At 40.2% G+C, this 72,089-nt stretch overlaps 1 protein-coding gene across 1 annotated transcript; it reads right to left on the bottom strand.

Annotated features, from left to right (window-relative positions):
• Positions 1-33,770: 33,770 nt before the first annotated feature.
• On the bottom strand, positions 33,771-47,379 carry LOC137025115 (neoverrucotoxin subunit beta-like). The gene is made up of 3 exons (XM_067393146.1): positions 47,289-47,379; positions 34,249-35,946; positions 33,771-33,805 (listed from the first exon to the last, which is right to left on the bottom strand). The coding sequence occupies exons 1-3, from the start codon at positions 47,377-47,379 to the stop codon at positions 33,771-33,773; spliced, it is 1,824 nt and encodes a 607-aa protein (XP_067249247.1).
• Positions 47,380-72,089: the final 24,710 nt, after the last annotated feature.

The following is a 72,089-nucleotide window of genomic DNA, read 5'->3' as shown; positions in this document are numbered from 1 at the left end:
TGCTGAAAGAGTTTTTCTTTTTGAACATCTTCAACCGTAACGTCTGCACTCCTGTACGCTTGCTTTCAGAGTTTTGTTTTCCTCTCTCAGATGATTAGCTTTTTTTTGCAGCTGGCTTCTGAGGAGCATCCGAGAGGGAAGCAGTCAAACCACTGTGATTCCGTATCTTTCTGAAGTTTCAATCCCGAGCTACTCAAGGCTGATGCTGAATCCTCAAACTGGTCGGCTGTGTCAGACACATTGGAAGACATGGTGTCAAACCAAAGTTGTTTAACTTTCTTTTTGCCTCTTTTTCCCATGCATAAAGATGTAAGACAAAGTTATATACTTATTCACTTAATTTTTAGTATTATCACCAGTCTAAACACGCCATCTTAAAGTGACGTATACATACTAATAAAATAACTGAAGAAATGAGGAGGAAAAGGGATCGATTGATTTCTTATCCTGTGATGGAGAACATTAACATTACAATATGTTGCTTATTATTGCGCCACCATGTGTCTGAATCTCACAGGATTCGATACACAGCCTCATTTTGACTCAAATATCTTAATATTCATATAACAGTCAGACATTGTGATTTGATCTTATTAGCTGCTGACGGTCATGTTTGTTGAATATGTGTTATCATTTGATGAATATGAATGTGCAGATCTGAGTGTTTTTCAGCTGTAGCGCCCCCTATGGCTGGATATGAGTATATTGGTCTGTTTCCTCATGATATCATCAGTGTGTATCAGGATTCATTGGGTTTGATCAGCAGATGAATGTGTGACGTCTGATCATTTCATATCTTCACAGAGCTTTAATGTATCAGGGTTTTCATGAGTTTTGAGTGAACAACACCAACAGTCCAGAAGAAGTTTTTATTATTTCCTCAATGACGTACAGACATGTTTATGTCAGAAAAACAATCATTGATAAACAGCACAAACACAGTAATGATGCTGCAGCTTGAACCCCTGAAATACACCTGATTAAAATATGTTCAGATAATCTCAGTTCTACACACATGATAAATGATTGAGTGACACTATGATAAAAACTCATTTCATCACCATAAACTTGAGAAAACACACACACTGATCCATATGAGGACAGATGTTCAGATGTTCAGCTAATCTCAGTTCTACACACATGATAAATGATTGATAATAAAAACTCATTTCATCACCATAAACTTGAGAAAACACACACACTGATCCATATGAGGACAGATGTTCAGATGTTCAGCTAATCTCAGTTCTACACACATGATAAATGATTGAGTGACACTATAATAAAAACTCATTTCATCACCATAAACTTGAGAAAACACACACTGATCCATATGAGGACAGATGTTCAGATGTTCAACTAATCTCAGTTCTACACACATGATAAATGATTGATGTGACACTATAATAAAAACTAATTTCCATCACCATAAACAGAGCTCACACACACACACACACATACACTGATCTGACTGTCTATGTGAGGATTTATTGTATTCTGACGTTATTTCACACACAGACGTTCAGCTGTAGTAATTAATATAATGAAGAGAAAATAAGAGACTCTATAACATCTCACTGTCACTGAATCATCATGAGCTCAAAGCATTATGGGAAGAATCTCTCTACAGTCTGATTTAATCACACAGTTTCACTGATGAGCTATTATAAACAACAAACCCAAGATGGAGTGGTTGAGTGAATGTGGTCTGGACTGTGTGGAGGAGGATCATTGTGTCTCCAGAGATGCTGTAGAAGGACAGAGTTCCTGCACTGTGATCCACATACACTCCTACTCTATTGCTGATGGGCTTTACAGGGAATTCAGTCTTTATGTTGTTGTGTCTGAATATGTAATTGGAGGAAGTGCAGTTTAAACTCCAGGACTGATCATTATGTCCAAACGTAGACTCATCACCCTTTCCCTTCCTGCTGATGCTCTTATATGACACTGATATATACACACCTCCACTCCACTCAATCTCCCAGTAACAGCGTCGATCACACACACTCTCTCTACTAAACACCTGACACCCATCAAATCTGTCTGGATGATCAGGATACGACTGTGGTGTGTCAGTGAAATAAATCACTCTGTTCCCCTCAGACAGACGGAGGTGTTTATTCGCTGTGTTCGGATCCGCAGTGAATCTGATCGAATCTGATGGAGAGAAAACACATCACAATCAGGAACTAGATTAACCCTCTACTGCAGTGCACACATGTTGATGGCACATGAAAAAAAAAAAAATCCATATTTTTTGGTTCATTTGGGAACATTTTATAGATAAAAAAAAAAAAAAAAAATCCCTCCCCCAACCCCAAAATATTTTTAACGTGAGAAAATCATCAAAATCAAATTAAAAAAAAAAAAAAACACACACTTGAAAGACACTGATATATTGAATTTGATACATGCATTATGTCTGTATCATGTAGCGTGCTATGCCATATAATGTACTTCATGTGATAAGATTTCACTATGTACAAAACTTCAAAAAGCACTTCTTCTCTGCTGTGACATAGTGGTGTATGTTAAAATTTTTGCACATCACTTTGGGTGTTCCTGCACACCCAGAAACTCTGCATCTTCCCTTCTTATTATACATTGTGGCCAATGAGAGGTACCGTCTAAAACCTCGAAAAGTACTGTAAGGCTTGATTTTCCTGCTAAACGAAAACTGAGATCAAGCATCCTGCAATAAAGCAATAAAGCGTATCCGGAGAGAAGATCTTAAAAGAATAGCAAAGGGCAACGCCTTGCCCTAACTCCAAAAGGACAACGCCTACCCCACCACACACACACACACACACACACACACAAACTCTCCTTCCCCCTGACTGAAAGTTATTCAACATGTTTAATGTAACTTGTGTATTTATTGTTTTTCCCTTTTCATGTTTGGTATCATTTAATTTGTCTCAATGCGATTGGTAAAATGGTCTCAATTTCACAGCAGTCACTAGAATTATGAAGAAGATTGAAAACTAAGGAAAATTCTGTCCTCTTTTTAGGTGGTGTTTCTTCTCCTCTCCCCCAAAACAGGTGTTGGTGTGATAAACATTCACGATCCTTTTGTTCTGGTCCTGGTATAAAAGGTAAAGAGCAAAGCAATCATGTGGGACCTTCTGTAACCAGAACCCCCATACAGAGATGGGTGAATGTCTGAAGACATTCATGTATCACTGTGTGTATATGCATTTATTTGAGTAATCGATGTTATGCATTTAACATTTCTGAATTGGCTTCTAATTGTCTAATTGTAATGTAATTGGCATGATATATTTTTACTTGGCAAATAAAATGTTATATTTGGTTGATTCTGTATTATTCTTAATCCATTATTTCTAGTAGATCAAAGCGAAGGTATTACCTCAAATCTGTGTTCAGGATTGTTCATACGAAAGGTTTAATAGATGGAGCATAGGGCACGTCAATTAAGTCCATTTCGATTTCTGACTATTGCTGCCTTAAATAAGTCGCAGTTTTCGTAAATATATAAAAACTATGCTTTTTGTTACGAGTAAGCAGAGCGCGACCGACTTAAAGGTAGATATTTACCCTGCATCCAATGTTTAAGGTCAGACTGACGAGTTTGTGTCCGGGAAGAGTGCTCAAATCGGCCGAAGTGACTCTTCTAAAGCGATACCGGGACTGCAGTGAATGAAATAATTGAAGATATAAGGTAATCAGAATAATCGAATATCTAAATTAATACATAACAAATTATTAATTTCAAATTGGAGACACAACCCGTAGAATAAGAAACATTTGAAATTGGAGTCAGATTAAACGAGTGAAATTAGGTGAACTTAATAGAGACGCTGGAAAGGCATACACGCGTAAACCTTCGCCGTCCTGTGGGAAACCGTCATTGGGCCCATTAGGCGGGCCTTACAGTACCCCTTATCGCACAAAATTTCTGAACATGCAAAATAAAAAAAACTTAATTAAACCTGACAAAAGGCTTCTCTACACCTTCATACACACACACATTTTTTTATGTACAGTTCATGTCGTTTTAAATAAGATTACTAAAGCAAATAATCTTGCCTTCTTCTCACACCATGTGCTCCTGTGACCATGTGTCAGAACAGGACGTCCCTCCTTTAAATGGTGCTTGATATTGACTCCAACACCTTACTGGACTGTTATTTGGTACTTTCTCGACCTTTCTAATTGGTTGTAATCATTTAAAGAAAAACTTACTAAACATAGGGCTTAAGAAAACTTTCCGTTGCCTGAGGGCTACGCTGTGCTGTAGAGGGTTAAAAGGTTCGTAGACGAAGTTTGAACTACTATTGTAGTATAGTTGATCAGAACTGATGAGTTGATTCTCTGTCAGCTATATGGAGTTTTCCCAGCACAATCGCTACCATTTCTGAACATGCAGGAACATCTCAATCCCTGAACAGCAGCAGCAGTTTATCTCTGTAGAAAATTCAGTTTCTTGTCGTGGAAGAGCAAGATGAGTAAGAATGTGTGGTGTCAGGGGAAGATATCATAGAATATGTCAAAACGAACAAGCAGCTGTGAATTTCCAGTTTACATTAACACATTTCTACAAACGTGTGCTGTATAATTAAAAATGTTCAGTCCCACAACTAGTATGTACTAACATTTAAATGATTACCCTGTTGAAAAAACAGCATATGCTGGTTAGGTATGTTTTAAAGCATGGAAACTGGATTAAGCTGGTTTGAGTCTTACACCTTAACCCATAAACCGACTAAAGGTGGGATAAAAAAAAAAAAAAAAAAAAAAAACAAAATCGATCCATCGATGCATCGAGATTCTCTCTCCAACGATTCTGGATCGATTCTGAGCTTATTTTTTATGTCAAAAGAGATCCGCGCGTGAATGCATCATTAGATCTCCTGCTGTCTGACGACAGTAAACGTGAGAAAGAAAACATTCAGATAATCTTAAATACTAAAAGCACTCTTTGTTTATTGCTTGTACTTATTAATTACTTATGTAAATGTAAGGATTTTAAGGTTTTTAAGTGGTAAACTTGTTAATTAATAATAATAAAAAAGTAGTTCAAGAATCATTTTGGAATCGGATCGTGACTCCCAGAATCGGAATCGGATCGTGACTAAAGACTCCCACCCCTTAAACCGACCCACACCACCGAACCTGTCCTAACTTTACCTGTATCCACCTCAATAGCAGCACAAGTGTTTACAGTACAATATGAACACAATAAACACACTGCACTTATTTTTGATGTAAGCACATAGTAGTTAAAGACACCTAATATAAACTGTGACCAAATGTCCATTTTCTTTTTATGTACTACAGTGTTGTTTTTCTTTTCCTAGCACAGTTTTACTTACTGCTGAAATCTGTATCTGAATCTGTATCTCAGTGTGAGACACAAGAGCATTCAGACAGACAAAACTGACTTTCTTGTACAGTTGTAAAAAGTAGAAAGAGCATTGAATTTGTATGTACAAATATTTCCATGTTGAAAAAACATCTAAACATTTTGACAGTGTGGCTCACACGATGACAAGAAGACTTGTTATTTCGATGGCATTGGCCAATTACTGACACAAAAACTAGGTTTTGAAGCATGAAGAGATTGTTTTGTGTGAGTAACTACATTTTGCAGACATGCGACAGAGTTCTGATGTTTCAGCGAACAGTTGAGAAAATTGAGCTTACAGTAGGGGTGGGCGATAAAACGATAACGATATGTATCGCGATAGACACGTGATCGATATCATTAAAAGATGTGTTCGATAAAACGTTCAATATTTTTTATTCTTCGTCGGAAGAAAACAAAGGTTGCGAAGCAAGTTTGGTTGCATTAACAAAGGCACTCGCTCTCTGGTAACCTAGAAACGTAGGGAGTGACACGCTAGACAGATAAATTTGCAACTATTACTCTATGTAAATATTGATTTACATTTGTTGGCAAACTTGGCATATGCGCCGATTAATGTTTCTGCCGGTGGGTGCCCACACTATAATGTTGCTCTTATGGCAACATTAAATCCTGGAGAGAAGACAATTCTAGATTCACAGCTGCACATGCGGAAGGACAAAAGTTTGAGCGCGCAGATGTGATATCTGAGCGAGAGCGTCCAGTTTTGTGCCAAGGGAATCCGCCTGTGAGTGGAGAGATTGCTCGCGCATTTGATGCGCTCTCGACATTTTTTAATGTAATAACGCCATAGAACCCGCATTAAATGAAATATTAACGTGAGAAGAAAGTCGTGTCTGAATTTCGCAATTTTGTATTGGTTAAAACAAATGGAGAATATCTCGTTTTTCTGTAGATGCTCGACCATTTCCGTGTGTGGCGCTTGATCGCCGCCGTTCGTTGGAAATATTTAACATCAGGATGGATGATTACATGCTTTAAATCATCGATTTGGGCAGCTTTGAGCAGCTCTTGAGGTTCTTATCCTGTATGGAAGATGAAATCCTTGCTGGTGTAGTTGTGTTTACTGACTTTGATGAGGCCTGCTCTTTGCGCTGTCCACTCAGTTGTCATCAGAGGAAAACCTCTCTCTATGATTGCGCTGGTTGTTATTTTCACAGCTATGACGGCTGCACAAATAGATTTTTAAATGCTCACAGTTTTTATTATATTTCTTAATGTGGTATTGTAATTTCAGGGATGAAAAAAATTACAGACATAAATGAAATGCGGGACACTAAAGTCTTGCGGGACAAAGCTTCTGATTTCGGTGACCACCCTAAAGTAGGGTCATAAAAAATATCAATAATTATCAATATCGACCGATATGAAAAACACTGATATCGTGATACAGTTTTCAGCCATATCGCCCAGCCCTAGCTTACAGTTTAGATATATGTAAGGTTGTTTAAAAATAATGTATGTTAAATTCAGCTTAAATTGGGAAACTCTCCATTGGCTGTTGCGTCACTCGCGTTAGTGCACATGATATTGCGGGGCGGAGCTCTATAATCAGAGTCTCGTAGCTCGTCCTGCTGGTAAGTCGCATAAATGTTTGCTACGTCTTAATAATTACATTTGGATCATTTTCAGGCCCAAGTTTGAACTATAAACCACACAAAAGGTTACTCATTTTATCTGTCATGTCCTAGTTGTGTTATTTGAGTCGAATATGTGTTATTTGTGACTATACGATGAAGAGTGTGTTAATTGGCCTGATTGTAATCTACAAACTTCTGTATGTTTTTCATTTAAAACTTGTACTGTGACATTGATGCGCTGTATGCTGTATTCTGATAAGCATTTTGGTGCTGTTTTCCCAGGTATGTGTTTTATTCGAGTTTTGTCATGTTCTGTGTTAAAATATTAGCCCCAGCTGAGTGTTAGCTATTAGCACATGTGCTGTATCATCTCGCACATGCTCTCTGCTGTGTGACTGCGCCATCTAAGGGCTGCGTTCCTTTATCCTCATTTCTTTTTTATAAAATATATAAAATGATGGTTACTTGAATTTATATTTTCCCTGTATTGATGTTAATTGTCTGTATTAGTGTTTTATATTTTATTTTCATGGATGTATGTTTTATTAAGAATTTTTCCACTATATGTTCATGCTCAATTTGAGAAAATGTGTATATAATCAGAGTCTAATAGCTTGTCCTGGTGAGTTGTACTGTGACATTGATGCGCTGTATACTGTTTGCTGATAAGCCTTTTGGTCCTGTTTCCCAGTTTTCTCTCGTCACAGATACAGTAAAGCAACCCCGAGTGACCATCCACCTGATCTCTGAGTGAATCTATTCCAACTACACACACGCAGTGTCATAGATAGATAGATAGAGAGAGAAGCATTAGATCAGAACAGTCTGAAGGTCTAGTTTGGAGTATGTAGAGGAGATAGAGTTGTACATTTTAGAGTCAAAAGAAAAAGAACAATAATATGTTTTTTAGCATTTCAGTAAGTTGGATTTTCCAAGCCAACTTAATTATCAATCTGTGTGATCTTTTAATACATCTGAACTCTTCATGTTCAATATTTTCAATATTGTGTCTCAGTACAGTTTAATCATCAATTACATGATCAACTCTAAAACTCTTCTTCATGTCTTCTTTCACATGAACACACTCAGAGAGTTTCTCTGCTTGTTTTCTCAGTGACTTACATTTTAGGTAGTTGTTCCTGGTCTTGGGATCAGCTTCTGTGGAAATCAAGAGACACGAAGAGTGTGATTATAATCAGGAGAAAATCACCCCAGCATCCATTACTAACACATGCAGAAATCCTCCAGCACAATGTTTTTGATCTGCTCGCATTGACACTGTTGAATAAGACTGAGCTGGACGATGAGTTCACTGTTTTCTCCAGAGATGCTGTATTAAATTAATAACTATTGATTTTTACAACAGAATGAATCAATACTGAACTTAAGCAGGACATTAACACCATTTTCAGCTGATGTACGGCCAAAATTATGTTCCCTCTATCACTGCAAAGCTGCTTTGACACAATCTACATAGTAAAAAGCGCTATATAACTTAAGGTGACACAGAAGATATTTAGAGAAATGTCCTGAAAAGCCCAAATCCTGAGTATTGATATTATTGACATGTCACCATATTTGATTTGGGTTCTGTATAGTCCAGGTGATGTGTGCAAAATCTGAGATAAAATGTTAACTTTTTTTATAAAAAGTGTGAAATTTGGTACAGTTTGGGGCCCTGAACATTTTCAGAAATGGAGCCATCACAAAAATGACTTGTGGTTGCCATGGCTACCATTTTACTTTCCGCCAAATTATTTATTTTGTATCATATCTTCTGAATCAAACATGAACACAATGTTTACCCTTATGTTTTGATGGTCAAGGATTACAATGATACCATATGAAACATCATAAACTGTTCTGGTGAACAGTTAATGGTGAATTAAGTGACGTGAGTAGGAAATCACAGTATCTGAGAACCTAGGCTTGGCTTTATAATATCATGTCTGCTACATGCATGTTGTGTGGAGTTTCAAAATCTAAATCCTTTTGTACAGTGACTGTAAAGAGTAGAATATTCGATATGACCTTAGCAACGTAGCTTAAAAAGAGTGTCCGACACAAAGATTGACTTCTGATTAATTGTTTTTGTTGATGTTGAAACTATTCTTCAGTCTCCTCCACACTGTCACAGAGCTGTTCACTTTAAGGAAGCTTTTTACATTTGCAGTGCCGAATAAACAGCTTAACTTTTGCTGCGTCCCCATTCGCCTACTGTGAACAAAAAGTACTTACTTTTGAGTGTGTAGCAAAAGAGTAGACAAGCTTTGGGACATACTAACACGTCATACAATCGCGTCTTTGCTCTCTGTCGCATCCTGTCACCGTGAACTGGCCTGTCAATCATCTTACATCCTCCACATTTCATTTAGCTAATTTCCTGCCATATCGGAGACAAATGCAGTGCCATGTTGATGTGCAATCACGGGTCTTTCATGTGGAGAACTCTCCTCATATTTGTTATAAACGCGTCTGCCCGCCATGTAAGTCAATAACAATTGAACTTTATTTGGCTCCACTCTCCAGTGGAGTCCCAACTGCCAGCGCCCTCACCTGGCAGGCAACACACATATTACATCTCCCCTTTAAATAGTAACAGAACATAACAGTATTTAATACCTAATGGGGACAGCATTACTAACAGTTAAGGAGTACCAACTTAGCTGTAAACAGTAGTTACTAGCAATATGCATCACTAAAGAGTTTCAGTTCAAAAGTCTAGTCTGGCCGTTCAGTCTGATGGTTACCATCCAATCATCTCCATTTCTTGCATTCACAGCATCCACAAATAATTCGTTTTCTGAATCAGTCTCTTCAGATACAGTATTTATATTTTTCTGAGGCCTGGTTGTCATGCATTTACTAGCAAAATGATTCCTTTTCCCACATCTTTTGCAGGTTTCTCCGTATGCTGGACATGTACCTTTATTGTGATCACGGGCGGACTGGCCATCTGGCATACCGGGCACTTTCCCGATGGGCTGACGTGCTTTTTGGGGCTGATGGTCGCTGACCGTAAAAAAAAATAAAATTAAAAAAAAAAAAATTCTCTCGGCCCATGAAAGTGGTAGGCCTAGATCGGCGGCCCAATACTTTTTCAGTTGACATTGGGCTGCTGGCCCAAAACACTTTAGTCAAAAATATCACATAGGCTAGTTATTTTTTTTCCTTCTGACAGACGCGGCTCATAAAACATGTAGCTCAGCGGCCCATTGGTTGTTTTCTTGATTGACACTGGACTGGCCCAATCATATCTTTGAACAGTACCATCTATAGGATTTCTGCCTGCACGCAGTTTCAGTGTGATGGTGATCATAGAGAAGAAACGCAAAGGAGGTGCAGAGAAGCTGCGTGAGAGAAAAAAACGCTGCCAAATGTTTTCGGCAGCAGCAGCAGGGGCGTAAATAGCGGGGGGGACAGGGGGGTCAGGACCCCCCCTATCTGAGTGCTGTCCCCCCCAAAAAATATAATTAATAACCACGCTAAGTATTGTGCATAAATTATATAAACCTAAAATAATTATGTAAGTAGTAAAGCAATACAAACGCAAACGGGCGTTTTAAGTTTATTAAACATTTTGAGTCACCCCTCCCTTGCCTCACAGTGGTTTGGTCCACCGCGCAAGTCACACTCGCGTGTGTGTAGATTCTGTAGAAGTCCGGCGGCGCCGGCGGGAGAGAACAGTTCTACAGACAGATGAGTTCCAGTAAGTCGGCTGTCAAGGCTATTTTATTCAAAAACATCGGAAGAAGTTATTATTTTCTCTTTAACGCTGATGGTGCTGAGTAATTAGTAACAACAACAACAAAAAAAGATGATAACTGATGATTTTTTTTTCCCGTGAGTCCGCTATTTTAGCGATTATAATGTTACCTAGCTTGTTTACCATAGCTTGTTGGATATAAGTCACCCACACCAACAACAAGTAACATTGTGATAAGAATATGTAAACTGTAATAAGGCTAATAGATTTACTGTTGTGTGTTGGGTTATGCTCAGTGTCATCGTATTTTGGTGAAAAAATATATATATATATATATATACACACACATAAATAGCGGAAGGACGGGTGGTATTTGTGATCTTATGTGGTGTTGGGCCGGTCTGGGCCAAAATGCCAGGGCCGATTTTTGGTCCCAGTCCATCCCTGATTGTGATCCCCCTTCCACAGTATTTACAGTTCCGTATGATGTAGCGTGATGTGCCTGGATCGTTGGATCGTCTTGTTCGTGTTTGTCTCACTGCATGAACTTCTGCATCTGCTGTAACTTGAATTTGAGAGAGCTGTGTGCGGCTCACCTCGGCAGCGTGGCACATTTGAATGGCTTTATACAAGTCTAAATCAGGTTCTCTCAGCAGCCTGGCTCTGAGTGCGTCGTCGCGAATGCCCACATCCTTTATGAGACTTTAGACTTTATTTAGACTTACATGATATCCTACCATGTATGTAATCTTTCATTTGAATGTGTAACATTATCTGAGCGAGGCGATCATCAGCGTACTGACGGCATGAGATTAACGAACAGCGTGCATCTCAAGTTACTGCCAGAGGAATCATCAGACTCATTTCATTTTATGTGGAATGTTATTTTGTTTATTTTTGCAATATATAACCACCCATTATTGTCTACAGCATAATGCGATCCAATATTGCATTCAAACACGGAGGATATGATTTGCTTATGATAATCAAACCAGTTATTTTTGAGTAATCGTCTATGGCCTGGACATATTCCTTTATTTAAACAACTTCAGTTTGATGCCAGCATCGTAAAGTAAGTCCATGAAAAAAAAAAAAAAATGAACATTATTGTTTAATACAATAAATTCCCCCAAACCTTAAATTTAATCCACCCAAAATAGATTTTAGTCCTAGTATATAATTTAAGATTTGTCTAATTAAAGCTCTTTTAAGTGATATGTTTGTATTCTATTGTTGCAGTTCTGTGATAAAATAAGGTGATAAGACTCTGAAGTATTGCGCATACACATACAGAATGGCTTGCGTGCTCCCGTTTAAATAATGAAATATGCGTAAGAATATTATGATGCTTTTTCTCTTTGTAATCATTAATTGAGTATTGTGAAACAAACAGAGGTTGGTGTCTTTAGAATAAGTATCTGTGCTAAATTTTACAAAAATAAAAAAATATTCCCGTGCCATGGGCACAGCCAATTTTACAATGTAAAAGGCCTCAGTGAAAATTATTTTACGCTAATACTTGAAGCTTCTGAAGCCTATGTCCCCTCTGAGCTGCGTGCGTGAGTGGCCGCGCACTTCTGATGCCACTGGTGCGCAGAATGAATAAATGCCATGCAGAGGTCAGACGCAGACGTGAAACGTGTGGGGAAATCCATTTAATTGTAGTTTCAATGATAAATAATTGCAGTATTCTGTTCAACCACTATAGAGTTATTGTTGCTATAGAGTTAGAACTGGTAAATGCGTTTTACAGGTTTCATAGAAAGAGAATGATGTGAGTGCGTGTGAGCGGGCCTGAGCCAAATCAGTTGCGGTAAGAATACTATAATGTTAGTGGACTAAAAAGCTCAATAGGAGAGGCAACGCAAAACGCAAAGACATGTAAAATAAAACGTCATCATGTTATAAAGGTGCCATCGAACGTTTTTTTACAAGATGTAATATAAGTCTAAGGTGATCCTAGATGATCAAAATGTATAAAAAAAAGGCTTTTAATAATACTCGTAGAGTTTTAAACATATTATATAAAAAACAGAATTCCAAAGACCATGCAATCCTGTCCTTAAATGCTGAAAAGGCGTTTGACAGGATTGATTGGGGTTACTTATTTGAAACACCTAGAAGATATGGATTGGGAATAGAATATTTAAAATGGCTCAAACTACTGTACAATAGAGATTGCTAAGACATGTGACCAACTGGGTGGCAACGTCATCAGAACGCAAAGAATTATGGGTATGTTTGGCCAGTTTACATGGGCTGGCATTGCAGGCTAGTGTTCTGGCATGAAAATAATTAAAAATTAGCGTGATAAACAGAATATAATCCTACAAAATGCAGCGAGCTAAAGAAAACATTGTCGGACCATACCGCCTAAAACTAAATCCTAATGCAAAGACGAGATATGACGAGCAAATAAAGGGAATCAAAGGACTGGATCCTTAAGAGCAGCGCGACTGGTCAAGGGACGTCAAACTGTTGCCCAACTTCCAGCACCCATATATATATATATAGTTGCGCTGAATCAGCCTAAACAACCTGCTCTAGTATCTTTATTAGAACGCTGCAGCATAGCGACAATCAAACGATTGTCTGAAACCGGTGTCAAATAAATATATATCATTGGTTAAAAACGTAAACAAGCCGGCTGGCTACCTCATATCATATTTCTGTTATTTCCAGAAGTCCAGAAATTGTATGATTTCAGGCACTGTGCACTTTGCAAGACTTTTTTGAAACAGACATCACAATGTCTTGAATAAATACAAATACTGTGAACAAACACGTTTTGCCTCTTCTGTTACACATAGGTCTACATCAAATTGTCCGGCAATGAATTCTTTTTCAGAATCATGATACCATCGATATAATGGACAAAATTGTATTACGAGTACATCAGAGTCCTATGCAATTATTCTTGCCTTACTAAATGCCGCAAAGTGTCCTCCTTTTTGGTGTTATGGAAATGGCCACCATTTTTATATATATATATAAATAATTTTACACACAAATATATATTTACACACAACTACATGATATTAAGTGTTAGTGCATACACACACAAAGTTTTCAGTAACTTCAAGTCGCTGCAACAGGCCCAGGTTTACAGATGGATGGGTCCAGAACCTGGAGATTGTAAAAGTGGGGCAGAAAACTGTCGTCTGTTCAAAGGTATGCTAATGTTTTTAGCACACACTCCTCGCTCTCTCTCATCTATCTGCGTGCAGTCAGAATTCAACAAACCAGCGTGTGTGTGTGTGTGTGTGTGTGTGTGAGAGAGAGAGAGAGAAGGCGCGGGCGCGATCGAACAGTGGAAACATACTCCGTCATTTTTCAAACTGCAAAGTGTTTACTTATATTTGTGTACACACAATAAAACACAACATTGTGCTTTTGTCAAAATGTAAACTTGTCAAACTGTAACCTACAACTGTCACCCAACCAAAATCTCACACACACACGCTGGTTTGTTGAATTCTGACTGCACGCAGATAGATGAGAGAGTGAGGAGTGTGGTGCTTAAAACATTAGCATACATTTGAACGGACGACAGTTTTCTGCCCCACTTTTACAATCTCCAGGTCCTGCATCCATCTGTAAAAAAGACTTGTGCCTGCTGCAGCGACTTGAAGTTACTGTATAAAACAGGTAGACGGCATCTTGAACACTGCGTTCTTCCCTCCATGCAAATAAGTCTGGTGCCGCGGATTCCCAAAATGCTTTGCGTTCACCACCGGGAATACGTCATGATGACGACACATTAGCAATCTCTATAAACCATAAGCCCAAGTTTTAACAAACAGTAACATCTCAAAATTATTTAATTTGTGCTGTCAAACCCCTGGCTATGACTATTAGAAAGAGCCCAGATATAAAAGGTGAGAAGATAGGAGAGAGGGAGCAATCGCATTTCCCTGTTCGCAGATGACATTGTTTTATTTCTAACCAATTTAAAGAATTCTATCCCTGCAATGGTCAACATACTGGGAAAATTTGGAAGATTCTCTGGATATAAAGTCAATAAAAATAAAAGTATTCTATTATTATTAAATGGCCAGGAGAGGACAACCCCTGTAGGTTATACACAATTTAAAAATGCAACGGATGGTTTCACTTATTTAGGGATTAAAATAACACCTAATATAAAGTGAAAGTGAAAGTGAAAGTGAAGTGACATGTGGCCAAGTATGGTGACCCATACTAGGAATTTGTGCTCTGCATTTAACCCATCCAAGTGCACACACACAGCAGTGAACACACACACCGTGAACACACACCCGGAGCAGTGGGCAGCCATTGCTGCGGCGCCCGGGGAGCAGTTGGGGGTACGGTGCCTTGCTCAAGGGTCTCACCTCAGTCGTGGTATTGAAGGTGAGGAGAGCGCTGGACATTCACTCCCCTCACCGACAATCCCTGCCGGACCTGAGACTCGAACCCATGACCTTTGGGTTACAAGTCCGACTCTCTATCCATTAGGCCACGACTGCCCCAAATAGACTGCCCCATATAGATGATATAGTTCCCTCTAATTATGACCCGCTACTAAAGAGAGCTATGGAATCTTTGAATAAATGGAGTGCAATGCCCATTTCCTTAATAGGACGTATAAACATAATCAAAATGTCAGTCTTACCCAAATTCCTATACCTATTTCAGTCTATTCCTCTTCCGCTACCTGCTGCTTTCCTCTCCATTCTCACTAAAGCCTTTACTAGATTCATGTGGAATAATAGGCACCCTCGACTACGTTTATCCCTTCTCTACCTAACATATGATCGAGGAGGGCTTCAAGTACCAAATAGAAAACTATATTACTGGGCGGCACAGCTTTGCACAGCATTGTTTTACTTTTCTACAACAGACCACCCTGCTTGGATTGATATTGAGAAAGATGAATTACCACTGCCTTTACAGTCATATATATACTCAGCACAAATTAAAATACTTAAAAAGTCCACTCTTAACCCCTTTCTCAGAAATACCATATTAGTTTGGCATGAGGCCCATTCCTTTTTGGAGGAAACAATGTCTAAAACACACTTTTTCAGCAATATGGGGCAACAACAAATTTATACCTGGGAGAAATGATATGGGGTTTAAAAATGGCTGTTGAAAGGAATATGCATGTTAAAAAACTTATATGTAGGAGGTACACTCATGACCTTCCAGCAGTTGGTCACAAAATATACACTTCCACAAAAGCATTTCTTTAAATATCTTCAAATTAGAAGCTACATATATTCCAAAATTAAAACATACTCAGAACCTCAACTCTCTACTTTAGAACAAATAACTCTGAATCATATGAATGATAAAGTAATGTTTTCTATGTTTTATAAGACATTATTGTCTGGATCAAAGAAGAGTTCCCTGGCATACCTATCAGCATGGAAAAGAGATCTCCAGGTGGAGATCACTGTGGAGGAATGGGACAACTCCTGCCTTTTAGCTCAAACTCAATCCATCAGTACTAGATGTCAAATACTACAATATAAATGGATGTTTAGGACATAAATTACTCCAGTTAAACTGCATAGGATCAATTTTAAAATACCAGACAACTGTATAAAATGTAATGATGAAACTGGTACATTGTTTCATTGTATGTGGCAGTGTAAAGAGTTGCAGGTGTTCTGGAAGGAGGTTTTGGATGTGATTTCTGAAATGACTGGAGAAGATATCCCTTTGGACCCTAAGCTATGTTTATTGCATATATATCCTGAAAACAGCTCTGTTAACGCAAATATAATGAAGCTTATAGATTTCAGCTGATTACAGGCCAAACGTGTAATTGCATTAGGGTGGAAAAATATTCAAAGACCTGTTCTTTCACAGTGGACAAAAGAGATGACTTATAATCTTGCTTTTGAAAAATTTACATCTGTTACATATGCTTTACCTCTAGTTACATAAGTCAGATAAATCACAACACATAGAAACTCTTACACCTAGATATTATCACATAGAGACGGTGTCTGTACCCCGAATTAGTAAAAACAAAAAACTTCCAAACCCATTTAATGGTAAAAATTTAATTGATGTTCAACAAATAAAAAATACAGATAATAATGATAAACTAATGATAAAGCTTGGGTTGTTAAATATTAGATCACTTTCTTCAAAAGCACTTATTGTAAACGATATTATCACAGACAATAATCTAGATGTGCTGTGTTTGACAGAAACCTGGCTAAAACTGGACGATTACATTACTTTAAATGAGTCTAGCACTCAAGGTTATGATTATCGACACAATCCTTGACAGAAAGGCAAAGGGGGAGGTGTTGCTGTAATTTATAGTAATATTTACAGTATCAGCCAGAAGTCTTTCAAATATATCCTTCGAAGTGATGGTGCTTTACGTAACATTATGTAAGTTGACATTTGTGTTGGCTACTGTATACAGGCCACCAGGACACCATACAGACTTTATCAAATAATTTGCTGATTTTCTATCAGAATTAGTACTAGCTGCAGATAAAGACCTTGTTGTTGGTGATTTTAATATCCATGTAGATAATAAAAAAGACTCATTGGGATTGGCATTTACAGACATTCTAAACTCTATTGGTGTTAGACAACATGTGTCAGGACCCACTCATTGTCGTAATCATACTTTAGATCTTATATTGTCACATGGAATCAATATTGATGCCGTTGAAATTCTGCAGCAAAGTGACGACATCTCAGATCATTATCTAGTTTCGTGTATACTACATTTAGTCAAAGAGGCTAAACTGCCTCCCTGCCATAAATATGGTAGAACCATCACTTCTACCACTAAAGATTGCTTTATAAATAATCTTCCTGATCAGTTTCATCGCCTTAGCATACCAGACAGCTTAGAAGACCTCGATGTTGCAACAGAAACTATTGTCTCTGTCTTTTCCAGCACATTAGACTCAGTTGCTCCTTTGCATTTAAAAAAGATTAAGAAAATTAATCCAACGCCATGGTACAATGAGCACACTCGGGCCCTAAAAGCAGAAGCTAGAAAAATGGAGCGCAGCTGGAAGAAAACAAAACTAGAAGTATTTCACATTTCGTGGAGAGAGAGAATGACTGAGTACAGAAAGGCCTTAAAAACTGCTAGATCTGCCTATTTTTCAAAACTCTTAGAAGAAAATAAACGCTACCCTAGGTATTTATTTGATACAGTGGCTAAATTAACCCCCAGAGGTCTGAGTGATTCTGGGGCCCTTGAGATGTTTTGACATGCCCTGACATTTGTGCTTATTTCAGCTACTTATATCATACTATTGCCCAACATGTAATTTTGCTGTATTCAGCACAAACTCTGCTACAATAATATGTGAGCAATATAGATATACATGTTTGCATTTTTTTTTAAATAAAGATTATGCGTGGTTAGTACGTTTTGGGGAAAAAAATCTCCTTGCAATAAGGCCATAAAACATATTCTGAATAGTTGTTCATAAGACTTTTAAGTAATCAAGCTTGTAGGCTATAATTTTTAATACGCAATTATGTAAAGATTATTCTGAATACTTTAACACAAACAACAATATAATGATTTGAATTTTCTAAGTCAGTTTTTGTGTCAGCACTGCTGTATGCGTGGGAGTGGTGATGGCCATGAATATTTATGTGATTCACACCAGGGGAGACAAAGGACACTCCCCCCAGTGGCTAACGGCCCATCAAAGTGGAATGCTGTGAGGCAGCCTGAACAAATAATGTGACATTGGAGACTGAAGTAATGATGCTGAAAATTCAGCTTTATTGAGCATGATAAGCATAAGAGACTTTCAAAAAATTAAAAATGTGTACAAACTTTTGACTGGTAGTACATGACTGGTAGTGCATGAAACAAAGAAATATATAACCTATATAATTCTACTTATACCTATGTAACACACAAACTATATTTTTACCATAAAATAACATTTAGTGGAAGACAATCTACAGTCTAGGATGGGTGGTTTGGCCCATTGTAAGAGCTGTAAGAGCTGATCATGCAGGAAAAATGTCCAGGATGGAGGGGACAGGGACAGTAATGTTCTTTGCCAGCTCAATGGTCAGTGGTGCAGTGGTCAACAGAGCACACACATCTGAACACAGTCACTCATCTTTGTGCCACTCTTGAAAACAGTTCCTGTTCAACTGAAGACATAAGTGAACACCACATGCCTGGCATTTCCAAGGTGTTAGTTGTTTTTTGCCACGCACTTCTTTGCAATGCACACAGTTCCGGCGACCAGCCATCGGAGGTCAGCTCAGCTCCTGGAACTGGTACATGGTCACTGCTGGTCCGTTTTCGTGCTGCTTTCTGTGACACACCACAGAGCTCTGTGACAAGTTGCTCCATGAACTCTTTATGGGACATGTTACCATGTAGCTCTTTGTGCAGAATGAAAGAGTTGGTGGCAGCAATATCCAAGAAGTGCAGAAAGATCTTTCTGTACCACTTCATGGTTTTGTGCTGTGTAGTACTGAATCAGCTGATCAGACAGGTCAACGCCCCCCAAGTGTTTGTTGTATGCAGTCACAGGTGCAGGACATGGAAATGTCTTTGTGCAGAGGAGGGTGAAATCACAAGGAACATGGAGGACAGAGTCTCCTGAATGAGCAGAATGGATGGTAGAACAGACAGATACCTCTCGTGTGTCCATCCACTTCACAAATACAAGAGGTCCATCCCGAATCCATCTGATGGATCCCCTGGCTGATTTTTTAGAGAGTGAATTAGCTGCATTCCGAGGGCAGTCCTTCCTGTTGTCCCTGTAAGTCCCACATGCACCAAACTTCATTGCAAACAGGTCTTTCAAGAGCTTTGGACTTGTATAAAAATTGTCCATGTACACATGGTACCCAGAACCCAACAATGTACGGTCCAAAAGAGAAGTCACAGCATCATATGACAGTCCATGGCCTGTGGGAAAGTTGTTCTTTCCTGTGTATACAGAGAAGTCCAGAGTGTATCCATTTGAAGAGTCGGCAAGAACAAACAACTTGAAACCCCACTTGGTTGGCTTGGCTTTCATGTACTGTGTCACTGGGTGAAATATATTACAAATATGTTTACAGAGTATCACATTACAAGTGTTTACACTTGAGTATATATACAAACATTTGTAAGTGATATTGTATGGCAATATTTTCTGTAAGCTGTCAAAAGCTAGCCAAAACTAGCTAAAATATAGTCTGAAAACTCATGAGTTTTATATTATCACCACGCACAACAAAGACACCAGTTTCTGTAATGCCATACAGGTACATATACGTTTTGAAATGAGATGATGTATACAGTTATGTCTGTAAAATATACTTACTCTGTATGATTCTCGATCGCACTGAGAACTGACCGAGATCTGCGTGCCCCTGTGCGCGGTGCTGGTGACGGCGATCGTGAAGCAGCCACATTGCTAAACAAAGCAAAAAAACTATTAGCATACATTCTCCAAAGTAAACTGATGGGCAATTAGCGATTATGGGTGCACAATGTATGTATATATATATGTGCTGACAATGGGCCATAGGACAGACAAATATCTATTGATTGGCCGTAGGCCGCGAGTACTATCTGTTGATGGGCCATAGACCGCACGTTTTCAGTGCATTTCAGACATTTACACATGTATTCACAAACATCTGTATTTTAGGCATTAGGCTGTATTTTAGCACGATAACTAACCCAAACCGATATAAATAAATAGTGTTTAGACACTATCACATTATTTCACTGTAGACTAAAATATATTTGCACTAAATCACATCATATTACACCTAAGCAGATATTCACAAACAAGTTACATTAGGCATAAGACCGTATTTTAGCATAACTAAAACTGGGCGAAATACATTACAAAAAGAGAGGTATTTGTGAGGCAATTTCCCGCAAGCAAGCCAAAACTAGACACACTATAGTATGCAATACGAGTTTTATATTATCAGAAAAATAATTATAGTAAACAACTTACTCTGAAATTATATCCTCGTCGGGGTCAATTCGCTGCTGGAAATGCAACTGTTCGTCGTCTGAGTTGCAGTCTTCCTCAGAGGAAAAGGTGAATTCTTCCTCGCTGTCCAGAATCATCTGAAGAGCCTCTTTGTCTGAGTAGCGTGCCATCCTCAAAACGCGATGAACGGTCAGTGAGTGAATCTGACACTTCGTGTTTTGTGGCACTGACCGGGGGGCGTGTGCGATGCATATATTACACCTAAACTATTTACCATGTGAACGGCGCGGGGGTGTGGCGGTCTCAGCTCATTACAGATAATGAAGTGAGAAGGAAAAGAAGGAACCTCTCCTTGGTTTCAAACGAATTACATAAACTGTGAATATTTATTTTTGATTTGACTTACTTCATTTAAAAGTAGACATTCTAAGCATTATGTAGATATGTCTCTCATGTCTGTGTGACAAGTATTTGCTGAGTTTCAGATTATTTTAAAACGCATTTCAGAATTGACTTCACTGAGAGGCAGACACCAGATCACACATCATGTTTGTTTTCTTTATTTTGCGAAAAGCACAACATTTAGTTTTTTTTGTAAGTGTACACAGATAAAAGTACACACTTAACACTTTAGAATGATGTATAACACTAGTATGCATGATCAAATTTGACGGAGTATTTTGAGTCTCTTTCACACTGATAAGAAAAAAACGGGGTGGTATCGCCGGCGATACCTTCCGACCTCAGAGTGTTAACAAGAACTAAAGCTTCAACTTCTGATGTTTCCAAAGAGCACAGCAGTAATGACTTTATGAACTTCTTTACTTGCAAGATTGATAATATTAGAGAGAAAATTATAACCATGCAACCGTCTACTACAGTATTGTGTCAGACAGTGCATTGTAGTGTCCCTGAAGAAAAATTCAATTCATTTACTGCTTTAGGAGAGGAAGAATTGTCTAAACTTGTTAAATCATCAAAATCAACAACATGTATGTTAGACCGTATACCGACTAAGCTATTGAAAGAGATGCTTCCAGAGATCATAGATCCTCTTCTTAATATTGTTAATTCATCTTTATCACTAGGATACGTACCAAAAACTTTTAAGCTGGCTTTTATTAAACCTCTTATTAAAAAAAACAACTTGATCCTAGAGAATTAGTCAATTACAGGCCGATTTCAAATCTCACTTTTCTGTCAAAAATACTAGAAAAGGCAGTTTCATCACAACTATGTTCCTTTTTAGAAAGAAATAGTATCTGTGAGGATTTTGTAGCATATGCACACGTATAAGGATAATCAATAAACTTTGGAATGTTCAGAATGCTTTTAGCATGCGGGACTGGGTTGTAAAATCTCATCTCGGCTCCGACCGGTCTGCAAAAGATGAGCCCACTTGACACCTTTGTTACCCTCCGAGGTAAAACAGGAGGCCCAATTTCCTTGCTCTTAGGAAATGTGGACTACGGGCCAGATCCACATTCCAACACCCACCACACACAGGCACACACAAAAACACACAAACATACATTATTGACTGTATATGTAAATATAACTATGCCAAGTCACATCCATGTATGTACCCATCATGTATCTCGAGTGTGTGCATGTTTCCTAATGTTTAGATTTAGTTTAAATAACTGCAGTTGAGTTAGTTTTAGTTTTAATGATGGAATTTTGTCTGTAAATTTTGTCTTCTTTTATATGCCTTTCTGATTTATCGAGTTTGATCTCTCCGTAAAGCTCTGGACTCATGCTATTCACTGAGGTATGTCACATAGCCGACAAATGCATTTTTCTATGTGTTTAATGATATCGTGAAGAAAGTACTCCATCTCGAAATCCAATCTGATAGTCATTAAGTATGCAAATTCAGCTAGGAGACCAAACAAAGGAACTTTGCCCACCAAATAGTGCTGCGCATCTATTGGCCGCTACAATTCAGGAGGTGTTAGCTTGGGTTTCCATAAAAACAACGACACACACATTCTCCTTTGTCTCCCAAGTGTCTCTCAACTGCCCTGAACTGCCTCAGGCGACAGTGCTGCCATCACGCGCTCTCCTTCCGGGACGACCATCTCCTTGGACTCTCTCTCTTCTTTCTCCTCTGGCATCTTACGCGTCAGTTAAACCTCGTTTGAAAACCCCGCCGGAGAAACCCTCTCGGAAAGGACCAACCAAGCCAGGCGCATTGAAACTGCTACACACCGACTTGAACCATAAGCAAGTATTATAATTTCTCTGAAATTTGTTTAAACTGATTTCTGTACTGGCTTTCACAGGGGTATCTGTTGCAATTTTGCCTTCTCTTTCCTTCCTTTCCTGTCTCTACGTTCCCTTTTGTATATATTTGTATATTCTGTATTTTAGACGTATAACCTCTGTAGTTGTAGTTTGCATATATTAAACACATTATTCATGCTCGATTGTTCTTTTTGCTCATTTCAACAAAAGCCAGGTCACTTTAACATTTCGATCCTATATCCTTGCTTTACGTTTGGATGCTAGAATAGGAAGTCTTTCTCGTGGCCAGAGAACAGACCTTCCTTTTTATAACATTCTGAGGAGCTATAGTTTGCCGGGCAAATGAATAGTTTCTCTAAATAATTATTAAACCAGAACTAATCATATATATAATTGATTACAATTCTTTGTAATTAATTCACCATATATGGTTAATTCCCCCTTGGGTCGGTATGTGCATAATAATTCATAAAGCTTTCTGAATTATTATATTCATATTCCACCCATAAATTGATTAATAACTGTACAAATCGTTACAATTTCCAGTCAGGATTTAGACCGTACCATAGTACTGAGACTGCTCTCATTAGAGTTACTAATGATTTGCTCTTATCATCAGATCGTGGTTGTATCTCTCTATTAGTGTTACTGGATCTTAGTGCTGCATTTGACATTATTGATCACAATATTCTTCTAAATAGACTCGAAAATTATGTTGGCATTAGTGGAATTGCATTGGCATGGTTCAAATCATACTTATCTGACCGTTATCAGTTTGTAGTAGTAAACAATGAGATGTCATATCGATCACAAGTTCAATATGGAGTACCGCAAGGCTCAGTACTAGGACCGTTGCTTTTCACTCTGTACATGCTACCCTTGGGAGATATCATTAGGAAGCATGGCATTAGTTTTCATTGTTACGCTGATGATACTCAGCTCTATATTTCTTCACGCCCTGACGAAACTTACCAATTCGCTAAATTAACAGAATGTATAGCTGATATAAAAAACTGGATGACCAGTAATTTTCTACTACTAAATTCAGAAAAAACAGAGATTCTAATTTTTGGACTGAACTTCACGCAATAATCTAGAATACTGTCTAACACTTGATGGCTGCTCTGTTAAGTCTTCGTCGTCAGTTAGGAACCTGGGTGTGCTCTTTGATACCAATCTTTCATTTGAAGGCCATGTTACTAGCATCTGCAAAACCGCTTTCTTCCATCTTAAAAATATATCTAAACTACGACATATGCTCTCAATGACAAATGCGGAACAGTTAGTTCATGCGTTCATGACCTCAAGACTAGATTATTGTATCGCTCTACTGGGTGGTTGTTCCTCCCACTTGATAAATAAACTACAGCTCGTACAAAATGCAGCAGCTAGAGTTCTTACTAGAACTAGGAAGTATGACCATATTAGCCCAGTTCTGTCATCACTGCATTGGCTTCCTGTTAAACATTGTAAGTAATTAGCAAGATTTTAAAATCTATACGAAGCACTAAATGGTTTAGCTCCCCAGTACCTGAGCGAGCTCTTAAATCTTTATAATCCTTCACGTTTATTGCGATCTCAGAATTCAGGCCAGCTGATAATACCTAGAATATCAAAATCAACCGCAGGCGGTAGATCCTTCTCCTATTTGGCACCTAAACTCTGGAACAATCTTCCTAGCATTGTTCGGGAAGCAGACACACTCTGTCAGTTTAAATCTAGACTAAAAACACATCTCTTTAACCTGGCATACACACAACACATTATCAATTTATATTTTCAAATCCGTTAAAGGATTATTAGGCTGCATAAATTAGGTCAGCCAGAACCGGGAACACTTCCTATAACACCAGATGTACTCGTTACATCAGAAGAAGAATGGCATCTACGCTAATATTAGTCTTTCTGTTTATCTCGTGGTTTACCGTAGTGAACCGGATCTGGGCCGTATCCAGCTGAGACCGAGGACCGGTGCCCTGACACGACCACAACGCAGCCCTGAAGTATCAGCAGAGATAGAGTCAACTAGATCATCCATTGTGAAGACACCATCAACACGACAGCCAGTGCCACAGTTACTCAACAAACCGTCCATACCAGCGTGATGAATACGATCCTCAACTGGATGGAACTGAAATAAATACTTTGATTGTTGCAATCCTATCAGACTTATGATAGCATCCTGATTCGTAACAAAGCACTGTTCGCCAGAGGAGAACTGGCCACCCGACTAAGCCTGGTTTCTCCCAAGGTTTTTTTCTCCATTTTAACAACTATTTGCCACTTGTTTGCCACCTGTCACCTGTTGGAGTTTGGGTTCCTTGCCGCTGTCGCCTTTGGCTTGCTTAGTTGGGGACACTTGACATTTGACTTGACATTTGATATTCAATAGTATTTTTGACATTTGATATTCAACAGTGCTTTGATCTGCCTGCATTGACACTATTCTTTAAGAGCTGCTGTGCAGCCAAATTATGTACCAGTTATCAATGTAAAGCTGCTTTGACACAATATGCATTGTAAAAAGCGCTATATAAATAAAGGTGACTTGACTAAAGCGGATGTTTTTAAAAAGATATGGTCCCCCTTTGTACAATTTGTTAATAGGTAGATGGAGTGGAATGTGATGACTGTTGTTTTGAAATCAGTTGTTTTTATTTTGTATTTTTGATTTTTGTTTCAACAACTATTAGCCACATATGTTAAATTTGTTTATTTATGTGTATGTAAATGCGCAGTTAGTGTTTTTTTTTTGTTTTTGTTTTTTTTCTTCTTCTGGGGGGGAGTGGGGACAGTGTATTCTGTAACTGTATAATTTTATATTCTGAATTGTTCATGGGGGTTCTACACGAAAATCAATAAATACAGAGTGGAAAAAAAAAAAAATTGTTCAATGCTGTCTATTGCTAATAATTGACTACAAAAACACATTACGGTTATCCCAAACCATCTCAGTGTAACTGCTCATATTATTATATAGAATTGTACTGTCCTGCTGTCCTTAATAGAATTTCTTGGCAAAGACCTTCTGTTAACAGAACTGTTGGGGAAAAAAAAGAAGAAAAAAAATATGTAACCTAAAATGTGCTTAATTTGGTGACTGAACTGTTTGTTTTTGAAAATGATTTAATATATCGCTAAGTTACATCAAGGTTCAAATAAAATAGAAATGGCACATTAAAGTTAGTTTTTTACAATTGCTAACAAGCGATAACCAATACTTAAAGTACTTTTTCTATCTCTTATCACAGCAACACACCTACATCACACAATTAGCCATATAGTTAATTTTCTGCCCAAAACCATATTTTGTTAAATAAACACAAACTCTACATTTCAAAATGCAAAAAAAACACCAGCACTAGTTTTCTATCCAACATGAACATATAGTCAATCAAAGCAATGACTGTCAAAATACAAATGATGACATTACAAAAACTGCATTACTGTCATGTTTTGGTTCTACCTGCAGAAAATATGAAATCCATAGTTTTTAAAATTCAGTTTCCTTTTACAGCAGTAAAAGCAGAATGCTCACATGTAAGCCATTCAACATTTTTGGTGTTGAATGTGTGCATTGCAAGTTCAGAGGCATCCACTTCACTTCAGTGAAAGCAGTTGATGCCCATGTCCTACTGGCGAAGGATGTGTAAGCTATCAGTCTTTTATTTTGCATGAATAAATGCCATTACTAGGGATGTCCAGATCCGATCATGTGATCGGAAATCGGGCCCGATCACGTGGTTTCAGACTCGATCGGAATCGGACGTTACCTCCCGATCAGGACTCGGATATATATGTATTAGGGGTGCAACGGTTCTCGGTAAAAAAAAATATATCGAACCGTACCGTATGGTTTGTTTAAAATAGCAACGTGGAAAACAGACAGAGTTCAAATAATGTACGTTTCAGTTGATGGATGCGCAAAACGTTACAACAACGATAATCAAAAAGCGTGGACAAAACAGTCACTCTTTGTAAACTGTTAACTGCGAGTGCCGTCTGTTCTCATGTCCAGTCATTTACACCGTCATCACCCGGGTGTTGATACAGGTTAGACCTGAATAGCACACGTTGCTATCTTTTAAACTAACTCATTTAAGCCTTGCTGATTTAAACCTTCAAGATCAAGACGCGAAAGAGAACTCGCACGCGCTGTGAGAAGATTTATGTGCGCTCATCCGAAGCGCGCACATGCTTATTCCAGTCAGCGCGCAAATACTGAGTTCTCTTTCACGTCTTGTGCTTCGGCGGACAAATTCATACAAAAATTATTTAAAAATGCCCGTCCTAGCGAGTATCCTAGCAAACATAGTCGGTTATGTCTTAAGTGAACGTATATTAGTCGAGAAAGACAGCACATGTGGAGCAGTATAGGTATGTACTGGATTGTGCATGCCTTAAAGGGAGAAAAAAATACTCCTGCTGCCTGTTTTTAATGTTAAATAAAACAACAAATAACAAATAAATCACTTACTGCTCTTGACTGAATAGTTTTTGTAACTTCAATGATTAATCTTTATTTATTTTATACAGTAAAGATAATATGCAGTGATATTTTATATTTGATTACTTTATCCATTTTCTGTACGTGAAAACGACTGTTAGATACCTGAAAAACCTGAAAAGCACTGTTCCTGGATCTGTTTTTTCGCTCATCTTTATTGTTATTCATGTATTATAGAAGTATCGGATCGGGACTCGGTATCGGTAGATACTCAAAATCAAATGACTCGGAGGTAAAAAAACGTGATCGGGACATCCCTAGCCATTACCAAAACATCTGAACTTATAGGTCTCTCATAAAATATAAATACCACTGCATGAATCCAGTTCAATCCAGAATAAAGGACCCATAAAGTTAGTTTATAAAACAAACCTTATCAGTCTTGTTGGAGATTCGGATATCCAGCAGTGTTTGCCGATCATAGAACAAAAGTGCATAACAATTTGTAGGCAACAGAAATAACAGAAGGAGCAATCAGAGGAGCAGTGGTAGACGGCTAGCCAACACCAGTGCCATCTTTAAACATGCCAGGACTTGAAACACCCGCACATGTATGTTAAAGGGACAGTCAACACATTATAAAATGTGGTTATATTTTGCATCACAGGGGCACTCCCTCAGCCCGGGATCCTGGGCTTAATCCCAGGTAAACCCGTGCATTAATGCGACCCAGGTCTCATGGCCCGATTCTTTTGGCCAGGCATTCACGAGAACGTGTGCAGGTGGTGTGCGTCTTGTCGTGACCGCCAGCTGGAAAATCCGCCAGCTGCACCAAAAGCACATTTGCACCCCCTTCCTTTCATGTAGGTCCCCTTCGAGAGAATTGGGATGAACCTCATTGGGCCATTAGAACGATCTGCATGGGGCATCGCTTTGCTTCAGGGTATAATGTTGCATAGTCTGCCAGAAGTAATGCAGTAGCGCTACACAGCATTTCGGCAAAGAGTGTCGTGGATGCTCTGTTTCATTTAATCTCCCGAGTGGGGATCCCAAATGAGATCATCACTGACCAAGGTAGGGTATCGTCACATACTTTATGCATACTGTATGAATTATTGGGCATTAAATCGATTCGCACCAGCTCTCGGTGATATGTGTTGGGTCCCCGGTATGAACTATGTACCCAGTGTGCTTGTTGCTTTCTCTATTTCTGTTCAATTATGTGATAGGGGGTTGCGGGTATTAAATTACGATTGTCACAGTATACACTGAATTATATTTTGAATAGCTTTATACGATTGCTTTTAAGCAACTGCATGCCATATTTCTATATGAGAATAAGCAAGCTGAAAACACTCTTCCTAAAAAAAAACTTTTATTTTTCTATAGCATTAAGCCTCAAATGTCATTGGTTTGTTTTTTAAATAAAAAAGTAAAAATATATATGTGGCGAGGGGGGCGTGGTTCAGCGAGGTCTGCGGCGGGAGAGAGCATCGGGAGATCTTTGGTGAGTGAGCGAGTTAAATGTAAATCACGAACACCTGTTTCTCATTTCAGTAATTGGCGCGGAGACAGGTTAAAACGCCGCGAGAAGCAGGAGTCGGGAGAGAGAGGGGAACTGCTGACTGAGCAGCTGGTGCACGACTAACTGGAGTGAAGCCCATTGTGGATTGTACAGCCGTGACCAGGAGTGAAGCCCTTTGTGGATTGTATATGCCGTGACTGGAGTGAAGCCCTTTGTGGATTGTTTTATTTGCTGTTGTGCCTTGCACAGTTTTTGTTGGACGTTTCTAATTCTTGAAATAAAGCTCAGTCAGCAGTTGAACGCCGACCCTGTCCCCTTCCTTCCTACACATAAGAACATTAGTTGTATTACACTGGTGCCGAAACCCGGGAAGGAAGCTGGGTGGCCGCTGCCATGCAATCTTCGTCCTCCCCATCGACATTTGCGGAAGTCATCGCGTCCCTCGCGGTCCTGCATCAGGAACAACATCGAGCCCTGCTGGACCTGCGCACCGACCAAGAACGTCGCTTCCAAGCCATCGTGCAGGCCCAGCAGGAGGACCGCGAGAGGTTCCGGAGCTGGATTGACCGGGAGGTTCACCAGGAGACCATCGGGCAGCCGGCTGCGCCTACCCACCTGCCATTGAACAAAATGGGGCCGTCGGACGACCCCGAGGCCTTCCTCGACTTATTTGAGCGGTCAGCCGAGGCAAGTGGCTGGCCGCGGGACCAATGGGCCATGAGGCTGGTCCCCCTCCTCTCGGGGGAATCGCAGGTGGCGGCGCAGCAGCTGCCAGCAGAGAACCTCCTGGTCTTTGACGACCTTCGGCGGGCCATCGTTCAGCGGGTCGGCCGGACCCCAGAGCAACATCGTCAACGCTTCCGCTCCCTGGACCTGGGTGAGTCCGGCCGGCCCTTCGTGTTGGCCCAACAGCTCCGGGACTCGTGCCGCAAATGGCTACTGGCTGAGGGAAGCGACGTGGACCGGATTATCGATCGCGTGGTACTGGAGCAGTTTATCACTCGGCTCCCCAAGAAAACAGCCGAGTGGGTCCAGTGCCACCGCCCCACGTCGCTGGACTCAGCCATCGAACTGGCGGAGGACCACATGGTGGCGTGCCAAGGGGTCGGCGAACCCCTACCATCCGCCTCTCTCTCTCCTTCTTTTAATTCCCCCTCTCTCTCTAAACCTGTCCCTCTACCCAGGTCTCGTCCGCCCGGCCCACCACGTGTTCCGCCCCGGGGACGGGGCGGAACGGAACAGGGCCCGTATTATGGACTCCGGCCCGGGACTCCCTGCTGCCGGGCCGGACTCCGCTCCTGCTTCTCCCCTCTCTCCGCGTCAACCATTTAACCTGCTCCCTGCCACAAGAGCGGCGGGCAGGTCTGTTGGCGTTGCGGGGACCCGGAGCACTTTGTGGACAGGTGTCCAGTGATGGAGGTTGGGACGTTGATCCGGGTCCCGGACGATCCGCAGGCTGCCCCCGGTCAAGCTGCCGAGTACCAAATACCTGTGAGGGTCAAGGGGGGTACCTATCAGGCTTTGGTGGACTCAGGATGTAACCAAACCTCGGTGCATCAAAGCCTGATTTCATCCGGGGCATTGGATACAGGCCGCTTGTTTAAGGTGAGGTGTGTGCACGGGGATGTGGTGAAATATCCGTTAGTGCCCGTCATTATTCAATTTAGGGGTCAAAAGCATAGTGTGGAGGTGGCAGTTAATCCGCACCTCCGGCATCCGATAATTTTGGGGACGAATTGGCCTGCATTTAATAAATTATTGGGGTGTTTATGCTCGGATGCCTCTTGGGGGGAAAAATCGCGGGATAAGGAGGTGCGAGTGCAGGCGGGAGAGACTGATCAGGGACCGGTGAGTTCAGCTTCAGGGGAACAGAGCGAAATTGGAAGACTTATTCTTTCGGATCGCGATGACTTTCCCCTGGAACAGTCTCACGATGAGACGCTAAAAAACGCGTTTGAAAAGGTCAGCACCATCGATGGTCAGCCTCTCCAGCCTGGGCGTCCACTTTCTTATCCGTATTTTGCGATCATAAAAGATAGGTTGTATCGAGTGACCCAGGACACTCAGACAAAAGAAGATACGACCCAATTATTAGTTCCAAGGAGCCGCAGGGAAATGCTTTTCCACGCGGCTCATTCTAATCCGATGGCTGGGCATTTAGGACAAACGGCAACACTAAATCGTCTCATGACCCGATTCTTTTGGCCGGGCATTCACGAGAATGTGCGCAGGTGGTGCGCGTCTTGTCGGGAATGTCAGTTGGTTAACCCACCGGCCACCCCAAAAGCGCCATTGCGCCCCATCCCATTAATGCAGGTCCCCTTCGAAAGAATTGGTATGGACCTCATCGGGCCATTAGAGCGATCAGCAAGAGGGCATCGCTTTGCATTAGTCATTGTGGATTATGCAACGCGATATCCTGAAGCAGTGCCACTCCGCAACATTTCTGCTAAGAGTGTTGCGGATGCACTGTTTAGTTTAATCTCCCGAGTGGGGGTTCCGAAAGAAATCCTCACTGATCAAGGCACGGCGTTTATGTCACGCACGTTACGCGAACTTTACAAATTGTTGGGCATTAAATCCGTGCGTACCAGCGTCTTTCACCCACAAACGGACGGCCTGGTCGAACTGTTTAATCGCACGCTTAAATCCATGATTCGTAAATTCGTTCAAGAGGACGCCAAAAATTGGGATAAGTGGTTAGAACCTCTGTTATTTGCAGTGCGAGAGGTCCCGCAAGCCTCCACGGGGTTTTCCCCCTTCGAGCTTCTCTTTTGGACGCCAGCCCCGGGGGGTATTAGACGTCCTAAGAGAGACTTGGGAGGACGGACCATCTCAGGCCAAAAATGAAATTCAGTATGTGCTGGACTTGAGAGCAAAACTCCACACGTTGGGGCGGCTGTCTATGGAGAATTTGTTACAAGCCCAGCACAGACAGAGCCAGCTGTATAACAGGGGAGCTAACTTGCGCAAATTTTCACCGGGAGATAAAGTACTTGTATTGCTTCCCACTTCAAGCTCGAAATTACTTGCAAAGTGGCAAGGACCGTTTGTGGTGACACGGCAAGTCGGTGAGCTCGATTATGAGGTGGTACGGTCGGAGAGGAGCACGTCAGATTTACCACCTCAATCTCCTTAAAAAATGGAATGAGGCGGAATCAGTGATGCTGGCGACGGTGATTAGCGGAGAGGATGATCTCGGGCCAGAGGCGAATGTCAAAAAACAGTGCCTCGCTCTGGCCCCAGGGGGAGATCACCTCTCGCCCTCACAGCTCACTGATTTATCCAAGTTACAAGCAGAGTTTGCAGACGTGTTTTCTCCCCTACCGGGCCGTACAAACCTCATTCAGCACCACATCGAGACAGAGCCGGGCGTGGTGGTTCGCAGCCGGCCGTATAGATTGCCTGAACACAAGAAAAATGTAGTGCAGGCAGAATTAGAAGCTATGCTTGAAATGGGAGTAATAGAAGAGTCCAGCAGTAACTGGGCGAGCCCGATAGTTTTGGTTCCCAAGACGGACGGTTCAGTTCGGTTCTGTGTGGACTATCGCAAGGTGAACGCAGTGTCGAAATTCGACGCGTATCCAATGCCTCGGGTGGACGAGTTGCTTGACCGGCTAGGTACGGCTCGATTTTATTCGACACTGGACTTAACGAAAGGGTATTGGCAGATCCCCTTGTCGCCATTATCCAAAGAAAAGACGGCTTTCACGACGCCGTTTGGATTACACCAATTCGTCACCCTTCCGTTCGGGTTGTTCGGGGCACCGGCTACCTTTCAGCGTCTCATGGATAAAATTTTGCGGCCCCATGCTGCGTATGCTGCTGCCTATCTGGACGATATTATTATCTTCAGTAATGACTGGCAGCGGCATATGCAGCATTTGAGGGCCGTCCTGAGATCGCTGAGGGGAGCCGGGCTCACGGCCAACCCGAAGAAGTGTGCGATTGGGCGCGTGGAAGTAAGGTATCTGGGCTTCCACTTGGGGCATGGACAGGTGCGTCCCCAAATTGATAAGACGGCAGCGATTGCGACCTGTCCGCGCCCCAAGACCAAAAAGGAGGTTAGACAGTTCCTCGGGCTGGCGGGATATTATAGGAGGTTTGTTCCTAATTATTCGGCCCTCACCAGCTCGTTGACTGATCTAACCAAAAAGGATGCGCCAGATACGGTCCAGTGGACTGCTCTATGTGGCTGGCCATTGCTTCACTCTCCTGATTTTTCTCTCCCTTTTCTGTTGCAGACTGACGCGTCGGACAGGGGGCTGGGTGCTGTCCTGTCCCAGGAGATAGAGGGTGAGGAACGGCCGGTGCTGTACATTAGCCGTAAGCTCTCAAAGAGAGAAGCTAAGTACAGCACCGTTGAGAAAGAGTGTTTGGCTATTAGATGGGCCGTCCTCACCCTCCGCTATTATCTCCTGGGGCGGGAATTCACTCTCTGTTCGGACCACGCTCCCCTGCAGTGGCTCCACCGCATGAAGGACACCAATGCGCGGATCACTCGTTGGTATCTGGCATTACAGCCTTTTAAGTTCAAGGTGGACCACCTTGACGGCTCCCCGGCCTGAGTCGGGCGGTGGGGGTATGTGGCGAGGGGGGCGTGGTTCAGCGAGGTCTGCGGCGGGAGAGAGCATCGGGAGATCTTTGGTGAGTGAGCGAGTTAAATGTAAATCACGAACACCTGTTTCTCATTTCAGTAATTGGCGCGGAGACAGGTTAAAACGCCGCGAGAAGCAGGAGTCGGGAGAGAGAGGGGAACTGCTGACTGAGCAGCTGGTGCACGACTAACTGGAGTGAAGCCCTTTGTGGATTGTACAGCCGTGACCAGGAGTGAAGCCCTTTGTGGATTGTATATGCCGTGACTGGAGTGAAGCCCTTTGTGGATTGTTTTATTTGCTGTTGTGCCTTGCACAGTTTTTGTTGGACGTTTCTAATTCTTGAAATAAAGCTCAGTCAGCAGTTGAACGCCGACCCTGTCCCCTTCCTTCCTACACATAAGAACATTAGTTGTATTACAATATAGTATTACAATGTTATACTAAAACTAAAATTAAAACAATAACCTGTAGAAAGAAAAAGCACACATTTTAAGCACACAAAATAATGTTTTGTAAGTGGACGTTTTGTTGTTTTTCAACTCTTGCTATTTGACAATGTAGATTCAACTGTGACTTTGTCTTTATTACAGTATTATGTAATACGAACAACGACAGACAGACAGACAGACAGACGCTTTAGGACTATTTGTAACAACATGAAGGAAGGAAATAATAGCTTCATATATCATATCATTCATCATATCACAGTAAAATGGGAAACACTTTTCAACATGTTACACATTTATTAATAGCCACACCTATTACGTAATATGGTTGTCAAAATATATAATTAAAGATAAAGATTAATGCAAAAAAGTGCATAAGGCACTTACCTATGGGGCCGATAGTGTCACTCGCTTCACTCACTCCCACTTTACCCACAATCCTGTAGCGGATCAAGTACTGCTTTCCAAACTCCAATCCAGTCAGAGTAAAGTTTTCATCAGGTGTGTTTTTGACAAGCCACTGTTCCTCTTTCACCTGCTTGTACTCCACTCTGTACTGCACAGTTTCTCCAGTCGGGGACTTCTGCAGTTTCAGGGACACACTGCGCTCCAGGACCTCCTTCACTTCTGGTGGGGGAGGCTTCGACACGGGCTGGAACCTTTTGTTTGTTAGCTTCCCTTTTTCATACAGATAGATGGAGGAGCCTGGACTGGATGGATCGGAGATGGCAGAAATAATGAATCTGTATCTCTTTTCATCTTTGTTAGCCTCTGAAAAACTTTTGAAAAGATGTAACTTCTTTTTCATCTCTGATTTCACATCAGGCTTGTTGAACCACTCTTCTGATGCTAACATGCTAGAGTAAGTTTTCATTCCCACACCTAGCTCTTTAAACACATCAGATTCCAGAAACTCCTTCAGGTTTGAAAGATCCTGGTCCTCATACTTCAGAGATGTGAAAGTAAGGCACACCACAACATCAATATCAGGATCAAGGATGATGGAGTCGAGACGGTCTGAGTCTTCAGTTTTAATTCCCTCCAGCATCTTGGTGTGAGTACTCAAGAGGTTAAGTTCAGATTTTGCATGATCTAACCACTGGTTAAGTTTGTCAGCATTGAACGGGGAGCTGTAGTGGATCTTCAGGATGTCTTCCAGTGACTTCTCGTCCATCCCTCCTCCTCGTATAGGAGGCAAGACCTTGGCCACTTCTTTTGTGAGCACTGATTTGTAAATGTTAAGAGAGCCCTGAAATGAACTGAGCCTCTCTTTGATGTCTCTGAAAACATTAACCAGTGGTTTTCTGGAGAGATCGTTGCATCTCCTCTCTGCCTCTAACAGCCCATCTATTATACCTTCAGTGTTGGAAACCAGACGTGTGGTGATTTCTCTCACCAACTTAGCTGCTGTTTTATCCAGAAGAGAAAGAGGATAGAGCCAGACTTTTACTGGAACTGCATTATCTGGTTTTCCCTTCAGTATATCTGGGATCTTCTTGTACACCTCCAGGGCCTCCATGTAAGTGGTTGGGTTCTGCTCAAGGTGGACATCACCATAAAATGTGCATGTGATGCTCTCAGCCATTTTCTTATCCCCATCTGTCATTTCTAGAGCTCCTTTTCCCTCAGTAGAAAATTTAGGAATGCTCTTGACCATGATATTCAGTTTTCCCTCAATCTCCTGCTTGTTTTCCTCTTCTAAAAATATCAGATCAAACACCATGATGGCTTGAGCTCCGTACAGTACAGCCGTGACCACATGAGTGGCAGTTTTCTGGTCAAACACCTGAGGATTGGTGATCTGGTCTAGCTGGGACATGGTGAGCTGGTCAAATCTTGTGGTTTCTTTGTAATACATTGTAACTCTGGACTGTTGGTTTGAGGATTTGGTGTCACAGAGAAACTTGCCAGATCCTTCCACTTTCACCAGCCCTCCCAAGAAGCTGGCCTTCAGGGTACCACTTACATCCAGGAGACTGGACTTATCAGAGAGAGAGTCGGAGCTACTGAACTTCAAATCTGTCATGGGCTGTGGATGACTGTCCAAATCTTCACTCAGTGACTTCTTATCCCACAGAGTAACACCTGAAATGAGAAATGGCTTCAAGAGTTACACATGAGGACACAATGTACTGTCGAAGTAAACATGCTGATGTTGTATCTATAAGACTAATAATTCAACACTCTGGAGTCGGCGGTGGCGCCGGCAACACACACTTGCTTTTTTTCTAATCAGTGTGAAAGACACTCAAAATTCTTCAATTTTGGACAAAAAAAAATACCATTATACTCTGTAAAATATCTTTTATTTGTGTACACTCAGAGTAAAAACAAAATGTTGTGATTTTTTCAAAATACAAAAAAAAACTAACATGAAGCGTGATCTGCCGTCTCTCTCCGAAGGAAGTCCATTCTTATAGTTCTCATAAAATTAACTAACTTAGTGAATACTAATCACACAAAAATGAGACATACGTCTAAATGAACATTGAAATGTCAGGTTTTAAACCGTGTAAGTCAAATCAAAAACAAATTTTCTGCTTATGTAATCTATTTGAAAAGAGAAGGTTGTCAGACATTTGCGAGTCAGCTCATTATCCACTAATGCAGCCACGCCCACAGAGTGCTTTCTATCAGACACAAATTCTGAGGTGAAACATGCAACAGAGTCAACACCCGCGGTGCTTCAGCTCGGAAAAACGAATCAAGCTTAGTCAGTTTCATGTGCTTTTCATTGTTTTGAGATGTTATCAAATATCTTTTCTTGATATCAACAAGTGAATTGCTACTAGTCACAATGTTAGTTTTTGATATAAATAATTTGATTGTTCTTTTCTGATATCATGAATGTGATTGTTACTAGTAACAAATCCATTTTATATTGATATCAGAAATACATCTTCAGATATCAAAAATTTACATTTTTTACTAGTAGCAATTAAATTGTTGATATCAAGAACTGACGTTTCAACTAGTGCCAAATGAATTCTTGATATCAAAAATTCACAATGTAATTATTGATATCAAAAATTATGATTTTTAGGTCCATGTACTTTTGCGACCATTCGTTTTTCCTTTTTTAAACCAGAAATGAAATATGAAAAATTCGGTTTCTTTGTTTGTTTTTTTTATTTTAACACTGATGAATAGAATTAGCAGATACAAGCTAATTTTCTTTATGCAAGATTATTATTTTGTGAAAAATAATAAAAATGATATACAATTTGTTTTTTAATATGTACAAATGCTAAATTTAATTTACAGTGTTTCTCGTCATACACACAGACGCTAAAGCGGCCTCTAGTGCCTGTTCCTCTGACGTCAGCAGACTCTCTTCAAGAGCCTGCCTAAATTACATTGATTTCATTTTCATTCGTTAAATCAGAGTCCTGCAACGGGTCGGGTACCCGCAGGTACCCGCATGAAAGTGGCTAAAATGGGTGGATTGTGATATTCCTAAAATTCACGGGTGGGGATGCGGGCAGATAATTAACTCCTTGTGGGCGGGTAGTTGCGCGGATGAAAAATATGCGCAATATTTGTATGTCTAAATTACCATTACACATACGCAACAACGATATGACATTTGACCCATCACGTCACCACCACTGCGACAGTGCGACTGTTGCTGCTTCTCGTAGCCTAGTTGGAGCGAGCGTTGCAGGAGTAGCTATGGATGAAGTAAAAGTTGGCGAGTGGAGTATATAAAATTGTTGACAACGAGTCTTTAAAGGCAAAATCGGATGTGTGGAGAAAGTGTGGTGTAATACGAGATCAGGGAAATAACATCATAAGCGGCTTTGCGGCTTGCAAAACATGCCATAAAGTTTTGGCGTTTGATAGCCGGAAGCTGGGCACGTCTTCTCTTAGGAAACATGTCGAGATTTGCAGGAGCACAGCAGGGGTTGCCAGTGCGACAATTTACAGGTACTTTGCCAAAGGCTACAAACCTCCAAGAGGGGAAGACAAGGAGGCGATAACGCAATTGGCTGTGCAATTTGTGTGCCGAGACATTAGATCATTTGAGACTGTGTGCGGCGATGGATTTTTGAAACTGGCACAGGGCTTAATTGAGACTGGGGCACGAGCCTTGTGGATGCGCGTCAGCTTCTGCCCGATCCAACTACTGTCTCCTGTAGGATCACTAAATATGCAGAGGATAAAAGACAATTCCGGAGCTGAGGGAACAATTGACCGAGAGCAACGGGGCTGTGACGCTGGATTTGTGGACGGATAATTTCCGAAAAATTGGATCTCTCTATGTGACAATACATTATATTAAAAGCAATTGGTAACTGCAGGAGCGAGTGCTCTGCACAGCTGAATGGGACAGCAATTTACGTAAAACAGCTGACAACCTCAGGCCAGCCATCGTCCAAGCAGTCCGCAAATTTGGACTGGATGAGTTCTTTCCCAAACTAGTGTACGTAACTGACAGAGGTGCAAACATTGTTGCGGCTCTCTGCACAGCCACGAGATTGAGTTGTGCAACACATATTCTGAACACAGTATTGCATACCACACTTGGGAAACCTGCTGAGGACGATTTGTTTGGCGAAGAGGTATCTGGTGTCATTGAGTCCGCTAAGTCGCTTGTGAATTACTTTAAGCCCTCACATCTCCAGAATCGTCTGCAAAAAACACTGAAAGCATCCGTGGAGACGCGACGGAACTCGCTTCACTCGATGCTGGACTCCATTAGCAGCAAGTACGAAGCCTGGCTCTTCTAGAGGAACGTGACGAAGAACACAGTTTAAACTGCATGAGCAAGGAGACTTTGCATGACATTGGTGGCTTCTTTGAATCGTGCCAAAAAATTCACAAAGCCCTGAAAGCATCCAAAACTCCTACCATTTACTTGACAGCTGTGTGGTTGGAGTGCCTCAGACATCACCTTCAACCGTCTTCTACCGACAGTATGACATTGTCATCGCTTAAAGAAAAGTGTCTCAAAATTAACTGAGAAATTTGAGCTGCATCTCTTGCACAAGCTAGCAATGTTCTTGCATCCAAAGTTGAAAAGCTTGAAGCTGCTGGCAGACCATGGTGAAATTATGGGAGTTCATAGCGAAGCACGGCGTCTTGTGAAAGGTAAGCTATTCAATCACAAACTAATATATGCTACTTGTCTTCAGTGGTGGAATTTAACGAAGTACAAATACTTATTTGAAAAAAAAAGAAAAAACATGTTCTGATCAGTTTTCCACCTGCCAAAACAGGAATTAAAAAAAATCTCCATGTTCTCCCCGGCACAGTAAACTTAAGGAAAAGTAAATGCATAGGCATAAGCCTATAGGCTATTGTTTGTGAGCGACAGGCTCAGGTTGTATTTTTTTCTTGTTCTTTTTTTTTTCATTTATAGGTCTATTTGCGTATAGTTATCAGGTTCCATAGGTGCCGATGGTAGGCTACTTGAATGGCGCAAAACAAATCGCACTTTAGCCTGTTTCATTAGCCCATGTTGTGATGCTGAGAGAGGTGCAAGATAAAAAATAAAGCACTTTAATTGGAATGATTTTAGCGTGTGTGATTTATCGCGGGTACGAGCGGGGGCGGGTCTCCAAAAATGGACCCGTGCAGGACTCTGCGTTAAATTACATTTATATTTTAACCTAACTATTACATTTCTAAACCTTATAACCTCTTGTTTAGCGCTCTAACATTATCGAGTTCCCACTTGTGGTCTCAATCCCGTCATTGTGCTTTTTACTTGTTTTATATGAAACGACTCAATCTAAATTACTGTGACTTTTTCATCTGGCTCTGTGTTTTATATTTATATTGAGAAATTGTTTGGGATTAGGAGTCACTTTATAGCTATGCTATGCTGTTCAAATTGAAAATATACCAACATTTGTGATGACAAAATTATACCCCAATATGTGATTTTCATGAAGAGAAAATTCACATACCCTTTACCTCAGTGGAGGTTTGACATGAAATATTTCTCAATTCTCATTGAAAGCAATGCGTTACGGCTGTGTCGATGGGACATTAACGCTTTACGTGGCTTAATCCAACTAAAACAACCAGGGAGAAACTATTTTCTCTGACATTTTCTTGTCATCAACAGCATCTAAGGCTAAGACAATGGCAACATAAAAACGTAAAAATAGTGTAAGGAAAATATTTTCATGTTAAGCGTTTATAACGGTTTTCTACAAGTGGAAAACGCTGAACATTGTAAGTGCTTTGCCTTCATATTAAGCCTGACCTGCTTGTCTGCACATTTTTATTGGTCATTTCATATCAGTGTCTTAATGTATTAAGCGTTTTCTTCATAACTGTGTTTTATTTTCTAAAAATGCTTAAAAAATGCTTAACGTGTTATTAATTGTGTTCATAGCGGGCTGCTTATAATTTGCTCCTCCAATATCACTAGTAAGCCACATCAAGCGCTTATTTTTCACGTTAAGCACTTACAATGTCTCTCTTTGCTGGACGGGTTTGCCGCCAGTAGCCTATAGCATCTCTTGGACATGCGGCAGTATCGGACCCCCTCGTGAGTGAGAATGGGATAGAAATCAAGTCAAGTATTATCATGTTTCAAAGACATGGCTCTTGGAAGTGTGGGAGAAACAACAATTTTAAAAAAAAGAAAACTTGTAAATTGACATTTCTTCGACTTTAATCTGTACTTTTTTAATTTCGGTTTATAAAAATGCAAAACATCATAAACAAAAACTGAAAAGAAGTCCATATTTATTTTGGGCACATGAAATTTGTGTATTTGGTTTTAATTTAAATGTTGGTATTCACCATAGTATTTAAAAATACAACAACCGTTCCTTTTTTGTTTTTCTTGGCGTGGTTAAAAAACAAAAAAGTACAAAAAAGTACATTGACCCTTTTCTTATGCAAGACTATTACCTGTTGCCACATACAGCTTAGCACACTACCTGGACTATAAAAGACTCACACACTCACCAACTGATCGCAAAGTCGTTTACCCTGTGTGACATTTCTGAGCATTTATATTCTGTCTGCCTGTCTGTAGCCGATCCTGTCTGTTACCATTTACGATTCCCTGCTGCCTGCCCTTTGGACCTTTTGGATTGTTTATTGTATCCTGACCTGTGAGTGATATCTGCCTGTCCTGATCTTTGCCTGTATCCTGACCACGATTCTTCCTGCCTCTGTTATTCCTGTTTGACCCTGCCTGTACGACCACGCTCACTTTTAATAAAGCTTTGCACTTGGATCCCTGCCTGAGTCCAGCTTCATTATAAGTGCCTTTTCCACTGGCGTCAACAGAATGACTCGCATCAAAATGCCTAAAAAAGACAACATTAATTAATTGATTAATTGTAATCCGTTAAATTATTATGTTTTTACATTTATATTTTAACCTAAACATGACCATTAATAAACCTTAGGTAACCCCCCAATATTCAAATCCATCACAACCCCCCAATATTTCAGCATGAAAATCACAGTAGATCAGATGAAAAATATGTAGAATTAATTTATTTTGTAACAATAATTATGTTCCTAATCAAATATGAGTTTGTCATAATAAATCAGACAAAAAATAATCCCCCTCCATTGAACCGATAGTTAACGTCTAACCAATGTGTCACACTTTCACCGAAACAATGCGAGTGGCGCTCTGTTTGAATGAGAGAGGATGGGTAGCACCAAAAATGAAGAGAACCGCTGCCCAGCAGACTTTATTAAACTGCTGGTCAAATCGGGACGTTAAAAAGAATAAAACATATTGTAACGAGTAGAAATATAGTGTGACCCCCTTAAGAACTGCGCGCTCCAGTTGAACTGTTGTTGATCTGCAATGTATGTGTGATCTGAGCCAAAGAATAAACACTGACAAGAAGCGACACTCAGTAGAACGTTCCATTGAAACACCGGCTCCAGCAGCAGCCCTGCGTTTCTGCCATTCTGGGGTGAAAGCGACTCACAGTCCACTAGTTTCTGTGGCAATATCAGCTGCTTTGATAAAACAAAACGTACATTAAAGCTGAAATCCAACCTGGATGATGACAACACAGAATAAAATACTATCACTAGTGATCATCAGTTTATTTTACACTCTTTGTGTTTAAGTCTTCCACTTTTTTCACAAATCTTTGCTCTCTAGAAACCCAGTCAGTTTGGGTTCAAAATCTTTAAAAGGCTTAAAACACTGAATTATTACCAACATATGAAATCAAATTAAGGACATGCATCAGAAAAATTGGGAATGTTGGACAATAAATATATGAATATAAGAGCTTGATTTTGCAGTGTTGTCTAATGTCCGTTAAAGCAAAAGTGTCCAAAAGTGGGAATCATGGGATAACGGACACAGCAATGCATCATGTATTATAAGATCATTATGTTTGTAGCGTGATCCATTAAAACGTACAATATAGCTATTTCAATTCAGACCTAGATATTATTACACTAGGTCTGAAATATATTGTTCACTGCAAACATGATGATCTTAAATTTACACATTTATTAACAGTAAAATAATAATTCGTAAAGTTACTACGTTACCTCAGATGGATGAATGGTTGGATTCCACAACTGGTAAAATAAAACATGTATGATCCTACAGTAAATGTTGTATTGTCTTATATAATTTACTGCTGACTGTTCTATTGCGCTTCTGATTTGGCAGTGAAATTCACTGATTTTTGGGTGCGTAAGATGTGAAGGATTCAATGGTCCAGTTAGTATTTTCACCCCATAATGGCGGCCGCGCTACTGGAGTGCCATCTAGTGACTGTTACCCAAAAATTATCAAAGTGTCGCCTCTTGGGTTCTGAGCTCTTTATCCGAGCACTGCATGTATGCGGGTTATTTTCAGTCTTTTTCTGTTGCTCCTTTTAATTTATTTTGTTTAGCAAGTAATGCTGTGGATGGCACAACATTCGTGACAGACAGTCACACAAGTTCCATGGGGAATAAAGAGTCGGTTGTGTAATTGCCAGTTACACCTATGTGAACTCTGTGAAGTCTGTCTAAATTCAAGAGGTTTGCACGGATGCAGAACTGGTTTGTGATGAGTGACGCCGAAAATACTGCAATCTTCCTCTTCGACATGCGTGAGTCTGCTCGAGGCCTATTCCAGTGCGTACAGAGTGAACTGCCCGACGCTGCAGCGGACATTTTGTGTGAGTGACGCTGCTGATATTTCTATACATTCTAGTGGATTTATGTCGTTATGGATACAATTTCCGTGGATTTAATCTGCACGTAGGATTGTGGTTCGTTGAGGTAATCGGGAATTTGACTTTTTTTTTTTTTTTTTTTTTTTTTTTGCACAACACATTTATTATATGGTTAGTTTTTCTGTTTATAATTGCTTTGTTGCTATATTATGCACATACAAGAAATTGATACAAGTTCAACATTAATGTTGGATATCATTTCTCTGATTTATTGCTTTGAATTTCATATTGCTCTGACACAAACTGATTTTGTTGCAATGAACAGACATGTTGAGGACGAGACTTTTAAGTTAACTGACCAATCTGCATGCTTTGAGAGTGCCAGCAACAGCAGATCCCCTGGAGACGCAGCTTGAGTCATTGAAGGAGGAAGTGGCGATGCTGAGGAAATGCCTGAGTGAGTCTCTTGATCTACAGAGAGGTATTATTGACAGTTGCACACAAAACTTGAACATACCTCCTTTATACCAGTTGCCTTCACAAATCAGGCCTGTTGCTTCGTCAACCCCATTCGCTCAAGCACAAACTGGTCAAAAACACGGACTTCAGTCCTTTGAAGGGGCAATGAACGCCAGAACGGAAAAAGCTTTTGGCCTGGCTCAAAGTTCTCTTGAATTGAACAATGCAACCAGAACCTTGGCTTCAGTCTTGCACCAATCGAGACTGGAACCCCAAGTTTTTGTGAACGATGGAAAAGTTCAACCTGATGACTGGCTTCTTCTCATGAATGCCTACAGAACTTCTTTGGGTCTCAGTGATGCTCAAATTTTGCTTGAATTGCCACGTTTCCTAGCTAAAGAGTCCAGGAAGTGATTTATAGTACTGAGTTCACACGTTACATCTTGGACACAGTTCTGCACCCTGTTCAAGACTATTTCTATTTCTTCCTTCGGATAACCAAGAGCGGGTGTGGAGAGGTATTCTTGACCGCGTTCAAGCTTAAGGAGAACCATTCCCAACATTTGTTGCACACTTATTATCTGAATTCAAGAATCTTAACTCACCACTTCCAGAACAGGAACAGATTGATCTTATCTGCAAGCATGCACTTTAGTGCTACAGAGTTGCTTTGTACATTTGTACGGATTATTACAGAGTTTATTGCTCTGGACAGCGCGGAGGGAGAATGTATAAGATATTGTACTGAAGCGCAGAGCAGAATTGATTCAGGGGTCAAGTCAAGTCATCTTCATTTATATAGCGCTTCTTACTAACCAGGTTGATTCAAAGCAGCTTCACTGTGATAATAGGAAAATTAATAGACAGTTTGTTTTGGCTTTACAGCAGCTCTAAGATAAAGTTAAAATCGAGCTAAAGTTTTTGATTGAATCACTTTTGTTGTAAAAATCACTAATTATTAACTTAAATGACACCTTTTTAACTGAAAACAGAAGACTTTTAATGCGGCGTTCTTGACGTTCATTTACTTGTTTTGGGTAGACTATGAAATAACACTCTGAACAATAGAACCAGAGATTTATATTTATATTTATTGCCATCTATCACCATCATGAATTAATAAGCAAAATACCAACATTTTTTAAATAAATTTGAAGTTGCGTTTAGATGTTTTTACACAATTTAATGCTGCTCAGAGAGGTCCATAAATGCATTCACACAGCGAACACATAATGAGTCATTTTATTCAATCGATTCACTCGAAACGCTGATTCATTAGTAATAAAAGGGCCGTATGGCTGGTGAATCACTCAATCGATTTGTTCAAAGACTCTATGCTGAGCGTGGCACAATGATCTGTGACTTCGCTTTAGAAGTTTAGCTGGCAGAAAAAAATACATAAAACCTTGTTTTGAGTAAGTTTATTTCATTAACACTGAGTATTAATTGATGTCAGTGTATTGTTTAAAACAACAGGCAGGACAGCTGCTCTGCCCTTCACTACAACTACATTCTCTCTGCGCTGTCCAGTGAGTCGTACAGTTTTGGCACACAGATTTCAAGAGTTGATCAGCTAAATAAAACAGCGGTGTGCCAAATAGGTAGGCTAGGGGTAGTTGTGAGAGCAGATGCTACGTAAATTAACATTTAATACGATAAATTAGTATTTCACAACAATTTATGTGTATACAGAAGAAAGCTCGGTCTAGACTCTGCTCTGGTACGGGTTGTGTCGAGCCATTTATTAGTCTGGCTGTTTGATGAAAACGAGATTAAATGTAGTTGCAATAAACTCTGTAATAATCCGTACAAATGTATCAAGTCACTGTCTATTCTGTTGCATGGAGCTGAACCAATCAGTGGAAAGGGGTGTTTTATTCCCACCCATGTAGAGATCAAATATTTAAGATGTTTATCCATTTTGGTTTTGTTTTTCCATTTTTTTTTTTTTTGGCGGATTAGAACAAGGTGTGAATAAAACAAAAATATGAACTATGAAAAATGACTTGAGATTTGTTTATTTTATGTTGATGAGAAGGGTTGAATATGTGATAAATGAATGGTTTCTTTGTTAATCCATTTCTAAAACAAAAACAAGAAAAATTATCCAAAAGGTACACGGACCCGCTTAGCGCTGTCGCGGAGGTTCTATTCTTTCCACTAAAATGACAAAACAAATGCACACAAACGTGCAGTGGTTGGGGAAGCTACTCTGAACTGTAGTTTGACAAGCTACAAGCTTCTCATAAACTACAGTCAAGCTACCCTTCTGAAAAAGTAGTTAGCTACACTACAAGTTACTATCAAAAAGTAGCTAGCTAATTGAAACTACTTTTCATTTTTTATTTATTTATTTTTAATTGACATAGCTTATTACAAACAACTGGATAAGTGCGGTTTAATGAAGAATGTTTAAGTAAGATGTTGGGGGTTTAAAACAAAGCAATGCACTGCAATTATGATTTCAAAACGTACCGTTTTATTTTATGAACTATATCAAAAGATACAATACTCATGTAGCCTATATCTCACAATGACTCTCTTTGCATGCTTTATATTAAAATTCTGAATGTATTACATATAAGTTTTGTTTTTCATGCCTTGAGAGAACCGATGTCCAATTGCACTCAGTTTCAGAAGTGATTTCTACATATAAATGCAGGATTCATGCTCAAAATTGCTACCATAACCATAACACAGGACAAAAATATGTAATAATAAAAATAATAAGCAATGTAAATGCAGACTAGAAAAATAATAGAATTTTTGTATCAATATTTTTGAAATTCTCTTCCAATTATTTGTAAAATGACAAATGTCTCACTACACATTGCTATTCTTATTATGGTGGAGCTGTTGATTATACATTACATCTGCACTTTACTATAGCACCCTCACTTATTTCAGAAGCACCCTCAATGATTTGATTCTGGAACCGGACCTGCCCTTAAACCGAACCGGAACTTAAATTGGATACGCAGAAAAATGTAGGTTAAACACACAGCACATGCAGTGATAAAAGCTTTATTGTTTAAATATTATATTTCATTTCAATAAGTGTTAATTTCCAACATATTTTGGGTTCATTTTAAGCAAGCAATACAGAAATTTTTACACAATAGTTAACTTAAACTGCCCAATTGCTGTGTTTGTCCATTTTCAACCTGACTTGGGTTGTTTTTGACCCAGCATTTCTTACAGTGTAATAATAGTTGTCACTTTCACTCTTAAATGTGCATTGACACTTGACAGCTGATTAAGCCTGTGCTCCAGGGACCATATTCATATAATATCTAAGGCTAAATGTAGCTCTTAACTGGCTGAGTTAGATCGTGATTGACACCAAACAGTAGAAAATCAGTCCAGTCTCTCCAGCTGTGAATGTCATGGGCTGTTAAAGTATTGTGTTGCTGATAATAAATTGACATGTTGATAACACACACATAATCATAATCATAATCTTTCAGAAAGCTCTCAATTACATGTATCCTAGATCAGATGCACACTATATGCATTAGTGAGTGTGCTGGTGCTTATGGGGTGTCGCTCTGGGACGGGTGAGAGGTGACAGACTGTGAGGTAAAAATCACAGTATACTCACTACAAACAACTAGACTACACCACTGGTGTCATGACACTTATGCCATTGATATGTTTATGAACAACTGAAAAAAAAAAACAAAAAAAAAAACAAATGTCAGGGCATATCAAAACTTTTCCAGAGCCCCAAAAACCGTCAGACCCCTGAGGGTTAATATTTGTGTGCTTCATCTTATGTCTCCAAATGACCACACATGTACTGTTTTGTTGATTCACATTTGGGTGAAAAAGGGAATAAAAAGCATTTTACAGCACCTGAAATGAAGGTATCACTGCGGCAGTCATACAGCATACCAGGATACAGAGGTCTTCCCAGAGCTGCCACTTCAATGGATTTTGATGCCATGACTGCAATAAATAACAATGAATGGGGATATTTATACATTCAAAGTTTAATAATGACTATGTCATGATCTGCTGGTGTTGATAAACATGATGAAAGCAAATGACAATCAAACTCAGTCAATAGGCTTGTTTGAGATGCTCGCCTGAAATTCAGCCGAGAGTAGGCGGCTGCAGTGAGGGGAGGAGTGAAAAAAGCGCGAACAAGACGGACATTTCTCTGTTCTCATAGTGGATCAGAACCTACGAGATCAAAGGCGGATATCGCGGGATTCACACTCGTGCGCTGTGTTGCTGATAAACTGGATGTAATTTAACTTCTGTTGCTTTCATATGAAAATAAACAATGAACAATACACCCAAAGTACTTGTTATTTATTTCCATTCGAAAGATGTGTGTATCAATCATTTTTACTTTATATGGGTTATGTGATTGTTGTCATTTATAAAAAAAAAATATATAAAAACATGTCTATAATTAGAGATCGCACTGTCAGAGAGTTTGGGAATATTTGCACATTATTTTTACACATAAAAACATGATATTAGAGTTTTAAAATATCAATACATCACGGTTGTTTAAGCCAATAAGCATTAAGCTGTGTCATCAGCAAGTCGTTTCCCATCATGCTTTGGGTCAGCGCAATCAGTGGAGAGCAACTGCGCTCGACTGCAGAATCCGACGAGTCCGCCTCGCCCTCGCGAGAGTTTTTTGACACACGCCGGCATGACATCAGAGCAAGGCGGCCCATCATCGGACACATTTCTAACCGGCATGCATCTCACGGTGATCAGTTCTGCGCAGATTTTGCTCATCTCAAACAAGCCTATTACTTGATAATCCACAAGGAAGATAACAAGGAAGGCAAAGCAAACATATCACAACATAAAAAAACACAGGACAAAGACCGGACTGAAACTGAGGGCTTCAAGGCAAATAGAGGAGTTAACGAGGCTAATTAATAAGACACACCTGAACTGAGGACAATCAGTAAGAACTCAGTAAGATTTGTGAAGCTCCCCCTACAGGTTCCTTCAGTGAATCACACTGTTGTAAATACTCCAAGCGCAGCTCTGGACTACAACGACTACAACGCTCACCAGCGCAGTAGTTTTGCAAATACAGTACACTCGATGGAGGTGGGTAATTTTCGAAATTGTCTTATAAAGTAATAATATATACATTGTTTTTGAATTACCGTAAAGCATTTTGTCACTCTCGCGTGAGCGTGAACATGAGGCGAGATTGTTTCGGGTCGGTGCAGCTCAACTTGCAAGTGCTGTTTTCTGGCGTAGACGTGCCAGATGTGGTTAGTGTATGCCTCAAACACACCACTACAAGTCAATTAACCATCCTAAGGACTTAGAAAACTGTTTATGAAGGTAAAAAAGTTACTTAGTTCTGCTTTAACCTAGGATACAACAGACAGGCAAATGAGGTGAACTGATAAACAGACAAGGAAGCTGAAGCAAGAAGACAGAAAGGAGATGATCAAAACTGATCAAAAACAAACTATAAACATGAACAAATAGTCCAAACATGACAGACTGCTTTATCATTCTAAAAATCTTTTTACTTGTTACTGAGTTCATTAGTTCTCATATTGTTTTAAAATTCTTTAAAATGAATTCTAATTCAGTGTTTAAAAAAATCCATAAACAAGGCATAAATCCTTCCTTCACTGAATGCAGTCCTATAAATAATGTTTAACCATTGCCTGTAGTGAAATGACAAATACATTGAGTCTTCCTGTATTCTGTTGAGGTCTAAACACCTCATAATCTGAAGGTGGCTATCCACAGTGTCATAGCATAACCTGTTCGTATCATTTTAAAGTGGTGTCTCACCTGGAGTGCTCGTGTGTATTTGTTATGTCAAGGAAGGAAAATCGTCTGGTAATGTCTTCAGATGAAGTCTGAAACCAACTGGGTTCTTTGATCATATTTATAGTACTGTTGTTTCCTTAAGGCATTTTCACTGCAAGAAAACTGGTTAGACTACTGCTCAACAAGAGGGTAATTACCTGGCTCCATTAATTTCCATTTTTCAGTGTTGTTTTTTTCAAGTCTTCTGTGGCCTATTCAGTATTAGGGTAGTTCCAGCTAATTGACATTCCTGACATGTTCATTCTTACAAAAACATTTGGGTAACACTGATTGGCAAGCATGTCCTGCTCTCTCGTTTCATACGAGGAGCGAGGCAGCTTAAGCCTCCTTCTAGAACCAGTTTCCTTTCATGGGACCTAGCAATAGTCCTAGAGGGCCTGGTTGAGACCCCCTTTGAACCGTTAGCAGAGATGTGCACGAGTCTTTTATCTGGAGTCCGAGTCAAGTCTGGAGTCTTCTGTCACGAGTCCGAGTCGAGTCGAGTCGAGTCTCGAGTCATTAAAAAAAATTCTCTCATAATCAAATCCTATTTTTTTATCCTAGTTGTATTATATAGACAAAATAATATGATTTTTCTATCATCAGTTTTATTTGAAATTAAGGTCCTATGATGTAAAGGATAATGTATCCAGCTTGTTACTTTATAATCCATTACAATGTACAAAACAGTCGTCCTGGCAACACGAGCAGTCATTTTCAATACAGTCGCTAAGTGGACGCAAGATGGCGCCAGTGAGTCATGGTTTGTTATAAAGCAGTTTGTTATATAGCTTTGTTGTTATTGACGACAGTGTCACGACCGGCTCACTGCCGTGACAAATGAAAATGGAGGACATAATCGGATGGTTTGTTTGCAACAAAAGATTTATTTAACATAAATAGAAAAGTATATAAAACAAGAAATTAACAAAAACCAGCAACTTCTGTCAGACACATGATCAGAGTGTCAGACAGAACTAATTTCAAATGAACAACATCAAAATAAACAAACAAAAGTCAGGGGAAAAACCACCAAGAGCAAGTTCGAGCCACCGCACACCAAACAAAATCCAAACTTTATAGGGGAAGAACAGGAGGAAATAGTTCCGTTGATGAGTCTCCCAGCCAGGGCCGTACGCAGGGTTTTATATTTACCGAGGTCACAAAATGTGTTCTGCTAGGGGGGTTCGGGGGCATGGTCCCCCGAGAAAATTGAGATTTCCTTGGTGTACATATATGCATTTTAAGACGTTTTAAGGCCAACAAATTGGATAACAATAGCTTTAAAACCATGTCAACAAATATATACATGCATGCACAGTTTTGAGGCAGCTTAATCGCATGTTTGGTAATTCCATGACTTCATTTACCTCAGAATAATGATGGTGCATGCCCGTAGTTTCTTTAGCATTTTAGTTAAGCTATAATTAAAGTAATATGCAGCACGCGCCGCACATTTGCGCGAGCAATTCTTGAGTTCACGCTTCGAGCACAGTAGGCTATAGCCTAACAGCTGATTGGAGTTTTACTGACATAGCCTGACAACATCTCATCTGACCACAGTTCACTGTTGTTCAAATGAAGCTACATTTTCCGCGCTTGTTTGACTTGCGCCTGGCGCTGAGCCGAAGGTGGAATGCGTGTCTGAAATTGTCCCGTTTGTTGTGGTCGTAAAGAGACATTTCTTTATAAACGCAGCGTTTTACTTGGCAATGTTTTAAAAAACATTTTTATTTTTGATATTTTTTATGCTCTGTTGGTGGTTTGTGGAGTAGCAACGCCTGGGGGGGATTAGAGATGGTAAAAGTGAGTGGGTCCAATATCATTGGTCTTAAAAAGTGGGTGGGTCTTGTCCCACCCACATACAATGGTTCCGACGCCCATGGCAAATACAGACGACATATGGATTCAGACACGGACCGGGTTCTGTGTTTGGCATTGATCATCACTGCTGGATTTCAGCTTTGACTAATTTGAAATTTAGGGAAAAAATACCAAGGACATGACCTCGGTGTCCTCAATGGTAGATACGGCCATGCTCCCAGCCACACCCACCGGCCGGCCACAGCAGGAAGGAGAGACTCGTCACAACAGTCATTATCAGAAAATATCAAACTTCGAAATGTTTAAGAATGTCTATAGGAAACTACACATGCTGATTGTGATACGTTAAAATATGAGCTTTAAGTAATAAATGGATTTATATCTCTTCCTATCGCTCTCTTATAGACACACATTAAGAAATAGAAAAGCTGCATATAATACGAAAAGACTGATAAAATGTAGTGCTAGGTTTAAAGTCTATTTTTTGTTGTTGTTGTTCATATTTTAACAGGCTGACAATTTAAAAGAGCCATGCAGCTGTAGCAGACTTCAAGTGGTAACTTCCAGACACCACGGAAACACAACCACACCACGAATGGGATGATGGACTCAGATGGGTTTATTCCCCTTAAACAGAGTAGCATGAGGCAATATTAGTATACACACAATCAGGCCTACTCTCTCATTCCTGCTTCTCAGTCCGCATACACTTTGCGTCTGAGCACGAACGCTTAAACTATAAACTATATTTAACATGGGTATATGTAGTACTCAATTATCTCACATAACATGACAACGTAAAAGTAAAAACATATTAAACATTAAATACATAACATTTGTAAAAGTTAGCATCCAAATATGCTGTAAACTCATAGAAATGCATATGTAACATTTACTATAAACTCTAAATTGCATCAAAATTTGATTGTTAAATCACTATGTGTACAACAAAGTTCTTTTTTTTTTTTTGCACAAACACACTATCATAGCATGAAAATGTACCACGAGGAAGTTAGTATGGAGTATACACTCAAGTATATATGCATTCTAAATCAACTCGCGAATAAATTCAAATTACAAAATAAACATTTAAATTAATAACAGATTAAAACAACATACCTTAAAAAGAGTAGCGTGAGGCAATATTAGTATACACACAATCAGGCCTACGCTCTCATTCCTGCATGGAAAAATACACGTGCAAACTTTTAACACGGTCAAAAGTACTACTTTCAAAGAAAATACGCTAATCACACAAATACAAGTTATGACAGAAACTCTTAACAGTGTTTTAACATCATAAATGTAGCGATCACACTATAAAGAGACAGTTAATGCAGGATTTATGTGAGAGAGAAAACTACCTGCTTCTCAGTCCGCATACACCTTGCGTCTGAGCACGAACGCTTAAAGGAGAAGCGATATATTTCCCTTCGGTGTCTCACTAATTAAGGCCCCACCTACAACAATTGATAGGAACTCCCGATCGGAACAATTGAATACAGAACTTAATGAAAAATTAATTTGATACAAGTTTTGCTGAAGTTGACTAAATTTACATAACATTTCTCCTTGGAAATAAAAAAATATTAAATTAAACATATGCTTCAGTCAACTGGCTACATACTCCCCCCTTAACTTCACAAAACTTGTGCTACTACACTTCTGTCAATTCAATAAGGGAGCAAATAAGGCAAGTCATTTGTTACTGACCACACCATTTCGTCATGCAACATACATGTTACCCGAACATCACGGGACAAAGAATGAAAGAAAGTTATTCTTTTACTCAAGAGGTGCCTTATACATGACTCAATTTGACTCAAATGACCTTTTTCTGCTTGCCTCATATTCTTATGACTATGCTCATATAACTTGAAACCTCAAAATAAAAGTGACTTAGAGAACAAATCACAACACAGTCAAAGATGTTACTGAGTCATATTCTGTATCAGTCTATTTACAGGTCTAACTAACCTGCCAACCCATGTCTGTGCACTGGAAATGGACAAGGTGCTGGTGGATCTGGGCTGCTCTTTAGCATTGGGGATTTCATCAACCATATGTACACTGGCTTGAAAGTCTGTTGGATTTGATGGAATGTTTCGATAGTCTGAATGAGGGCATTTACTTTCAGACCCTGGGACCAGGTCATCCGATTTACTCTCAGGCTTTCTAGGGTCCATTACACTCTCCTGTTCCTCTGGATCTCCTCTCCCTTCCACCGAGTCATCCGTGTCAGGTAAGGAAGCCACCCATTCAGCAGTACGCTCTGTTTCAGGAAGGTCGCTCCCCAGTTCTGAACTCTGTGTCAAGGTTTCACCGGACTTCTCATTACTGCTTAACGAGTCTTCATGGAAAGACTCATTTTCTCCTTCCTCAAGCGGCAGAAAGTTGGCTTGCAACATAAGGTTACGGTGTACTACCTTCTCTTGACCTGAACTGGTATTCTTGAAACGGTAAGTGTGGCATCTGGGGTCTTTAGAAACTACCACATAGGGCACAGATTCCCACTTATCAGCCAGTTTCTCTGTCCCCTTTCACCCTTGTTGGCTAACAGCACTCGGTCTCCTTCCGCGATGTCACACCCCTTTATCTTCCTTTATCTTTATCTTAGAATTCAGCCTGTTGTTGCTGACTTGCACTGGCATTAACTTGAGCAAAGTTAAGAGCCTCCTTGAGATCATCTCTCATCTTTGCAACGTAGCTGCCGTAGTCTGTGATGTCGTCATTCCTTCCAACACTGTGGAACATAACATCTATTGGCAGACGAGGGATCCTTCCATACATCAGGTAAAATGGTGCGTAACCTGTTGATTCATGAGCGGTGCAGTTATATGCAAACGTCAGTGTCTGTAACATCTGAGGCCATTTTTGCTTGACTCTTGGGGGTAAGGCTCGTATCATACTGCCTAGTGTGCAATTAAACTGCTCAGTGTGTCCATTCCCCATAGGATGGTAGGCTGTCATCCTCGACTTCTTGACACTGGCAAGCTGCATCAACTCCTGAATAAGTTCACTCTCGAAGTTCGCACCCTGATCAGCATGGATCCTCTCTGGGAACCCGTAGATGCAAAGTATCTGTCCCACAGTTGGCGGGCTACTTGTTTGGCTGACTGATTGCTGCAAGCAAAGGCATGTGCCATCTTCGTAAAGTGGTCTGTGACCACTAGCACATCTACACTCCCGCCCTTGCGATCCTCTGCAGACCAGAAGTCAATACACACCAACTCCAGAGGCCTGGTTGTTTTTACACTTTCGAGTGGTGCCCTCGCTTCTGGCTCAGGTGTCTTGCTTACCACGCAGCGCTTACAGCACTTAACATACTCTCTGATGTCTCGCTCCATGCCTACCCAGAAGAATCTTTCTCTGGTCAAATGAAGTGTTCTGGCCTGGCCTTGGTGACCAGCATTGTCATGTACCCCCTGCAGGACTTGTTCGATCAGTGAAGCTGGGACAATGTACTGCCAACATTTCTGTCCTGTTAGCTGATCTTTGCACACACGGTACAAAACTCCATCTAACATTTTAAATTTTTCCCACTGTTTAAGAGTTTTCAGGGTCTTCAGTGTCTCTTTTGTCCTCTTGCGTCTTGATGGCCTCCTGCCACGAGAGACATAGGAACTTGTGACAAAACATGATCTTCTGTCTGTTTATCCTGAAACTCTTTCAGTGTAAATACTGGCAACGCACTCTGACCAGCTGGAACCAAGTTGTGCACATCCTGAGCCAGCTAATGATATACTTCTCCATTCGGCCCTGCATTCCACTCCACCTGGCTCATCAGTATGGCCGACACTTCCTCTGAGGATTTGGACCTTGGCCGGAGAATGAGGGTTAACACTCTGATTTTTAGCACTGATTCGGAAGGTGTGCTGTACTACATCTTCAAAGTGACTGGCTTTCTCCAACAGGGTTTTGTAAGGTTCTGTCACCAACCTCTGACATGCACGTTTTGTGCCTTTCTTTTGTCCCTTCGGTGCTGCAGTTAGTGTGAATAGGGGCTTAGGGGTCTGTCTCAGTTATTGCTGTAATAACTTGTACTTTGTCAGGATCGGCTGTTACACCTCTCTCATCAATCACGTACCCAAGGAACCGTACAGTCTGACGCAACAGGTGGCACTTTTTCGGGGCAAGTTTTAGACCATGAGCTCTCAGGCGGCCGAACACCAGCTCAAGCCTCTTCAACGCCACACTCTCATTTGGTGCAAATACTAGGAGGTCGTCTAGGTAACAAAGAATGGTCAAAGTTCTGGTCTCCAAATATGCCCATCATGAGACGCATGAAACTTGCAGGACTGTTACACAATCCTTGAGGAAGCCTGTTAAATTCATAGAGCCCCATAGGTGTTGTGAACGCAGTAATTATATTTTCCTCAGCCATCTCTATATTGTAGAATCCTGAGGTAAGATCCATAGCACTGAATATGGCATTGCTGCCAAGCGCAGCTATACAATCTGCCTGGTGTGGCAAAGGATGTGCATCTTTTGTAGTACGAGCATTCAGCCACCGATGGTCGACACAAAAGATAGACGAGCACCAGCGGGGAGGCCCATTCGCTGGAGGATTTACGAATTATTTCAAGCTCCTCCATTTCTGAAAGAACATGTCTGAGCTTGTGGTAATGTGCTGGTGGCACACGTCGGTAAGGAAGTCTAAAGGGGCGACTATCTGCAAGATGTATTCGGTGGAAGAAATCCTTTGCTTTGCCACAATCGAGTTTATTCTTTGAGAAAACATCCTCATACTTGCATATGAGCTGCACAAGTTGTTCCTTCCAGTGCTGTGACACTTCACAAGAATCAATGTCAAGGTCGCTTAGACCGAGTTTACTCCGTCTACTATGGAGGCTTAACACTGAGGTCTGAAAACGCGCCGGCGTGTTTTGCAGGTTTTTTTCACATTGCAGCAAAACAGACTTAAAATACTCCGTCATTTTTTGTCATAGAGACATAAGTAATATATCAATTGAAACTATAGAATATCTTTTATTTGTATACACTCAGAGTAAAAACACAATGTTGTGCTTTTTGTAAAATAAAGAAAACTAACAGGATGCGTGATTTCTCCTCTCCCTCTGAACGAAGTCCAATCTGATAGTTCTCAGAAAATGAACTAACTTAGTGAATACTAATCACAGAAAAATTAAACTTATGTCTATGTCTACTTATGTCTAAAAACGTTAAGATGTCATGTTTTAAATCATGTAAGTCAAATCGAAAACAAACCTTCTGTGTTTATGTAATCTGTATGAAAAGAGAGCCATGTCAGAAGTCCGTGATTCAGCTCATTATCCGCTAATGCGGCCATGCCCACAGAGCCAGCGCTATTCAGACGCAAATTCAGAGTCAATACATGATTCATCGTCTCAATCATGTATTTATTGTCTTTAAAAGTGTTTATCTGGATGTAGAAGTCATGGTTAGCGAGCTCTAGAAGACATGCAGTTACTTCCTGTTTTCTTTTCTTCTATAGATGAATTTTAGATGAGTTTTTGTTTCTTTAGCGCCCTCCGGCTGCAGTATGAATTGGAAACTCCATTCATGGAATAGCCTCTTCTTCTTTTAGATGAATTTGTGGACTAAAAATGCACATAGCGCCCTCCGACTTCAAGGATGAATTGAAAACACCAGCGCTTATAGTAATGACAATGAATATTAAATAAAAATAACTCCTCTGTATAGAAAATTGACATAAGCATATGAGAATCCAATATTTCTCCAAATGTGCATGCTTTTAAACTAAAAGCCTATATTCAGACTCTTTGCATCACAGAAATACATTATAAAGTACAATATAAAACCATTACTTTATATTGTAATAATATTTGTCTGTATGTTTCATATATCAATGAGCTTGAGACATCACAGAAGGTTTTTTTCACAGCCTACCTGACTGAAATGCCTCATTAATATGCAAGTCATTTCAGCTCATTACTATCCAATTCTTTTGTCTTCTCAGGTGAGAATGGCCCATTTTCAGTGGTGATTCACGCCTCCTCGCATACTGTGTTTCTTGGCAAAAAGTGTCTTACAAAAACTAAATCAATATATTGTTTTATATGAAGGAGTAGGCAGCTTAATTTTTACATAATTTTGAAGCAAAAACTCTAGTTTACAACCTCCAATACCCAGAAGTCTTGTGAACACAGATTTAATATACTTTTTTTGCCCTTATTTCAGTGACTTAAGTTTTTTGTTTTTTCAATAACCACGCATAAATGTTATTCCTTCAAAAACACAAACATGTACATACATGTTCCTCACATATTATTGTAGCCTAGTTTGTGCTGAATACAGTGTAATGACACTTTTTCCATTAATATGTTTATGAACAACTGAAAAAAGCACAAATGTCAGGGCATGTCAAAAGTTCTCCAGGCCCCAAATCAGCCTCAGACTCCAGAGGGTTAACACTCTGAGGTCTGACGGTATCGCCGGCGATACCACCGTGGTTTTTTTCTTATCAGTGTGAAAGAGACTCAAAATACTCCGTCAATGTTGCACATACAATTAAGAGTTATACACCATTTTAATCTGTGGAATATCTTCTTTCATTTGTATACACTCAGAGTAAAAACAGAATGTTGTGCTTTTTGTAAAATAAAGACAACTAACATGATGCGTGATCTCTCATCTCCCTCTGAACGAACTCCAATCTGATAGCTCTCAGAAAATGAACTGTAACTTAGTGAATACTAATCACAGAAAAATTAAACTTATGTCTAAAAAAAACGTTAAGATGTCAGGTTTTAAATTATGTAAGTCAAATCGAAAACAAACCTTCTTTGTTTATGTAATCTGTATGAAAAGAGAGCCATGTCAGAAATCCGTGTTTCAGCTCATTATCTGCTAATGCGGCCACGCCCACGGAGCCAGCGCTATTCAGACGCTAATTCAGTCAATACATGCATTCATTATCTCAATCGTGTATTTATTGTCTTGAAAAGTGTTTATCTGGATGTAAAAGTCATGGTTAGCGATCTCTAGAAGACATGCAGTTACTTCCTGTTTACTTGTCTTCTACAGATGAAGTTTAGATGAGTTTTTGTTTCTTTAGCGCCCTCCGGCTACTGTATGAATTGGAAACTCCATTCATGGAATAGCCTCTTCTTCTTTTAGATGAATTTGTGGACTAAAATGCACAGAGCGCCCTCCGACTTCAAGGATGAATTGAAAACACCAGCGCTTATAGTAATGACAATGAATATTAAGTTAATATAACTCCTCTGTATAGAAAATTGACATAAGCATATGAGAATCCAATATTTCTCCAAATGTGCATGCTTTTAAACTAAAAGCCTATATTCAGACTCTTTGCATCACAGAAATACATTATATTTTAAAGTATAATATAAAACCATTACTTTATATTGTAATAATATTTTTCTGTATGTTTCATATATCATAATGAGCTTGAGACATCACAGAAGGTTTTTTTTCACAGCCTACCTGACTGAAATGCCTCATTAATATGCAAGTCATTTCAGCTCATTACTATCCAATTCTTTTGTCTTCTCAGGTGAGAATGGCCCATTTTCAGTGGTGATTCACGCCTCCTCGCATACTGTGTTTCTTGGCAAAAAGTGTCTTACAAAAACTAAATCAATATATTGTTTTATATGAAGGAGTAGGCAGCATAATTTTTACATAATTTTGAAGCAAAAACTCTAGTCTACAACCTCCAATACCCTAAAGTCTTATGAACACAGATTTATTATACTTTTTTTGGCCTTATTTCAGTGACTTAAGTTTTTTGTTTTTTCAACAACCACGCATAAATGTTATTCCTTCAAAAACACAAACCTGTACATACATGTTCCTCACATATTATTGTAGCCTAGTTTGTGCTGAATACAGTGTAATGACACTTTTTCCATTAATATGTTTATGAACAACTGAAAAAAGCACAAATGTCAGGGCATGTCAAAACTTCTCCAGGCCCCAAATCAGCCTCAGACTCCAGAGGGTTAACTCAGGGGGCATACTGTCAACAACTGTGACATGTGTCGTTTGGTGCATGACTTTCAGCTCAAGACTGGTTGGGTGCTGGGGACTGATGTCCAAGTCCTCCAGAGCTACACAAGGGAATACATCAGCCAACTTCGTATTCTTTCGCAAAATTATGGGCTTGTCAGTAGCATTCAGCACTTTGACGGGGACCCATCTGTCATCACTCATGGATGCAACCACCGCCCGATGACCATGTTCTTATGTGACTTTGCAGGTTCAATGAGGACAGCACTTCCCTTGGAAACAGATACGGTAGCAGGTAACCTGCCCCAAACGAGATGTTCGTGCTGAGGACACAGCACTACGGCTTGGGTAAGCTTAGCTGTTCCTATCTTGCTGGGCATCTCAGTCCCTTTCCACCTGTGGATACCAGACAACATGTCTAAAAACTGCATAATGTCATCATTACCTGAACTTTCAGGTCGATTCAGGACACGCCAATACCCATGTGTACTCTTCATCTGGCTGACAATGTACTTGATAACATTACTGCCCAAGATCAATTCATCTCGCTGACCAGGAATAACTAGAGTGGGAACACTAACTGCATGCCCGTACACTTCCATCTCAAGCTGGTAAATGCTCTCAGGCTGAATGCTGACACCACCACAACCAACAAGGACGATATCAGGGTGTGTTTCACTGGGTGCGAGCACAACTCCAACACTCTTCAACTTGCGTTCAGCCTCCCCATTCATGGTACATGCCATGGATCCACTGTCAAGCAGTGCACATAATGTAACTTGGGCCCCTGCAATTACAACATCAGTGTAAAATAGGCTGTCACCTCTTTCCAACTTCATCACATTTTGATATAAGACACTTTTATCAGGAATTGCTTTGCAGCTTTCTTCATACAACAAAAGAACTTCTTAATCGCTGAGGGTTTCACTCTTCCTGCTCACATCGTCCCCTCCCCAATGCGAGCAGGTTAGTTTTCCTGAGAGTGTGATGTGACGTTCGGCTGGGAAGCTGGTTCTGTAACATTAGGACAGTCTTTACGCAGATTTCCAACCCTCATGCAGATAAGGCACCTTGTGTCCCCACAGACACGGCAAGACTGAATGTGAGCTCCATGTGTTTGAAAGGGCCTTGAAGGATTGTGTACCGGCTGACTGGTTCATTCCAGTACTTTAACATGCTGAGGACACGTTCTAATGCATCAGAATTGGGTGAGACTGGATCAACTGTCTTGGGATGGCTACTTGGAGTGAATGCGGCAGCATTAATGGCAGTGATTTCACCTTCCATAACTTCAACTCTAGGGACTGCAGTAGCTGTCGATACTTGAAAGGTGCGAGGCTTAACTGTACTGGGAATTCTGCGAGACTGACTTTCCCTCTGATGTTCATCGATAGCCTCCTGTATCTCTTCGACTGACCATTTGCTCATAGGTTTGCACTTAAACACGCTGGACAGTTCAGGGTCAGGGCAGTTTCGTAGGAACATCATGGCTATTTCTGAACTCATGTTCTCCATATTACCTCCACTACGTTCTAAATGGCTATTAGCTCGTTCAGCTGCAGAGTTCAATCTCACCCAGTAGTCTACGGGACTTTCTTTAGCTTTAGGCTGTGTTGCGTAGAAATCTCCCAATGGCAGAAGTGACACAGGGTGGTCACTAAAGTAGTGTCTTAACATGTCATAAATTTTCTCGACACTAGCTGGAGTAGAAGGAGCAGTGCTTTTTATTCCCACTTTGATTATATTCTTAGCTCTTCCCAGGAGGTGACTCATGACTGTGTCAGCTTTCTCCGTTTTGGGGCAGCTGCTTTTATGCAAGTACAGTTCCATGACATCTATCCACTGTTGGACTGTGTACTTGTCACTCTCATCTCCTTTAAACATAGGTGGTTCTTTGATGTCAGACCTCACTATAAAGTTGACTTTGGGGGACTCAGGTGGGAGCTCAGTCTTTGTTAATTCTGATGGACTAGTGGGTAATGGGTTGGCTACACACGGACTAGCTAGCAAATGACTGATGATTGACTCCCCAATCTGACTACCCAGCTCTCCTATTAACTCTCGTAGCTGCTGTGTGACATTTAGGCTACCATCAGAAGGAGTGGAACATTTGGGCTGTACTAACTCAAGATGAGGATTTACTTGTGTCACTGACACGGTATTTGGGAATAACAGCTTTGGTAGGGTCCCTGTATTCTCTCTTACACTATACAGACCTCTACCCCTCCCAGCTAATGGAGTGAATATATCGGAAGTATCTCGACCTCTTCCAGCCATACTGTGTGGTAAAACAAATTGAATTCCAAATAAAAGAACACAAACTAATAAAATATGTAAATGTACAAAGGTTACAGATGTGGAAAACACTTAATGAAATATAGAAGTTGAGAACCCACAGTCTTCAGATGGAATGTAAGTGTAAGTGTAAATGTCAACGTCCAATACGTGCAAATGTCCAGAACGCATGTGCGTGTAAAGTGTACGACTCAGTCTGGGATTATGTGGAACTTCACGGTAGATAGATGAAAGTGTGTGTGTGCAAATGTCTGAATATCACTTGAAAATCCGCTGCATAGATCCTCTGGCCATGCGGTACAGCATCTACGCGTCACAGCACACTGCTTGACCCCGGCGATCGGCTGCGGCTGACCAAATGGATCAGAGTCACGGCACCAGTTAGAAGTAGCAGACTTCAAGTGGTAACTTCCAGACACCATGGAAACACAACCACACCACGAATGGGATGATGGACTCAGATGGGTTTATTCCCCTTAAACAGAGTAGCATGAGGCAATATTAGTATACACACAATCAGGCCTACTCTCTCATTCCTGCTTCTCAGTCCGCATACACTTTGCGTCTGAGCACGAACGCTTAAACTATAAACTATATTTAACATGGGTATATGTAGTACTCAATTATCTCACATAACATGACAACGTAAAAGTAAAAACATATTAAACATTAAATACATAACATTTGCAAAAGTTAGCATCCAAATATGCTGTAAACTCATAGAAATGCATATGTAACATTTACTATAAACTCTAAATTGCATCAACATTTGATTGTTAAATCACTGTGTACAACAAAGTTCTTTTTTTTTGCACAAACACACTATCATAGCATGAAAATGTACCACGAGGAAGTTAGTATGGAGTATACACTCAAGTATATATGCATTCTAAATCAACTCGCGAATAAATTCAAATTACAAAATAAACATTTAAATTAATAACAGATTAAAACAACATACCTTAAACAGAGTAGCGTGAGGCAATATTAGTATACACACAATCAGGCCTACTCTCTCATTCCTGCATGGAAAAATACACGTGCAAACTTTTAACACGGTCAAAAGTACTACTTTCACGGAAAATACGCTAATCACACGGATGCAAGTTATGACAGAAACTCTTAACAGTGTTTTAACATCATAAATGTAGCGATCACACTATAAAGAGACAGTTAATGCAGGATTTATGTGAGAGAGAAAACTACCTGCTTCTCAGTCCGCATACACCTTGCGTCTGAGCACGAACGCTTAAAGGAGAAGCGATATATTTCCCTTCGGTGTCTCACTAATTAAGGCCCCACCTACAACAATTGATAGGAACTCCCGATCGGAACAATTGAATACAGAACTTAATGAAAAATTAATTTGATACAAGTTTTGCTGAAGTTGACTAAATTTACATAACATTTCTCCTTGGAAATAAAAAAATATTAAATTAAACATATGCTTCAGTCAACTGGCTACAAAGCTACACCACAGTATAATAGCTAACGTTAGCTGTGTGAGTTTATGCGATTAACTTTTGTGGATATGATGTCTCATAAAATTTGATGATGTTGTTCCGGTGTCTTTAATTGTTTTCCCACATTCTGTGCATCTAGTTGATCTGACGTGATAATAAACTCAAACGAAAGAACATATGGCACAGTAGCTCCTGTCATGTTTTATGGGACTCTTATGACATTTGGGTGTTACATGCAATACACGGACATATGTAATCAAATTCTATGACAAGACTCCGATCTACCACAACACGTAAGGAAATATATGTGACGCAGATATTATAAAACTATTTATTATTTATTATATCAGTAGTAAAGGGTAAAAGACTTGAGTCGTTTTTAAAAATAATCTCTTGTGCCGAGTCTTTTGTGCCGAGTTGAGTCAAGTCTGAAGTCATTTCAGATCGAGTCCGAGTCTGAAGTCTGTTAAAATGCGACTCGAGTGCGACTCCAGTCTGAGTCTCTGATTCAAGTGCCCATCTCTGGCTTTTAGAGTCAGTTTCTGACAAGCTGTTAACGATGAAGATGCTAACTTTTCTTATGGCTATTAAGTCAAGTCAAGTCACCTTTATTTATATAGCGCTTTTTACAATGCAGATTGTGTCAAAGCAGCTTTACATTGATAACTGGTACATAATTTGGCTGCACAGCAGCTCTTAAACAATAGTGTCAATGCAGGCAGATCAAAGCACTGTTGAATAGGGCTGGGTATCGTTCAAAAATTTTCGATACCGAGACGATACCGATACCTTGACTTCGATACCGATACCTAAACGATACCTTTTTCGGTACCAGTTTTAAAAAATCTGTTTAAACAAGATTACATAACCTCAAAAAAATCTTTGGTTTTATATTTTAACTTTGTTGACTTTTTATCAGACTCAAAGACTCATCTCCTGTCCTGAGCCACTGCGGAGAACAAAAAAAGCACAAATTAACAAAATTTACCCAACACAATAAATCAGTGCAAATAGTTTTAATAAAGTTTAGTTTTCAATGCAAAAAATTAAGTATGTGAGGCTCTTTTTAAATCACTCAGCAATTGTTCTTCAAAAAATTTATTATTATTAACAAGATCAAAGCGGAAGTAAGAGTGACGCAAGTTCGTTGCGTCTTACCGTGAAATAAGAGTTCTGTGTCTTCATTAAAATCAACACATTAATGATTCATCTCTCATCCACCCGCAATTAATTTGAATGTTATTTTTTTATTACTTGGCCCGACCCGCAAATTATCCGCAGTATCAGGAGGACGCTGATACCCCTTTTTCAGCAGAATTGTTCGCGTTCTGGAGCCAGAGGCAGAGCCTGTGCTCGTGCAGGCGAACGAGCCTGTCACGAACCGGTCGCGTGTTTCCATAGACTTGAGGGACGAACGCTGAGGTAAAGCTGCTGTGTGTTGTACCTGTCCATAACTAGTCTAAAAAACATTGCGCGTTCCGCTGTTTCTGCAGGCAGTGCGACACTTTTGTTTTCTGTTAACAGTATTATCTGTAGTGAACCGGCTGCTCACATAAACAGCCGTTTCTCACCCGTCCATTCGGAGATAAACTGAAAACGAAACCGTTGATTCAATCGCCCTCTCGCACATAGGGTCTCTCTCGCGCGTATAGTTTTATATATTTAGATATAAATAACAATGTAGCGCAACGTTACTTGCTCCTCAACGAGACAGCGAAAGCATTTCTCCGCGGCTCTCCTCGATCGGCTCCATTCTGAGGTACCGAAATTTGGTACCGAATGACAAGACACTTTTCGATACTCGGTAGTATCGAGGCAGTTCGATCGGTACCTAAAAAGTATCGAGTTCGGTACCCAGCCCTACTGTTGAATAACTGTCAAGAATACTGTTGAATATCAAATGTCAAGTCAAATGTCAAGTGTCCCCAACTAAGCAAGCCAAAGGCGACAGCGGCAAGGAACCCAAACTCCATCAGGTGACATCAGGTGGCAAACAAGTGGCAAATAGGTGTTAAAATGGAGAAAAAAACCTTGGGAGAAACCAGGCTTAGTCGGGGGGCCAGTTCTCCTCTGGCGAACAGTGCTTTGTTATGATCAGGTTGCTATCATAAGTCTGATAGGATCGCAACATTCAAAGTATTTATTCCAGTTCAATCCAGTTGAGGATAAACAGAAAAATTAGTATTAGCGTAGATGCCATTCTTCTTCTGATGTAACGAGTACATCTGGTGTTATAGGAAGTGTTCCCGGTTCCGGCTGACCTAATTTATGCAGCCTAATAATCCTTTAACGGATTTGAAAATATAAATTGATAATGTGTTATGTGTATGCCAGGTTAAAGAGATGTGTTTTTAGTCTAGATTTAAACTGACAGAGTGTGTCTGCATCCCAAAGGTTGTTCCAGAGTTTAGGTGCCAAATAGGAGAAGGATCTACCGCCTGCGGTTGATTTCGATATTATCAGCTGGCCTGAATTCTGAGATCGCAATAAACGTGAAGGACTATAATGCATTAAGAGCTCACTTAGGTACTGGGGGGCTAAACCATTTAGAGCTTTATAAGTAAGTAGCAAGATTTTAAAATCTATACGATGTTTAACAGGAAGCCAATGCAGTGTTGACAGAACTGGGCTAATATGGTCATACTTCCTAGTTCTAGTAAGGACTCTAGCTGCTGCATTTTGTACGAGCTGTAGTTTATTTATCAAGCAGGAGGAACAACCACCCAGTAGAGCGTTACAATAATCTAGCCTTGAGGTCATGAATGCATGAACCAACTGTTCTGCATTTGTCATTGAGAGCATATGTTGTAGTTTAGATATATTTTTAAGATGGAAGAAAGCGGTTTTACAGATGCTAGTAACATGGCCTTCAAATGAAAGATTGGTATCAAAGAGCACACCCAGGTTCCTAACTGACGACGAAGACTTAACAGAGCAGCCATCAAGTGTTAGACAATATTCTAGGTTATTACGAGAAGTAGTTTTCAGTCCAAAAATTTAAATCTCTGTTTTTTCTGAATTTAGTAGTAGGAAATGACTGGTCATCCAGTTTTTTATATCAGATATACATTCTGTTAATTTAATTTGAATTGGTAAGTTTCGTCAGGGTGCGAAGAAATAGAGCTGAGTATTGTAGTGATTTTTACTTTGTCCATCCAAGGATGTGAAGTAAAATAGGGATTTGTACTCACGTCACCGCTGACGTTGTGATTTTTGGATCACACATCTCTTAAGGTGTGGTTATGCGTACATCAGATGACCACTACCCCCAGTATAAGAACACTCTCAACAGGGGCTTTTCATTCATTTAGAGTTAACGTAAAGTGGTCAGCTGATTTATCTGAAAAATTAGTGAGATTGCTAACTTGTATAGCCTCTTCTGTATTATCAGCACAAGGAAGACACAAGTGTAATAAAATAAATTTTATTAACAAAAAGATAAATAAAGTGCATAAGATACATAGAATACAAGTGATTAAAATGTTACTACATGAACTTACTATAGTAATAACAGTAAATTATGCATAATTACAAATAACTAACCCTAAACTAAACTCTAACCATAACTGTAACTGTATAGTAAATACATGTAGGTAACTAGATAAAAAAGTTTGAAGACAAACTTTAAGTTGGCTTGAAAAAGCCTAGCCAGAAACAAGTTTGAAGTAGAAACAAACAGTTTGAAGTAGTTTTAAAAGTTTGAAGTTTGAAAGATTAAATTTTAGTTTAGTAGTTTAAAAGATAGACAGACAGACAGACAGACAGATATAGTTTGATAGATAGATAGATAGATAGATAGATAGATAGATAGATAGATAGAAATAGATAGATAGATAGATAGATAGATAGATAGATAGATAGATAGATAGATTTAGTTTGATAGATAGATAGATAGATAGATAGATAGATAGATAGATAGATAGATAGAAATAGATAGATAGATAGAAATAGATAGATAGATAGATAGATAGATAGATAGATAGATAGATAGATAGAAATAGATAGATAGATAGAAATAGATAGATAGATAGATAGATAGATAGATAGATAGATAGATAGTGTTGCGGCAAAAATGAATTAGCTGACATCACTAGTAAGAGACAAACCTTAGGAGAATTCACTTTATAAAGATTTTATTTCTTGCAAGAAAGAGTCCACAGTCGACACAACCATACAATGTCTGCCCCGAGTGTGAACTCAGGACACAGAGATCCCACAAACATTTATACCCACCCCAATGTTTAAGCAACTCAGTACTTTTCCATACAGGGGAAAAGTGACAATACACACAAATGGCTAGTGACAATACACAAACACATGGGTCCCCCTTCTGTCTTAGAACTTATTTAAATTATCCGACACCCTAGGTTCGGGAAAGCTCTCAGTTTGGGTGTCTCACCGTTACCCCCCTGGGTTTCAGCAGACACTGTGTCTGTTGAGCTCAGAGAGGTGTTTTGCATAGCTTGAAGCAGATATTGGCATATTAAATTTTTCCCCAACAATTCCCCCTTTTATCATTCTTTGATAACTCACAAGAAAAATTTAAAATGTGTAGATATGAATATAATAATAATAAAAAGTAATAATAAAACAAGCAATTTTAAGTTACTCATCACTCTTACTTAAAATTGGCAACACAGTGTAACATAGCCAGTATCCCCAAACTCTCAGATTTGTTACCCACATTCATTAAAGCTGGGTAACATCAATGTGTCCAATCTTTCTGTGGCATGAAATTATATCCTCAATCACCACAACCCCAAACTGCCGCAGGTGAAGTGTCACCTAGTTTGCTAAACGGGCAGGTAAAGTCTGTTTTGATACCGCCTATCACCGCTGTGCAGTTCCCTGTTGTTGAATTCTTGAAGTCAATTCTGACTCTGCAGTCAGACCACCCTATGTTCACGTTCAGCTTCAGTCTCTGTGAGCACACGCACACATCTCCTTTAACATGCATCACTCTCAAAGGTGGAATCAACATTTCTGTGTGATTGTACTGTTGCGTTCTCTTGCAGGCAGACGTTGGATGTTTTGTTGGAATCTTCCCTTGCTCGATGTCCGCTGTAGCTCTAAGCACCTCTGTCATCTGCTTTGGGATCAGACAGTCAGTTTCATTTATTGTTTCAACAGTCAATGGTACTGCCTTCCAGGCGTGAGACATTTGCAGACAAAGCCAGCAGCTGGTGTTTATCTTCGGTTCTTGTTTCTGCAGCAGTGCCAGAGTGCAGGCCTTGTTCCCTTGGCATTTTGTCATTGCCTCGTCCACTTCCGGTTTTGTTCCCCCTTTTCCTGCTCCTTCATTTCCCATCTACGCCGTTTCATCCCAGCTGGGAATGTCAGGTTCGAATGCTGCTTCATGCCACACGTTCCGGGCACTCGAAACCGATGCCACGGTCTCACTTGCTCCATTCTTTACAGTTGGCTAAATGGATCGCACAGTTGTACGTCCAGAACGTGTGAGGAAGATTATTCTTTGATGTGCTTTTTTTTTTTTTTTTTTTTTTTTTTTACTTTTTTGGCTCAGCACCACGTTGTGCCATTGTCTCTGCTCCTGAGATGATAGTGGCAAACGATGTCTATATTTGATCTCTGCCTGCACAGACGTGTGCCTCCTGCTCCTCTCCTCTCGGCTCCTCCTCTCCGATCACTGGTGGGACCTTTCTGCAATGGCTCGCATGCACCCACGTCGCTCTCTCAGCTACCTTGACGGCGGTGTGTCGTCAGAAGCACGACAAAAAAGGCCCAAGCCAGCTTCCAGCTTCCAGCTCTTCCTCCTCAGGTCCCTTATCACCATGTAATCTCTCGGCTTGATGTTGTGCAAGGGAGTCTCAGCCGGTTTCCCCTGAGCATCTTTCACCTACACACAGACATTAGACAACAGAGAAGACTTTTCTTTGTGGTAATTCAACATATTGTGCTCACACAAATCTGTGGATGGCAACTGTTGTTTACCCCCTCTCATTCCCATAAAGGGCGGTCGTCCAAAACAATTTCAAATGGGCTTAGATTTACTCTGGTTCTTTTTCTCATTCTCATGTACATTAACACAATAAAACCCTTTGTGAACAACATGTCTTTCATCTGCCCTACCATAGCCCCTTTGCCTCCATGGTCTCGCCCATGGAAGCATTTAGCATAATGAGAGAAAAAAAAATGTCGGGGTAAACAAGGCTTGCCATCCACGCTCATCCACACATCATTCTCAAGTTTGCAGCCACAACGTCTCCACAGGTTCTTCTCCGCTACTGTAGCAAATGCCTGCATACTCTGTAAGGAAGTCAAAGCATTTGTGTTAGTTTCAGATAATAAAATACATTCTGGTTCCTTTGACTGCTGTGCTGCCGCGGCCTTCGCAGCCATATCTGCTCTTGTTTTTTCTGTTGAAATGAAATCTTTGTTTTTAATATGCGCTGCGCATTTACATATAGCAAGTTGTTTTGGCAAGAGAATTATGTCTAGAAGAGTAGACACAAGAGAATCATTTAGAATTGGCCGGCCATCAGATTTAAAAAAAAATAAAAAATTTTTTGTATGTTTCCATAAAGCCCCAAAATCATTCTCAACTCTGAACGCGTATCGTAATCTGTGTAAATCGTTACACTTTTACCCTCCATAAGCTTTCATGCTTCTGCCAGGGCTACGAGCTCCGCCGCTTGAGCTAAAAAAAATTTGATGGCAATGTGCCAGATGTCAATGTTTCGAATTCAGTGGTCACCGCGTAACCAACTTTGTTCAGGCCTGTCTGTGGATCTCTGAACGCAGAGCCATCCACAAACAGGATATGCTCACTGTTTTCGAGCAGTGTGTCCGAAATGTCAGGGCGCGGGGTACATATCTGTTTGAGTGCAGTCAAACAGCAATGATGTTCCTCCCCATCCTCCTCTTTTAGAAAGAGAGTGGCAGGATTCAGCACTCTTCAACGCTTGACCGTGATGTTTGGCATATCCAGCAAAATTGTTTGATACCTCAGCCATCGTGCTGTTGACAAATGTGATGTCTTCTGTTTCTGCAAAATCATGGAAATGGCATGCGGAACCATTAATGTCATGTCAGAATACCCCACAAATTCTCTAGAGGCCATCACAGCCTGTTCAGCAGCTGCCACGGCCCTCAGACAGTGCGGCAGGCCTGCTGCTACTGGATCTAGTTTGCCAGAGAAATAACCCACTGGTCGCATTCTGTCTCCATGTAGCTGCAAAAGAACAGAAGACATGAACCCTTTTTTTTTTTTTTTTTTTTCATAGTATCTCGTTCTGTTGCGACGTGACGTGCAATGCAAATTGTCAGGCATCATAAAATCTGTACCAAATGACAGCGTTCTATTTTTTCCCAATTCACAGATTGTTTTTGGCCACTCAGTTTTGGTTATGTGCCAATTGTAAACCCATTTTTGGTTCTGTTTTCAAATACATTTGCTCACCCTCTCTCACTACAATGCCCGAGGGATCTGCAACCATTACCAAATTTAATTTGTACATTAAATCTTGGTCCAGAACGGGTACTGGGCATGTTTTTGAAGTTAAAAAATGCATGCTTCAGCATGTGGCCCCCTTCCGTCTCACACTTTAGTGGCACAGTGAACAGTTCTGTTATATAATGTCCTGATACAGACAAAGAACCATGTGTTTTGTTTGTTAGCGCTGGTTCACATGGAAAGTCACATGATCGCAAAACAGATCGGGTCGCCCCTGAGTCTACCAAAAATGAAATCATTGTCCCTTCAACTAGCAGGGGATATTCAGGCATGTTTAAAAATCCCTTACTGCTATACATAATCAAACATTTGTCAAAATCTTCTCTGTTTGTTTCAGAAACACACAAAGAGGTGCAAGCTTTTCTTTCTTTTTTTTTTTTCTTTTTTTCTTTTTTTTTTCATTGCATTATCAGTGCATGTGTTCAGGTGTGGGTGCGTTTGTGTGTGTGTTTGATATTAGTAAATGTGTACTTCCCTTTGCGGCGGTTTTTGCATCCTTGGCCGTGGTCCACCCGATCTCCTCCTGCTCTCCGCATCCTTTTTCCTCAGTCAGCCTTTCGCAGTTCAGGGCAGTTTATTGCCCAATGTCCATCCATTTTGCACTTCCTGCATCTCGTGCACTCACGAACAATGTGGTCATCAGCTCCGCACAGATAACAGCCATTTTTATCTGAATTGTGTCCCCATATGTTCCCGCTGAATCTTTGCGGCCTTTGCACGGCTGCCAACTGCAATTCTTTTATTCTTGACCTTTCCTTCTTTGCCCTCAGCTCATCTTCCGCGTGCAAGGCATGTTTCATGATGGTGCTTACTCGTCCTTCAGTCCATTCAATATAGCTGTTTTTAACGACTTGGGAAATCTCAGGTCTCAGTCCATTCAAAAGACTATTCGCCAAACAACTTTCCCACGTGGTTGGTCTGTCGCCACGATCTGCTGGTTCCTTTAACCCGCTGTGCTTGCAAAACACACTGTAGAGTCGCTCATAATAAACTTGAACGCTCTCACCTGGTTCTTGACGGCAGTGGCTCACTCTGGACATGTCAATGCGCGCTGGAAATGCTCTCCTCACAGTCTCAGTCAGTCCCGTCACAGCTGCTCGATATCCGTCGTTTGAAGCATGATGCCAGTTAACGTGACTTCGTCTGTGATCTGCTGCTGGTAATTCTGCGCTGATCTTGTGCCAGTTCATTCCTCCCAGCTTTGCCATCATGATTCTTTCAGTTCATTTAGGCTGAACTCTTGGCAGAATGTCATCAGTTCGGTGGCGAAACGGTCCCCTGCGTCGTCGGGATTCGGCAGGTGGGCCATCGCCTCTTTCATGTCGGTTAAATTCCAAGGGCGGTATACTAATTCTATTGAATTTGTTCCCATAACTTCCACCATGGGTGCTGTGATGCTCACCCGCTCTTCCTTCGCAGTTCTGTCCCAGTTCTTTGTTTTCTTCGGACTCTGGATCTCAAAATCTTCCTCTTCATCTTCCTCGTCGCTCTCTGTGAGGGTATCAGGATTCAGATCGAAGTCCCCGTCTGACTCCAGCATTCTGGCTTGTGCATGTGTGTTGGAACGTAAAACATATGATTGCGCACCTTTCTTTCTTTGCTTTGTCTTCCGGATCACTAGTCTCTTGTTTTCTCACATTTCCCACATACATGTTTTTTAGCACAACCCTTCGTTATGTCACTCCCTTCTTCGATCGACAATTTTACCGTTTTCAACCTTGTACTACTAAGTGTTCCTTCTTTTGGGAAATCATGATATTTGATCAACTTTTCTATATCTTGCATGCATCTTTGGCCATATAATTTTCTCATTTG

The sequence above is a fragment of the Chanodichthys erythropterus genome, chromosome 8 (genome assembly GCF_024489055.1).
Source record: "Chanodichthys erythropterus isolate Z2021 chromosome 8, ASM2448905v1, whole genome shotgun sequence".
Lineage (NCBI taxonomy): Eukaryota > Metazoa > Chordata > Actinopteri > Cypriniformes > Xenocyprididae > Chanodichthys > Chanodichthys erythropterus.
Note: the sequence above shows the minus strand (reverse complement) of the source record. Positions and strands in the feature narration are given on the sequence as shown.

What these genes read in the sequence shown, in the direction of transcription:
- LOC137025115 (XM_067393146.1), bottom strand. Translation starts at nt 47,379, where the DNA reads ATGGCATCAAAATCCATTGAAGTGGCAGCTCTGGGAAGACCTCTGTAT. An exon ending in CAGTGATACCTTCATTTCAG is followed by an intron (nt 35,947 to 47,288) that starts GTGCTGTAAAAT and finishes TTCTCATTTCAG; the next exon opens with GTGTTACTCTGTGGGATAAG. An exon ending in TGACACTATCGGCCCCATAG is followed by an intron (nt 33,806 to 34,248) that starts GTAAGTGCCTTA and finishes TCTTATGTGTAG; the next exon opens with GAAGGAAGGGGACAGGGTCG.